General features: G+C 41.7%; 9 protein-coding genes across 11 annotated transcripts; 4 read left to right on the top strand and 5 right to left on the bottom strand.

Annotated features, from left to right (window-relative positions):
- The first annotated feature begins 697 nt into the window (after positions 1-697).
- LOC115691821 (26S proteasome non-ATPase regulatory subunit 13 homolog B-like) lies at positions 698-6,058 on the top strand. The gene is made up of 6 exons (XM_030618557.2): positions 698-943; positions 3,057-3,500; positions 4,200-4,280; positions 4,593-4,789; positions 4,905-5,004; positions 5,517-6,058. The coding sequence occupies exons 1-6, from the start codon at positions 794-796 to the stop codon at positions 5,700-5,702; spliced, it is 1,158 nt and encodes a 385-aa protein (XP_030474417.1). The 5' UTR covers positions 698-793; the 3' UTR covers positions 5,703-6,058.
- A 700-nt stretch (positions 6,059-6,758) lies between these two features.
- Positions 6,759-12,743, bottom strand: LOC115691820 (extra-large guanine nucleotide-binding protein 3). Its single transcript, XM_030618554.2, has 9 exons — positions 12,580-12,743; positions 10,713-12,106; positions 10,445-10,582; positions 10,064-10,168; positions 9,786-9,965; positions 9,473-9,650; positions 8,528-8,775; positions 7,956-8,128; positions 6,759-7,708 (listed from the first exon to the last, which is right to left on the bottom strand). Exons 2-9 carry the CDS (start codon positions 11,673-11,675, stop codon positions 7,114-7,116), a joined length of 2,580 nt encoding a protein of 859 aa, XP_030474414.2. The 5' UTR covers positions 11,676-12,106; positions 12,580-12,743; the 3' UTR covers positions 6,759-7,113.
- A 3,293-nt stretch (positions 12,744-16,036) lies between these two features.
- On the top strand, positions 16,037-18,232 carry LOC115691787 (pentatricopeptide repeat-containing protein At1g31920). Its single transcript, XM_030618522.2, has one exon. It carries the CDS (start codon positions 16,392-16,394, stop codon positions 18,204-18,206), a length of 1,815 nt encoding a protein of 604 aa, XP_030474382.2. The 5' UTR covers positions 16,037-16,391; the 3' UTR covers positions 18,207-18,232.
- Positions 18,233-18,800: 568 nt separating this feature from the next.
- Positions 18,801-25,541, bottom strand: LOC115691788 (phosphomevalonate kinase, peroxisomal). Of its 2 annotated transcripts, XM_030618524.2 has the most exons (11): positions 25,384-25,541; positions 25,190-25,291; positions 24,667-24,817; positions 24,015-24,112; positions 23,769-23,878; positions 23,638-23,690; positions 23,083-23,445; positions 21,717-21,821; positions 21,108-21,335; positions 19,941-20,063; positions 18,801-19,259 (listed from the first exon to the last, which is right to left on the bottom strand). In XM_030618524.2, the coding sequence occupies exons 2-11, from the start codon at positions 25,195-25,197 to the stop codon at positions 18,993-18,995; spliced, it is 1,506 nt and encodes a 501-aa protein (XP_030474384.2). In that variant the 5' UTR covers positions 25,198-25,291; positions 25,384-25,541; the 3' UTR covers positions 18,801-18,992. The 2 variants fall into 2 exon arrangements, with proteins under 2 accessions (XP_030474384.2, XP_030474383.2); XM_030618523.2 differs by lacking the exon at positions 25,384-25,541 and having other exon boundaries at positions 25,190-25,369.
- A 1,986-nt stretch (positions 25,542-27,527) lies between these two features.
- On the top strand, positions 27,528-32,002 carry LOC115691790 (vacuolar protein sorting-associated protein 25). 2 transcript variants are annotated; one of them, XM_030618525.2, is made up of 7 exons: positions 27,528-27,654; positions 28,761-28,870; positions 30,244-30,383; positions 30,971-31,024; positions 31,132-31,220; positions 31,299-31,374; positions 31,636-32,002. In XM_030618525.2, the coding sequence occupies exons 2-7, from the start codon at positions 28,812-28,814 to the stop codon at positions 31,758-31,760; spliced, it is 543 nt and encodes a 180-aa protein (XP_030474385.1). In that variant the 5' UTR covers positions 27,528-27,654; positions 28,761-28,811; the 3' UTR covers positions 31,761-32,002. The 2 variants fall into 2 exon arrangements, with proteins under 2 accessions (XP_030474385.1, XP_056174073.1); XM_056318098.1 differs by lacking the exon at positions 27,528-27,654 and adding an exon at positions 28,020-28,065.
- Positions 32,003-34,991: 2,989 nt separating this feature from the next.
- On the top strand, positions 34,992-39,277 carry LOC115691832 (ATPase GET3A). The gene is made up of 7 exons (XM_030618567.2): positions 34,992-35,380; positions 35,943-36,067; positions 36,897-37,047; positions 37,934-38,044; positions 38,156-38,294; positions 38,382-38,497; positions 38,883-39,277. The coding sequence occupies exons 1-7, from the start codon at positions 35,120-35,122 to the stop codon at positions 39,057-39,059; spliced, it is 1,080 nt and encodes a 359-aa protein (XP_030474427.1). The 5' UTR covers positions 34,992-35,119; the 3' UTR covers positions 39,060-39,277.
- Positions 39,278-41,330: 2,053 nt separating this feature from the next.
- On the bottom strand, positions 41,331-43,171 carry LOC115691783 (ubiquitin-related modifier 1 homolog 2). Its single transcript, XM_030618514.2, has 4 exons — positions 43,020-43,171; positions 42,111-42,186; positions 41,891-41,973; positions 41,331-41,598 (listed from the first exon to the last, which is right to left on the bottom strand). Exons 1-4 carry the CDS (start codon positions 43,040-43,042, stop codon positions 41,481-41,483), a joined length of 300 nt encoding a protein of 99 aa, XP_030474374.1. The 5' UTR covers positions 43,043-43,171; the 3' UTR covers positions 41,331-41,480.
- Positions 43,172-43,941: 770 nt separating this feature from the next.
- On the bottom strand, positions 43,942-50,844 carry LOC115691803 (phospholipase D gamma 1-like). Its single transcript, XM_030618541.2, has 10 exons — positions 49,079-50,844; positions 48,081-48,197; positions 47,550-47,744; positions 46,509-46,757; positions 46,363-46,434; positions 46,113-46,260; positions 45,830-45,978; positions 45,261-45,437; positions 44,829-45,026; positions 43,942-44,511 (listed from the first exon to the last, which is right to left on the bottom strand). The coding sequence occupies exons 1-10, from the start codon at positions 50,789-50,791 to the stop codon at positions 44,218-44,220; spliced, it is 3,312 nt and encodes a 1,103-aa protein (XP_030474401.2). The 5' UTR covers positions 50,792-50,844; the 3' UTR covers positions 43,942-44,217.
- Positions 50,845-54,576: 3,732 nt separating this feature from the next.
- On the bottom strand, positions 54,577-56,935 carry LOC115667766 (subtilisin-like protease SBT1.1). Its single transcript, XM_030589310.2, has one exon. It carries the CDS (start codon positions 56,928-56,930, stop codon positions 54,651-54,653), a length of 2,280 nt encoding a protein of 759 aa, XP_030445170.2. The 5' UTR covers positions 56,931-56,935; the 3' UTR covers positions 54,577-54,650.
- Positions 56,936-60,907: the final 3,972 nt, after the last annotated feature.

The following is a 60,907-nucleotide window of genomic DNA, read 5'->3' as shown; positions in this document are numbered from 1 at the left end:
CTTCTTTTTTAAATTTTTTTGGTCGGATTTTTTTAATTAAAAATTAAATAAAATAAAATATATTTAGTCAAACGTCCCGTTCAAAGTAATCATGCACGTCCAGCCTATCCCCAACGGCTGAAGATTTACCTAGAAAATATATAAATGTCGCAACCTACGCGTGCACGTGCGAGAATTAGTTGAGGTGACAATATGGATATCAAATATTATTGAAAATATATAAAAAAAAAAAAAGAGTTAAAAGAAGAGGGCAAAAGCCCGAAACGCGGCGGCCCGTGGGCTCGCATCGAACCGATTGGGCCTATAAAGCATTTCGAGTAGATTTGGACAAGATCAAGTTCAAGCCAAGCCCGACCCTGCCCAAAAAGTTATGCACAAACGTTTTATGATGGGGGAGCCCGGAGCAAGAACCATGGCTCCACCAATATTCACCAAATATAAGCAAGAGGAGTTTTTTCCTAAAAAAAACCTAAAATAAAAAAAAAAAAAATTGGGGTCGGGCCATCCTGGCTTCGTTTCTGGCCTTAAGGCATGGAAAAATCAAATTCGGGTCGGGTCGGCCAAGGCCGGTCCGTTTCCCTCTAATCGGAGTCGGAGTCGGAGCCGGAGCTCCAAACCCGGGGGACGATTCTTTTCTTTCTCCTCAAGAAAGAAACAACCCAAGGACAAAAGAAGAGGCAGGGACAGAACAGACGGGCGTTCTTGATTTTCTCAAACTCCTTCCTCGCTTGCTTGCTTTGCGTACGAGGCCTCTTGTCTCTCTCTCTGCTCTCTCTGTGTCGGAGCGGCGGCCATGGCGGCGTTGCAGTACCTGGACACGCTGCGCAGCGCGCACCCGGAGATGGCGGAGTGGTACACCTCGCTGGCGGATCTCTACCAGAAGAAGCTCTGGCACCAGCTCACTCTCAAGCTCGACCAGTTCGTCGCCCTCGCCGTTTCTCAGGTCGGTCACCCCCCCTTATCTCTCTTCCTGGGCAATGAGTTTTGTAGTTTCGGTGAATTGTGTGAACCGGGTTTTCATTTCCCCGCGCGGGGGATCGGAATTCGAGGCCTTCGGGAGGCCTGGGGTCCGGCTTGTTTGTTTCGACGTCTCGCGGTTGGGGGAAGCATCACGGTCTTGTGGCTGATGGCATTGCCGATTGGGAAGAATTCGTGCTCTAATTGTTGTCCTGTTGATTGGTGCTGAAGAGATATGGAGTATGAGTAGTTGCGATGTTTTTGGGTTGCTGGGTTTGCGGGGATTTTCCTTGGATGTTTGTTGACTGAGGTGGCTATGGCTCTGTGTTGCAGTTTAGCCCTTCTTTTAAGGAATTCGAAAGGCATTCGTTTGCTTTGAATTTGAAACGGCTAGGGGGAGAGAGGAAGGGAGGGAGGGAGGGAGGGAGGGAGAAAGAGACCTATAAAGTCTTTTTCCTTCCGTTCAAGTTTGCTTCAGTCTGTGTTTGTTAGCGCGGCAGTTGTTCAACAATGTAGCTAGCGACCAAAGCAAGTTTTTCTTTATTTCAATGCTGATGTTGAGCTGATGGCTGAAGGGGATTGTCTGGCAAGTTCTGAGTTCCCATGAGGAATTTATGTTCTGAATCTTGGGAAAGTAGTTTACTAGATTACAGGATCAAATAAGTAACCTGCTAAAGTTCTCTGAATCAGGGATGTTTAGGAAGAATAAATTGCGAGGGTATCTCCAAAATGAGATTTATGTGGGTTGCTTTAAGCTAGCCTTCATACGTTACTTTGGCTGGGGATCCAATGTTTCTCTTAGCCACTTTAAATTACTTAGTCAATCCAACTTCTAGTCCCGGTGGTAAATCATGGTTGCTGTTAAGGTTTGTGCTTACTATGCATTTCTCCTATAAGTCATTGCATCTGTCTGCGCATAGTTCTTTTGCAGATAATTTGATAAGCATCGGTAGTTGATCAAGGCTCTACTCCCCCTCGCTCCCTCCCTTGATTTCTTGAGTAGATCTGCTGACAGGGGCCAAATATGATACAAGTAGGATGCACCCTTTTCACTAGAATGTGTTTGGCAGAAAATTAACCACAATATTATAGCCTATGTTTCTGTTAATCACTGGCTAAACACAGTAGAAATTGAATTCTTTTGCGATAAGATGGTTGCATTTATCAATAGTACAAGTAGGCATTATTTCCTTTTTGTCTTGCCGTTAAAAGATGAATAAGTTTGATCAATTTACACTTACTCCGAGTGTGAATATATGAGCTGTGAACTTGTTGACCTGAAGTAAGAAATATTTTAAAATCTACACCAGATTGTAAAGTACTCAGCCCATTTGTCAAAGGCTTAAGCAAATGGCAATGTTCTGAAAAAATGATTGATCGCGACGTTCAATTCCACCAAAATTTTGACAGGTTGATGCCTATGTGATCTTTAGTTTTTTGTTGTTGGGCCACTTTTGCAGGGTAGAGCTTTCTCTAGAAATTAATGAATCTTGTGCGGTTTTTGTAAACATGGATGTGACAATAGATGACTACATATTTGAATGTTTAGGATCAAAGTGAAACTTGAGAATGTTTAAGGTCCAAGGGCAACTTCCAAGTGTGAAATGATTCATATAATTGGTGTATTAGTCTAAAAGAAATTAAGATTTTGACGGTTTTGGGACCCGGAATGGGGCGAGGGTGCCCTCTGCACTGTCTCTGCTCCCTCCCTTCCCCTATACTCTCTCTTACTCCTTCATGTATGCGCATTGTAGAATAAGGCAAATCTCCGCAATGTCTGATTTTATGGTTAGCGGTGCAGCAAGTTTTCTAAAATGTGGACTAGGATTTGTTTTGTCCATTCCCAATATAGGGGGTCGGGGGCACTATGGTTGACTTTAACAGACTAAAGCAATATGGTCAATGCCATTGATGTGTTTCAACAATGAGCTGTAATTTTTTCTATGTTTATCCTCATCTGGTAGTGGTATGCAATACTTGTGATTTCAGTGAGTTCTTTTTACTTCTTTCCATTAGTTAGTTACACAATGTTTTTCTTCATAACGATTTCTTACATTTGGCATTCTATAACTCTTGTTTTTGCTTTTGCCAACTTTCAGGCTGGTGATTTGTTGATACAGTTGTATCATAATTTCATCACTGACTTTGAGACCAAAATTAATCTCCTCAAGCTTGCCCATTTCGCCGTAGTAGTTTCTAGGCAGTATTCAGAGAAACAAGCTTCCATTAGTTATCTCGAAGGGATTATAGAGAAGCTTCAATCTACCAGAGAGCAGCGTGTGGAAGAGCCCATCCTCTACATTAAGATGCAGATAGCTATGTTCAAGCTTGATGAGGAGCAAAAGGAGTGTAAAAAACTTTTGGAAGAAGGAAAGAGCACTCTTGATAGCATGACTGACATAGATCCGTCGGTATATGCCAGCTACTATTGGGTTTCATCCCAATATCACAAAGTTCGAAAAGAGTATGCTGAGTTCTATAAAAGTGCTCTCCTCTATTTGGCGTACACCTCAGTGGAATCTCTTTCGGATTCATTTAAACAGGTACTTGGTTTGCAATTGCACCACATTTTGTGAAGCAACTCTATAGAGGAAGCTGTTCCCAATTGTACTGCAAGCCTCGATTTGATTTTCTTTGTATGGGTTGTCAATTCTCAATGATGGTCTAGTTTTTTTATGAAAGTATCATTCTTTTATTCTTGGTTCTGGTAAATTTGGATGCTTCCTTGGTTGGAGAAATAGTAAATGGTGGAATGGGATTATAACTCTACTCATTAACTTTGAAATAAATGTAGTGCAGTATATTGCCTTGCCACCAACCTCACTTCCGGTGTGCAAATAGTTGAGTTTGTGCGTGTGAGTGTTTCGCTGTTTCTATCCTTATAGACTTTTAGCGGGACTTTGCTGCATTATGCTTACTAGCATAAACTATGTTAAATGGACTTCCGGTAAAATGAATCTCCATTTGTCTTTCTCCTTAACTTTAATTAAAAATGGACAGATTCTGAATTAAACTGCTTGGTGAAAAGTAAATATTTGTAAAAGACTTGTGTTGCACTAAAGGTCAGGAATATTTGTGGAGGTCGTCATCAAGAAGTTGGAAATGACCTCAGTGAAGAAGAAGGATTGCAGAGTCTTCTTTTGTTTCTGCATGCTGAATCACTGATGCTTTTATATCATTTAGTATTATTCTGTAGTTGCGGTTTATGAGAATTAGTTTTCTGACACTTCCTGTTTCTTTAGGATTTGGCATTTGATTTATCTTTATCTGCACTATTGGGAGACGACATATTCAACTTTGGCGAGCTGCTATTTCATCCTATTGTAAGTACTTTATCAAAAAGGTTATAAATCTCTTTAAGGTTTCTTTTTATGGTAGTTTACCACATCAAAATTTCAGTGGTAGGTCTCGTTAGCTCAACCAAATACATGACGCTCTCCCTACTTTCACTTAAAGCGCATGGTAACGCATGTTCATTGCATAGCTGTTTGTATTATGTTGATGACACTTTTTCTCCAAAGCAACTTCAAACATATCTTGCTTTGGGTTACGTGGTCCTTTCTAATTTGCTATTATTTATTTCCTTTTTTTAGTTTATCTTTGAGTTAATATCTTGACTTTAACAAATTTGACAGATAAAGAGCCTCGTGGGAACAAAGGTTGAGTGGATGTACTATATTCTCGAGGCATTTAATGCTGGTGATCTGCAACGCTATCAAGAACTTTGTCATGTACACAATGCTGCTCTTAATGCACAACCTGGTTTGGTCGAAAATGAGAAAAAGCTATTGGAGAAAATCAACATTCTTTGCCTAATGGAAATTATATTCAGGTCTCACTTTCTATTCTTTTTCCTATCTCCATTTTTGTCATACATTTTATTTCACATTTTTGCATTATAAGCATGTATTCCCCCGCATGTAAAGCATACATTCTTATCCTTGCAGCCGTGCATCAGAAGATAGGACAATTCCACTGAGTGTGATTGCTGAACGCACAAAGCTTTGCGTAGCTGATGTTGAGCACCTTCTCATGAAGAGCCTTTCTGTAACTCTCCTCGATTCTTTTGTATCTCTCTTGGTGGTTGTGCCATTCTGTAACATCTTATTTGGTGGGCTGTTCTATAACATAGGATCTTCTTATCTTCATTCTGGCTGTGTATGATCCTTTCTAGTTTTGAGTTCATTTGGCTATAGTTTGAATTGGCCTTATAGTGCAGCTGTATACATGAAGCTTGAAGACAGAATAAACTCCATCTCAATTGATTAGGGGTTTAGATTATTCAAACTATAGAAAATTTGATAATCATATAGATTGGTGGAAGCTTCATATCTGATTTAGAGAACATACAGAAACTCTTTTTTTCTCCTTGGTCTCATACTGCGGATACGTGGGCAGTGAAGATCTTCTGTTTTTTCCTATGTAATTCTTTTCAATTTTGGTTAATCCCAAAGTCCAATTTGATTGCATCTTTTCCTCGTATCATCTCAGTTTTTTAGAATAACTGTTTGTTTGACGCCCATCCATCAGTTATATTAACTATGATTATGTCGATACAGGTTCGTCTTATTGAGGGTGTAATTGATCAAGTAGAAGGAACAGTGCATGTTTCCTGGGTCCAACCAAGAGTTCTGGGCATTCCACAAGTTACATCCTTGCGAGATCGGTTGGATGGTTGGCTGGATAAAGTACACACTGCTTTGTTATCCGTTGAAGCAGAAACACCTGATCTTGTCCCTGTGTAGTCTTATGTTGCTTTCCTCTCTGCCAAATGTAACATTCCCTGACTAAATGCGCCGACAGCAAAGTGAAAGGAGCTGAAAGAAAGAAGAGAAGTGTGAGGCAGTTGGGCACTTGGTCCATATTGGTGCTTCCTTTCTTCAGTCAATTTGCATTTGAAGTGGCTGTCTCTTGCGCTTTGTGTGGATTTATTTGGCAATTGATCGGAGACTTAGTTATTAGGTTAAAGATGATCATTTACTTGCTAAAGACAGACAGCAGAATATGCAAGGAGAATCTCATTCGATATTCCTGATATGATCTGTCATAGGGATGAATTGCTCATTATATTTTAGAATGAACATGAAATTCGTTGTGCCAATGGTCTCACTGTGGCGCTCTCGCACTGCTCGTGCTTCTTAGGGCATATGATGCCGCTGTATGTATCTGCATGCTGCATGGCCTTGAGCTCTTCAAGATTTAGGTTTCCGCAAATTCGATGTATTGAGGCCTTTAACTTGCGCGCACACATTGCTTGTGCTTCTTAGGGCGTAAATGGGTTGCCACTGTACATATCTGCATGCTCCACGTCCTTGAGTTATTCATGATTGAAGATTTGGGTTTTCGTTTCCTGCAAAGTCGATGTATGGAGAGCTATGTCATATGAGACCATGTCTTACCAGTTACCATAGCGTTCCCTCAATTAGGGTAATCTGCGTCCCAAACTGGATAAATTTCTTTCTTGCTCCAGTCGTCTGGCTATCCTATTTAGCATCTTTCTGAAGCTATTCGTACCCTTCCAATTAGGTAACACCTGCTTGAAATTTCAGATCCGATTCAGTGGTATAATACCAGCCATCTAGTACTTCAGGAACTGCTCAAAACCCCTTTGCCTTGTGGAGACTCAACTAGGGTATGGGCACCTAGCTAGAGAATAGATCGCAAGGTAAAAGCAAATTCACTTGCATTTGGAATTAAAAGCACAGTGAAGAACTACAGGCTACCGTGTATAATAGGACTACAGAAGAGGAAAATCCAAGATTTTAGAAGACGGGAAAAGAAAAGGTATGAACTTACTTGAATTCCCTCAGCTAAAAATACACTTACTTGAATCTCTTCGTGATATATACATTCCCATTGGGTATTTCGAAGAAATAAAGGGACTAAGATCCAAAAAAAATAAAGAAAAGGACTAGAAATACAAACAACACCCCATTGTGACGACTCCAGCTCGAAGACAGTTTCGGCTATCTCCATTCTCTATTGTTCTACAACACACCAAGAACCTGAAGTGGAGCCTCAAGACTGACCAACTTGCTATTCGTTAGTCAATCAAAACCAGTGTTGCTTACAACATAAAACACAATCAATATATGCGCTTACCTCCCGTTTCATGTCTATGTTACACTTGTACTGAATCTCAGATGAGTCCTCGTATTACTCTTGCCTGATATATGGAGAAGAGCTCATGTCTGTACTGTAAAACGAATCCTCCTGTCCGCCATAGTAGTTGTCGTCTCTCTCCTCGTCCCACTTGAGAACCTCTCTTATATACTTGAACGACTCATCAACAGTTACTCGATCCCTCGCTCTAGCTTGCCACACGAAAAGCTTACGACCGGTGAGGGAAGCATAGAGGTCTTTGAACTTCATCGCGACGTAGTAATAAGCTTGTTGGGCCAATGACTGGTTATTGTTGTGGGGTTGCACGGGGCTGAAATCGTTAAACCACTCACAGGAACTTAACGATACACGGTTGACCTTATCCTCGAAAAGGTCATATTTGTTCAATATCAACACAAAGGGTGTTTCCTTAAAGCAAGGCTGTCGCACAACCGTCTCAAAGAGTTCCTTGCTTTGCATCATCTTGTTCTGAAGTAGTGCGCCGCTGCCGCTGTTGTCTGTAGCAAGTGACATCTTATCATAGTCGCTGAGGGCAACACAGAAGACCAACACTCGCACGTCTTCGAACATCTCAACCCATTTGCATCCCTCGTTCATCCCCTTTGCATTTACCCTTATGAGCTGGTATCTGCATAAAAAATGTGAAGTTTGAAAATTCTTAGAAATTTGACCTCCCAAAGAATAATCATTTAGTGAAAGTATATATTCAGAAAACCATGTTTTTGAAAATTCACTTGTGGCAAGTGGACATGTTTTTTACCAGAACAAGAAAAGGGTCTGCTGATTTTCCTACATAGTAAATGCTCAGACTCAATTGCGCTTTTAAATTATAACCATTGTAAACATGGGCATTTGAAACGGTAAAATATAATTACTTGGTCAAAGGCAGGGGTGGAGGATCGAGATTATCCGTGTATGTTTCGGACATTGGGCTACGATCATCAAATGAGAACTCCATGAAGGCTAAACCGTTTCCTTGGCTGACACCTTCTGCATATACTATATCTCGTTCTGAAGGTTCATATTCATTGCTTGATACCTCAACAGCCTAGAAGGAAACAAATCATCATGACTGAATTTGCTGAAAAAAAAGGCAGCAGGCCTGAAAAGCCACATAGAATGAACAGCAGACAAAGCCCTCAACCTATCGACATCAAGAAATGCTCAGTGCAACTTGACAGGCTGATACAGAACATAAACATAAACTGTAGACATTCCACAATTTGAATTGCATCTCCACAAAATTGTTTGATACACATCAGACAACATACATAACTGAGTGTTAGGACAGAATAACATCACTAAAATAGAGGGAAATATAACTACCTGTTCTCTGCAAATAAAATTCAATAGACAAATTAGGCATAGACTATTTGTCGAAAATTTGTCTATTCTGTCTAAGGAATGCTGAACTAGGAAAGCATATGTAGAGAGGGCATCCACATACCCGACTCAAGAAGAATTCTGCAACATCAGGAAGGAAATGAAGCTCATTCCTTCTCTTATATGTCTCCTGTATCGCGGGATCCCTCCACAACTCTTCAACCAATGGAGCGTACTCACGTGTTGCTGCGGGGAAGAAAGCATCAAGATCTCCGGTAGCTATGATGTCCAGAAGCCAGTCGGAGAAATGCTTCAACCTTGGGTTAATGGAATAAACACAGGGACTATCTACAAGTGACGCAACGCTTCCGCCTGCAAGAGGAGGATGTATTTTTAACACGTTAATGCAATACGGCAAGGCAATTTGCCACATGTAACTTTGAATGATGTAATCTAGATATCTCATAAAGGAGCAAACTGCAGGAAGTATTTTTGAGAAAGCATAAGCACGATAATTATTACAACTTTTTAGTGCTAATTAAGGTTCCCTTCCCACAGAATGGCTGCAGGTACCAGAAATTCAGCTGAGTAGATAGGAACAAGATTTAATATACTATACATTTCAAATTTAAGTTCAAATTGTGCAGATAATGGAATATTAACGAATGATGATTAAAGGGTCGGACAATTAATTCACATCTTTGTTGCAATGTGTTCAGTCTTAACTACTTCCAAAAGTATCCCCGAGGGGATCAAAAACAATATAGAACCTATCAATAGAATAAAAAAATTGGCCTTGCACAAAACAGAGTTCCTTCAAACAAAGGTTCACTTTATCAACTCTTATATGGATATATGAGGATGTTCTTCTTGTTACACAATACCAAAGAGCACTGACAATCACATCCAACATAATTTAACAAATATTAGTCAAGAAGATGCTTCAATTAAATCTCCCAGACAGTAAAAGTCACATTCTGCTTCTCGATGGACTGAATAAGCTGATTATTCTCTCAGTAGTACAGAATGCACATACAGGGAAGATATATTGAGAGACTGCGTATTTTACCCGCTTTAGTAGCTTGATTGTGGGAATTTAGGTTTCTCATCCTAGACAGGGCTTCTTCTTCAAAGCGCTCTCTGCCATCGAGCAAAATGCTAAGGTATCTGTACATGTTGCTCTGGATCATCAACTTAATTTCTTGCAGTTCATCTGCATTGAACTTGTTTCCATAAAGAAACTTTGCCTGTGCAAAATGAATGAAAGTCAGTACAAAGAAGAGATCGCATCAGGGACAAATCATAGTGACGAATCCCCACCCATGAGAAAATGCACCATTGCAGCATTCTGAAACCGTTTTGGTTAAAGGGTACAGCTTTACCTGCTTAAAGATTGTGCTTGTTCCAGATCCCTGAAGTCCAAGTAAAAGAATCTTCTGTAACTTCTTCTGCTCCAGATAATTTGGAATAGTAGTATAATTGCTAGCTTCCTCACGCAATCCGTGAGGTTGACCATGGGGCACGGGTAAAGAGAACAAGGTGCAGACAAATCTTGTTGATGCCTAAGTAGGATAGAGCAAATCGACATCAGTTCAAAAAGTACTCTCTAAAGCAATCCACAACAACAAGAGACTTCCATAGATAACATTACATCACATACCTTTTCCCAAATGTTTCCCCTGATATTGTTCTGACCTTCCTCCTCATAACGACCATCATCATAGACCCAAAAATGTGTGTCCCGTGGGCATTGGACATTTGCCAACTAAAACATCAAGCAATTAGATAAAAGAAACAAAATGGATTTAAGTTAGCAACATCACGAGGAGCAGTGAAGCACTCCAGCACAGATTGCAAAAGCCTACAAGAAATGCAGTACCACAAAAATCACAAGGATACAATCTTGTCCGCGACCATGAGAAGCAAGAGTTTCAGAAAACTTATGAACACTAAATAACAGGATACTTGAGGATTAATTTTCAAAACAGAGGCAGGAAAGAAGCTATAAAATAAACTTTTGCAATGGGGGCCAACAGTTTACCTTAAGTATCCTCAGTTCAAGTTTTGTTATTTCTCGCCCATTCATAAAAACTTCAGTATTTCCCTTGCTTGCATCCGGCCTAAGCTTCCCCGTAAAATTCAGATTTGAACTAATGATACTATCTGGCTTTTCTCCTTCCTGTAAATTAACACATGCAGCTAATCAAGAGATTGGCATTGCATTTATCTAAGCTGACCGATAATTCAGACGTTAAGAAACGAAGTAAAAACACAAGCATAACAAAATATTGTGGCAATGCTGATCCTACCTTCCCCCAGAGACCAGACTCCTTGTCATACCAATATTTTCCTGGTTTCAACTTTCGTGGAGGCAAAGGGCACCCGATTAGTTCAGCCATTTCCTCCGGCTTCAAAGGGCATCCATTCACAATCAGCTGCTCCGGCCGGAGCTGATTCGCGGCGCATTCTTTTTCGGCTTTCATAATCTGCTTTACTTCCAAAGGACTGAGCAACCGAGATAGGACTCTAGAATGTTTACCCAATTTGAAGCGGTTGGACTCATCAATCGGTTCACTGATGCAAGTCACACATTTACGCCCTTCCGGCATCGAACCCATGGCCCTAAGCACACAATTGCTGCAGTACTTAGCAGCACAAACAAGGCACGACTCCTTAGTCTCCCACTTGCCTTTTCCACATCTGTAGCATTCTTTTCTCTTCTTCTTCTTCTTGCTCTCTTTTGAAACCGCAACATACTCAGAAAACTTAGGCTCCTCCCCATCTACCTCTTTCTGCTCCGATCTATCATCAGTATTAAAAGTTACCACCGGTGCTCTCCTAACTAATTGATTAGGAAGTTCATCTGGCAGGCCGCTGTCGTAATGAGGAGAATTGCTAGGGGAAGCCGAGGAAGAATCGGGATGCTGCAATACAGAAACTACCGATTCCGAACTTGCCGATACCCTAGGACTTTGGACAGGAGAGCTCATGACATGGGCAATGCGAGAAACCGGAAGCGAGATTGGTTCGACAACTGGAGGACCTGCATTAGCATCGGTCCTGTGTGATTCCGAAAAGGGTTCTGCTGTGGGTATCAGCCGAGGGTTAAGATCAACTGGTTCGATCCGAGGAACCTCGTAAGGCACCGGCGGACCCTCGTACTCCATGGCGATGGAGTAATCAAGATTGGTAGCATCGTCGGGCAGGGAGGCTCGTGGTGGGAGCATCTTTCTCACCAAGTCCTTCCAGTTGTCTCCTTCCTTCTCGTCCATTACTCCACAAACTAAACCAAACACCACATCCCAACTATGATCTCCAAAGCAGAAAAACCAACAAAAGTATTCCTACGCACGAACAAGATATCACCACCACAATAAAAGGACCAGATGCTTTGCAAAGTCGTAAGACATTCAGGAGAAAGCAGCTGCCACGAACTACTCTTCCTTATGCTCAGTTTGGCGTTTTCTGACGAGGGTTGCAACTAAAATCTTGAGACAGTCAGGAAGCAGCCGGAATCAGACCAGTCGTCATAGTAGCTCATCCGCTTTGAAAGCCTTCGAATTTGAACAAATCAAATCATGATGAACCACGACGCCGGGGTTCGTGTCAAGCCCAAAAAATTTTCAACCTTTCTCAGTCCAACGTTGAGTTTCTTCGCTAAGCACACACACATAAATGAAAGCCAGACAGCGTCCGACTCAACCTGAAAATGACATTTCCGAAATTAAAAACGAAAAAAGTCAAATTTATATCAGAAACAGCAGTGAGGGACTTCAAGCATTGAATTTCCACCCAACACATACAAACCCAGAGATGCAAAGTAATTAGTGATTAGAGCGACAAGTTTGACAATGTTCGAGTAAAGATCATATTTTTCAACTTCTTGAACAGTCAAGGCATTGAAAAAGAGTTGGAGTCAAAAAAAGGGAGGAAAAAACAAGATTAGAATCGTAAACAGCAGACGCGAGATGGGACCAAGACCCATTCGAAAAAGGCGGAACGAGAGACTTTCGATAGCTGTTCAAAACAAAAGATTCTTCACTTACCATTAAGGTTTCTCTCTCGAAAGAATAATCAAGAAAGAAAAGGGTACGCGAAAAATGCCCTTTCGAGTAAAGGGGAAAGCTTTCGACTTTGAGAGAGAGAGAGAGAGAGAGAGAGAGAGAGAGAGGGTACCTGAGTGGGAAAGGGACAAGGCGTGAGCGCAAATCGGAGCTCGAAAAATCACAATATCACACACACCCACAAATCCCGGTGAAAGCAAGAGAAGCGGGGTCTTTGCTTTCTCTGCAACTGTGCTGAGTAGCTTCCCCAGAGAAAGACCGAGCGAGAGAGCTTGCTTTCCGAGCGAGATAAAGCAGAGCAGGAGCCGGGTGTGGTGGCGCAAGAAAAGCAGAGCACACACGCACACGTCCACCACCGGACCTATCAGAGAGTTAGTGGGTTCGGTTCAGAAACCCATCAATCAACGGGAACAGAGCTTCCTCTCACAGACAGAGAGGGGAGAGAGAGATGTGGGAGGTGGGATCCACAGTTTCGAGGATATCAAAGATACCCAGTTGAATTGGAACAGTGACGATGCTGAGGGGACAGCGAGAGAAACAAGCTCGCGCAGCCAAGATTTATGTTTTTTCCTTTGGGAAGTCATATATGAAGTAAAAAGATCAGATTTTTATTTTCTTGTTCTTGGGAAATAGGCTATGGAGTGGCATCGTGGGACATCAATGAACATAGAACATAGGACTTTGTAATAAATGGATCACATGTCCATTTCATTCGTGAGCATATTTGATGTCATCGGCTTTTATGAATTACCCATCTCGTGTCGTCGGTTTCGTAAATTATATATGACGTGCTATTATTATGCTTATGGTAATTTTAACTTGTAAAGATAGAATCGCACAACGAAACTGTTTTTTATGTGGTTTAGCGAACTCAGGGTCAAGACTCGCTCCTCTTCAAAGGCGACTATTCAATTAGGGACACAATTAAGTCAAATCGACATGATTTAGTGCTTGAGTGGTGGAGTTGGATTCCATTCAAATATTTATGATTCGATAATTGACTTTGAACTCGGTTGAGCTAAACATCTCAAAACTTGAGCTTGAGCTTGACTTGAATTTTTTCGTTTTCGAAAATAAACTCAAGCTCTGCTCAGCTCAATTTGTCAGTAAATTTTACTTTAAACTTAGGTAAGCTTGAATTTTTTGAAACCACCCTCTGATCGATGTTATGTTTGTGAGCACGAGGGACAAGAAGCTGGAGATAAAGTGCCACCAATTTGAAATTTTTTCTCCGTTTCCTTCTCACAAAAAATTAAAGAATTTACTTATTTTCCACATTCATTTTCATTCCCCTCTCTTTCCTCCTTTTCTCAACGAGACCATAAAAGATGTTCCCTATTTCTTTAATTTATTATTTAGATATACAGAATTCAGTACTTAAAACGCAATATTTATTTAGGAAAATCAACTTTTTAAGCCGAGTACTTTTCAAAGTTTGAGTTTGACTCAATCAAATACTTAGAGCTACACAAACTCGCCTCAAACTCAAAAAGAGTTGCATCGAGTTTGAGTAAAGTAAGATGCTAAGAAGATGCATAGCCAGTACAAAAATCAAAAGAAAATATCTTTTTATACAAGTTCTAGTGATTTGATGTTAATGCTTTTATTTTTAAAATTGAGACAAATTACAGGATCAAATTTCACGTCAAATGACAAAGGCACGAAAGAAGCTATCAAATCGGAGAAAGAGGAAAAGTATCGGAATATGCTAAAAATAAATTCCTATACTAAGTTGATGCATTTTAGTGTGTGTGAATATTATATATAAATGAACAGATTCACCAAATAATGGTTTGGCAAGTCCACAGTCATCCTAAACACCACACAACGGTGCAATGAATTCACAGTAGATCTGCATGCACATGCAGTCCAGAAAAAGACAGATGCCTTCTGATAAAAAAAATCACAAGTTGAATGTTTACTTCCTCAAGCCGGCATCGATCAAAGACCGCTAGATCATTTCACCCATCAGGGGCCACCAATGGCCTGCCCTGATGAAGAGACCCTGTGATGAATGCTGTTTGGGCTCCACAGCTGTGCGGTCCTCTTCATAACCTAAGCCTCAGGGTCTGACCCTGTGACCGTGAGTGGTGCAGTTGAATTATTGCTTTCGTTTTCTCTGATGGGCCACGGCAATCTCTTAATGAGAGGCCTCGTGTTGTGTCCTTTTTTATTAGTTTTTCCTTTGACTATTGATGGTCTTGTTGACCAAACTCACTTGTTCCAATTGGGTACTACTGTTCTTATTGCTGTTTTTAGGGTCTACTCCTGCTAACAGTGGCCTGGATCTAAACCCCAACATCTATTTAGAACGAGAGACCCAGGGGTTGCTTTTTGGGGACACTTTTGCAGGCTTATGCTAAAAAGCTGCTCAAGAAAAGACATTGGGCAAAGGACAGGAGAACAACGGGAGGAATGGGGTATGATTGTTCGTGACAGATTTGGAATCTATGGGATCAAAGCTTCGGACGGCGGAGAATGACAGTGATGCCCTCACGGTTTTCTTGGTATTTCAAAGCTTGGCAAGTGGAGGTTGCAAAGGGGATTATTGTGTGCCCTGCATGTTGGGATGGCACTCATAAGAAGATCTATTGTGCTTTGACCTTAAGGCTAGTGCCTTCTTTATTGCCTTAGTCAAACATTTGAGTCACATGTCCACCAACCATCTTGGAGCCAATGTCATTTCTCTCACGAGGGAATGAGAAACTCATCCGAATAAAGTGGATTGACGGTATCGACCGGGCTTACAAAAGATTATGGGGTCCAGTGGTTAGGTCGGGGTCGGGTATCGTGTGCAAGCTTGATTAAAAAAAAATTTCACCTTACAAACCTAAAAACTTTCACAAATGGAGGTCCGGATCCATACGGACCTAGGTCAAGCTCATGAAGAGAGAGCACTTGTTCAAGCCCACCCGGTCAAAAAAAATTTCTCATAGCAGCCCCAATGGGCCCATCTGTGACATAAGCCCACTCTTAGCAAACGGTGGAGATCTAGCAAGTGGCAAACACATGATCAAGTTTAGTCAGAAGTAACAACTGTTGTTACTCAATTTATCCACTGTGGAGTTCTTTCTGCCGCTGCTTGATGCCACTAATTCTATGAAGTTGGCATCATAGTCTCGGTGCTGCACACGAGCTCTATTGATTTCCGCCATTCGATTGCATTGGCCTCAAGTGGGATCCCTCATAAACCAATAGTCGATATAGCCTCGGCTCATATGCAGCAAGAGCATGCAAGCAATGCCCGGTTAAAGTTGTGGGTGTCATGCCATGGTCTCATCTTGCAGACATAAATGCAGGGCTTACAGAAGTAGAAAAGGTCGAGAGCTTCAATCATTTATGTGGTAAAAGTAATTAGTGTGCTCAGGGGGTGAGTCTTTCTGGGATTGATTCCAGCCTAAGCCCTAGTGACATGCCCATGCTGTATGATGGACTACGGATCCGTTAGCTGACGTGGCAATATTCTACAGGTCCAAATGTTGGGAGGAGAAATCTGATGCAGCCATCCCCTCCAAAACGTTATCCTATCCACAAATTATCTTCTTGTCTTATAGGCTCTGGCACAATCTCATGGCTCCAATCATCCACCAACCTCATGGATGAGAAATTCCAATACGAATCTTGAAAACACTTTCCATATGACGTTCCACTCTCTATTAAACAAGAAAAAGGAAGAAGTTTCTTACTTCATTCGACACTATCAGCTCACTTCACCTTTGACTTTGAAATCCGAATCCACTCTCAAGTTCATTCTCTTGTTCACTCTTTCAATACCCGCTAGCCACTTTCCCCATGGCTCAGGAGTTTGGCCCCAACCATGGTCTATGTTCTTCCTCTTCGTGTTTTTTCTCAGCTTCTTCATTGATGACTTGATTTTTCTCATTAAAACTCTTTTGAGTTTTATAATGATGTGGATGAGTCAGGATGATTAGGACACTAGTCCAACCCACCCATGTCTTGATTCCACCACGAAATCATCAACAAATACCCGAATTCAATCTGCAGTCGAAGGAGCAGGAGTGCTTGTCGTTGTTGAAGAGATGTAAGAACATGGAGGAATTCAAGCAGGCACATGCACGAGTCCTGAAGTGGGGATTGTTCTGGGAATCTTTCTGTGCAAGCAATCTTGTGGCCACTTGTGCTCTTTCGGCTTGGGGAAGCATGGCGTACGCTTGCTCAATCTTTCGCAGAATATGTGAGCCGGGTACTTTCGAATTCAACACCATGATAAGAGGGCATGTTAAGGATATGAACTCTGAGGAAGCTTTACTTGTTTATGCTGATATGCTTGAAAGAGGGATAGAACCTGATAATTTCACATTCCCTGCTCTGCTGAAGGCATGTGCCCTGTTAAGGGCACTTGAAGAGGGAATGCAAATTCATGGACACATTCTAAAACTTGGGCTTCGTGATGACATTTATGTGCAAAACAGTTTGATCAACTTATATGGGAAGTGCAAGAAGATAGAATTATCGTATGCGGTTTTTGAAAATATGGATCAGAAGAGTGTTTCTTCTTGGAGTGCTATTATAGCAGCAAATGCTAGCTCGGGGTTATGGTGTGAGTGCTTAATGCTCTTTTGTGACATGAACAATGATGGTTTTTGGAGGCCTGAAGAGAGCGTTTTGGTGAATGTGGTTTGTGCTTGTACTCACTTGGGTGCACTGCATTTAGGAAGATGTGCTCACGGTTCGTTGCTGAGGAACATAAGCTCGCTCAATGTAATCGTACAGACTTCCTTAATAAACATGTATGCTAAATGCGGGGCCGTACAAGAAGCAGCGAGCCTCTTCAAGAAGACCGCAGATAAAAATCAATTAAGCTATAGCACCGCAATCTCGGGTCTAGCAATGCACGGCCAGGGCCGAGAGGCGCTGGAACTTTTCTCAGAAATGCTCAGCGAAGGCCTTAAGCCAGATGATGTGATCTACGTAGGAATTTTGAGCGCTTGTAGTCAGTGCGGCCTTGTAGACGAGGGTCTCCAATTTTTCGAGCAGATGAAATCTGAATATGGGGTTGAACCGACCATTAAGCACTACGGCTGCATGGTGGACCTGCTCGGTCGAGCCGGGTTGCTCATTGAAGCTTACGACCTCATAAAGAACATGCCCATGAAGCCAAATGACGTTGTGTGGCGGAGCCTTCTAGGTGCTTGCAAAGTTCATCAAAACTTGGAAATAGGAGAAATTGTGGCCAATGAACTACTCAAATCAAACTCAAAGAATCCTGGCGACTATATGTTGCTGTCGTACATGTACGCAAGAACCGGGAGGTGGGAGGATGTTTCTAGGGTCAGAACAGAGTTGGTCGAGAAGGGGATTTATCAGGCACCGGGATTTAGCTCAGTTGAGGTGCAGAGGAAGATATACAGATTCTTTGCACAAGACATGAAGCACCCACATGACGATGGCATTTGCGACATGATTCACCAAATGGAGTGGCAGCTGAAATTTGAAGGGTATGTACCGGATACTTCGCAAGTTTTGCTTAATGTCCAGGAAGAAGAGAAGAGGCAGAGACTGAGAGGCCACAGCCAGAAGCTAGCAATAGCTTTTGCCCTGTTAAATTCATCTCGAGGTTCTCCAATCAGAATCACCAGAAACCTCAGGATGTGTAGTGACTGTCACACTTACACAAAGTACATCTCTTTGATATATGAAAGAGAAATTACTGTAAGGGATCGAAACCGGTTCCACCATTTTAGAGATGGAACATGCTCTTGTAATGACTACTGGTGAGTTACAATTGATGTGGAAGTTCTGATCTCCAGGTGCACATAATTACATGATTAGGAATAGCATTTATTGAGAAATCATCCAGCATATATTTTCTTCATCTTAGTGGGAAATATAACATTCTAACAGGGTTGGAATAGTCAATTAAAAAAAAACATGGTCGGAATAGAAAAATACAGATACAAAGTAAAGTGAAAGTGGGGACAAGATGGGGGAGTTCAAATTATCATTTAGATTGCCTCCTTTTCAGCTGTCTTGATTCTTGAAACTCACATAAAGAACATTATGCAAACTATCTTCTTCCTTGTCCTGCAGTCTCATCTTTATAAATGACAAAAGAGAGGAAAAAAATTTCTTCCAACAACCAAATACTACAGCCTGGAAATCTAAATAGCCTCTAACTGTAGGCTTATGCAAAGTCTCTGGCTAATGAGAAGCATTTGCTCATCACTGGAACTACAATTTTCCCTATATATCCAAAGGGATGCATCATGGTGTATACGTATAACACATTTAGTTTGTCCTAGAGCAGAAATATAACTCAAAACAACGGATAGCAGTACAGATGAATAGGATACTAGTGATGGACCGGGAATATGATGGAACAATAGACTTTTTTTTTATTTATTTCTTCTGCCAGTCAAATATGTCTTAAACATTGAAGATTATTCCTCTACATTGAAATACAATTCTTGCTTCCAACCCAATATAGGGAAATACAATAGCCATTAACTTTGGAATGACAATTGCAATTCCAGTACACAAGAAAGGAAAAAAGAAAAGGAGGGACTACTCAATGCGAATAGCAGAAACATTTGACGTAATTTCTGCAGTTCTTGGGTCACCTGTTTCTAATGATACTCCCCTAGGATCTTCCCCGACTAATAAAGCCAAAACATTGAGCGAACTCCATGCTTCGACAAGGTTTTGGTTAGAATCTCCTAAAGTAACGGCAAAGATTGCATCAAACCCGCCTGCTCCAGGAACCCCAGCCAGCAAAACTCCTTCCATGCCCATAGTCACATCTAAAAGCCGAGTCTGTGATTCAGGTTCTATCTGTAAACCAAAAAAGGAAGCCATTTTTAACGTGACGGAGAAACACAAGTGGAGTATCAAATCAGAAGTTTGTTTATTTTTCTCCGGAGAAGAATGTAAAATATCCAACGATGAATTCTCTAAGGAAACATAATTACAAATTTACAACAGTGGGCCAGCAATATTTAGTACATGGTAAAAACGAGTGTTTTATTTATTTCTCCTCCTAGGAAGAATCAAATATCAACAAATTACGATATAAATAACAGAAGGAAAATGCACTTACATCTAATGGGCAACATCTTTCTTAGATACATGCAGGATAATATTGGCAACATCAAGACAGTTAAACAGTAGTAATCAATATAGTAAGAGTTGGAAATTGAAAAAATGGGAATGAAACCCATCTTTTCAATTTGGAGCTACTCTGCAAATCCGTTTTAACTGTTAAGCATGCATGAGACGGAAAAAAGTTTGACCTTCTCCTGAAAGGTTTTATCTTTGGTATAGACCGTACAGTACATGATCAGCACACATTTAGAATATCCTCAAGAGGAGGTAAATACTGCAGTGTGTTATCCAAAAGTTCCAAAAGCAAGTACATGTCTCCCATCTTAATAACAACAGTAGAAAATATTAACACATGCATATATGATTGATCTTGCCTATGTTACATGATTTCCAGTGACAGAGAGAACCTACAGGAACACCAGCAGCCTGACCCATCGACCGCATAAGATTCCTGATCCCAAGCATAGCATCTCTTGCTCCCAACAGAGCTTTGACAACAACTTCTTCTCTTGGCTCCGTTCCAAGCTCTATCCACTGTTTGTAAAGTTTGTCAGATCATATCAACAGAAATGATAATATCTAGTCCTCAGGAGTGCTAACATGAGGAAATGATATTATAGAAGAAAGATATCTATTTAACAGAGAAAAGTTTAATGAGCATAAAATATTATTCTGCACGACAAAACTTCCTGCACAAGTATCACTTAACACACTGTAGAAAATTTTCCTTCTAAAAATGGCTTCCCTTTATATTAGATGGCCTAAATTTTATTGGGTAAATGACTAGCAAGTAAGCATTTGAAACCAAAAATTATGTTTAAATTTGAAAAACATTAGAAAAAAAAAATTAGAGACATTTGAACACTAAGGAAGTTGATGTCAAAGTGTTTCTGCCCAAGGATGCACCCCTGTATAAAGTGAGTTTGTTCTGACATGTAAACAGGATGACACCCACTCTATCATACGCAAGTACCTTAACCCTATTCTGCCTCAAAGGCTCACAAAAATACTTCGAAGAAACAGAGCTTCCCAGGAAGAGAACAAATAAAACCATACAGATACTATACACAAGATATTTACAGGATACTAATGAGATCCACTATTCAAGTTCTCCTATCTAGGCCAAGCTATATACTAAACTCCAAAAGCTCTACTGACCACCTCATACCACCAGTCTATTCTGTAGCTAATCCCTCCATAAATACTTCAGATCCTATGAGAAAAAGTGTCCTGCATCATGATTGGTTGGATTCCTAGGACAAGAAAGCAGGCTAAATTGCAGCACATTCAGGGACAAGAAAGTCGAGATATCGCAGGGCAGAATAAAAACTTTTCTCATCATCCACAAAAAAGAAGCATAAAAACAATTTACTCCCTTCCTAAAAAGGAGCCCCTGTAATAAAAGATACCAAATACAACGGAAATCGGGTACACTGTTGACGCAGGAAGAATGATAGTGATTCGATAATTCAAATAGAAGAAATATGGAAGCAATTTGTTTCAAAAACATCACATAGGTAGATCATAATTGTCATGAATTTACACATCAAGAGAGTGAAATCCGGCTCAGAAAAGTACCTTGTCTGCCTTGAGCGGGCTGCATCTGTCTATAGTACATTTATACACGTCCCAATTTTCCTCTGCTAATTTGCTCAACAAGTTAAATTGTCTTTCCAGAGTTGAATTTGATTCTGACAACTTTGTCCACGTCTCTTGGGCATTCTGGGGATCAGATTTTTGCCACTTCTTCACAGCTCCTACCATGGATGGGGTGGACGATCCTCCTGTTCCTGGTTCTCCGAGCAACTAATAGAAAGAAAACAGTGAAGGGTAAATTTTTCCAAATTGGTTTCTTGCTTTCCTGTGGGTAGTTTATTCAAGCCTACAAGTCTCAACACGATCCTAACCATTAACAATGCAAGAATTAGAACAGAAAAGGTCATAACACAAATGCCTGGCAAACTGAAGCCGAAAGCACAGATTAACAGTGATATCAATTTTTACAGTTTGCTTGTAAATTCACAGTAGGAAATTGCCGAGAACACATTTCCAGACATCTTAATGTGAAGAAATCAGGACAACAAATTTCGGTAACTGTTATATGACATTTGGCAGCAGATTTACTTCTCACCTATCCATCTTGTATTAATGTGAAAGCACTGGAGTATCATTCATAAAAACGCTTACAAGTGACATTAATGGTGGCAAGGAGAACTTCGTCCTCTCATGGTCCCACTTTCCGTTCAAGATGTCAACAATGACATCATCTAGAGGCATTCCTTTGACTGCAACCTGGCACTCAATAAAAAAATTGTCTAAAATGAAAACATGCAGTATGTCACATTCTTCCTGGACATTCTCAGAAGCCTTTACCAGATTTAACATGTGATAGAAAATTATGATAAGTTATGATTCATCTGGAGTCTCGAATTACTTATCCAAGTAATACAAAGACTGTTTGCCAAAACCAAAAAAAAAAAAAAGAAGTGATGCAGAGACTAACGGTAAACTAACCTTTTTACCTCCATTTGGCAATAGCGCATTTCAGTAATAACAATTGAAAATTGTGAAAAATGCAATTTGACCATAGAGTATACAACCAAACCTTGGACAAACAGTCAGGCAACCCTTGTTCTCAAAGATACGTTAATGTAAGCAAGAATTACACAGGTTTGCCCAGAACCGGCAACACATCCCCAGTTGACCCACATAAACAAGCAAGTCCAACTTTCAAAAAGCCAAATTCAAGATATAATTTAATCAGAGTAAACTGAAAATGCTGATTCACTTTGAAATATTGCAGCCAACATAAAGGGTGTTAATACAACTTATTCAACCATCTGAAACTGAAGAGCGATTCTAAGATAAGTTCAGCTAGCTAAGAAATTACAATCTTAAGCCGCTCTACTATAGGCAATCAATATCACCTAAACTCAGCCTATACACACAAACGTTATGATCTGCGCCTGATTTATCAATTGAATCATGTCTCTAAGAACCTATTACCATGCATATTTCTGGCCATCAAATGGAACAGAATGTTAAGAGTCCATTCATGTTGCATAAATCATAACAAAAGCAAGGAGAAACAAGCTGACTTTATCATTTTAAAGTGCAGTAACTTTATGAGACATTCACGTCTTCATCAGCCTATATAGGCTTTGATATGTCAAAAATATTTGTACTACTTATGCGCAGGTTATGGGGTCAGTTATTCACTAGGAAGCCCACTTTCTTCTTAATGCATAATTGCAAACATTTGAGTTCATGCAATTTTTTAATGTGAGACTCATAGTTTGCTAAAATAATCTCTCATATGCTAAACCACTGGGAAGCCCATGCTAACTTTTCTAAAGCTGCAGACAATGACTACCGATAAATAAATTCTCTAGCTTTATCCTCAAAACATCAATATAGTCAGACTCTGAAAACAAAAATGTGATTCAATCCTCCATAGGCCATGACCAGCAATCAAATGAACCAATTTCTCCTCTCTTTTCTAGCTCATTGGGCATGAGGGAGTCAAGGCCAATATGAGGAGAGGGACGGATACCTGAGCAGAAGAAAGCACATCTGGTGAAAAGCGGACATAGCGCTGGCTCCCATATACTGCAGAGCTGACGTCAAAACCACTACCAACTTTCCCTTGAGCTATGCAGTGAGCACTTTGGGCAATCATATGTACAACATCAAGCTCCGAGGACTCCGTCGACAAGAGAGAAAGGTTAACAACTCCAAAGTAATGAAGTAAAGCAGCAACCACAGCTGTAGTCATGGCCGCAGAAGAACCAAGTCCAGTTTTTGCAACTTCTGGTTTACATTCTGCATTCGAGTTCTCAGCGTTGAAGGTTATTGATGCAAAAGGAGGAAGAGCAGCTAATGACTCTGGTACCAAAGGTAATCCTCGGGCTTCAATCTAATAAAAGAATAAATTCCAATCACGGTCCTGATTCATAAAAGAGAACTGAACCCAAAAATAGAACTTCAGAACAAGAACGCAAATGCTGTTGGATCCCATTGACTTCCCTCAAATGCTAAAAGAACAAACAATCTGACAGCATACAAAAGCATTGCATCAAATGAAACAAAAACCATAGAGGTATTTTACCTGATTCCGGTATGAGTAGAAGTCATTGCAGCCTATAATTGTAATATCAAGCCCTGAAAAACTAATACTAGACGTTATTAAAATATCAAACTTCTTCTATCTGCAAAAGGCATACAAGCATCAATCACAACCTTGCAAGAGTAGTTTGTGAAGCTCGTCTTTTTTGTTCTTGTCAAACTTTGCATGTGCAGCTGCCACAGCATACTGCACAGCGTGCTGCACGAACGGGTTGCCGGAGTCGCTGAGATTTCAAGCAGCTGGGTTATACTCTGTTTAATAACATTCCTATACATGGTTCGCTCATCATACGAATTATTAAAAAAAAACAAAATCTCTGGTTTTTTCCTCAAATACTATAAAAGGTGATAAAAACCTACCTCGAAGAGACTGTCTGGAGAGTCAGATTGTTCAACGACAACTTGAAATTGCTTTGTCTAGACAACTGAGGAGATGTTAACTTGACATCCGTATATACCTGGAAGAAGATGCAATTGTTCAACTTTATGGAAGAAAAGTTTTACAGGGGAATGAATCAATAAAATCTAATGGACTCTGCTAGATTCTACAAATCCCCCGAAACATTCTAGATCAAATCTAAAAACCCTTTACATTACAATTATTGCTGGAGGGTCTCGTGGCAGATTGTAGTGAGAAAGACTCTCTCCACAACATCAGCTGATCAGGACATCTCGCTAATATGGCCTAGGTGCATCTCACTCCAGCATTTCAAAATCAACAAATCAGTTCTGTTCAAAACTTTGAGTCTCCAGTAGACGATTCCCACAACTCATGTATAAGAAATGGACAAACCTTAATTATAAGAAATTGCTAACAAAAACCTCAAGCACCTCAGAAGATTAAGGAGATATTTGTTGATGGAATAGAATAACTTGCAAAAGGTTCGCAACAGAAAGCTCAAATGACTAATTTTCTTTTTCCTTCAAAAAAAGTGTTCTCCAAAAGAATATTCAAGCAACTGAAACAGCAGCAATCAAAATTTTAGAAGATAAGAGTTGTGAAATCACTCACCCACGACCAGCTGTCAGGTTTGATTTCTTCGTAAAGAGGTTTCACGATTGCATAGAATCGAGCATTCGTGCTAAGAACAATCCCTGCGTTGGGCCTCTCCAAAACAAGATAGCCGCCGGTCATCAAGACCTTCCCAGGAGCCGATGCAACACTGATTATCACATATAAAAAATGTCAGGATCGAGCATCAATTCCTCCTCGAAAATGAAGCTTCTAACGTGATTTAGAACGATTGCCCTTCACATAGTTGATCCCAACATTATATCATCTATTGACCAGCGAAACAAGAAACGATCATATGGACCAGACAAAAGAAAGCATCCAACTTTTCATTCAATGGTAAAGAAGAAACAAATTCTGATAAACACCCACTATCCAAGAGTTGATCTTTCTTCGAGTTCTTAGCCTTTTATCAGCAAATCAAAGCGGAATCAGCAAAAGCAATCAAGGTGCGCTGATGGGTATAATTCAGCAATCCCATAACAGCGAAAATCAGATCAAACGGGGATTCAAGAACTCTTACACTGTCATTGTCTTCTTCCTCTGTCTCCCTCTCTCGCTCTGTCACTCTGCAAAATTTCTTTATGCAGAGAACCCCACGTGAATGTCACTCCACTGCAGCTAACTGCAATTAAAGCACAAGATCTTCCACTTTACAGTCGTGCACAGGACATGCAAGAGAGAGAGAGAGAGAGAGAGAGAGAGAGAGAGAGAGACCTCCAGCGAGATGAGATCCGTTTACACTCGATGGAGTCAGCGAAGGCGACGGTTGAAGTGTTAAGCTTTTGACGAGAACTTCGGCGTTCAATGCTCATACACGCTCACCCACCTACCATGGTCCGTTCTTGCTCTGCGTGTGAATCAATATGCCTCCTTTTGGCCTCACCTTATTCAATGCTGAATAATTAGACTTCTATCTTTCTACTTAATTCTTTAAATTCCACCTTGAAATTAAATAAGTGGAGTTCTCGTTTACATTATCCCTGTTGAGATGTATACGTGTGAGTCGTGTCAGAAACGTCTCACAACGGAGAATTGGTATAGTGATGAGTAGTTAATATATATATCGATTGCCTCATCATTTAATGGCTTAAATTTTTTACGGGCTCGGATTGGGCTCCCTCTTGGCGATCTTCCCGAGCAAAGGTATCGAGCTTCTGCCGGTGGTTGATTGGTGGTCCACGGACCCTTGGCGATGTCGCCAATAGCTTGTAATTCGGTAAATATGAATTACCGAATTACAATTCGGCCAGAGAAAAGACATTTGCAGGATTTCCCCTTTTTATCATATAAAATGCCAAAACTTCAGGTCAGATGGCACTAATGAAAATGCTGTAGCATTCCAGCCAAAGTTGACCGAGGGGATCTCCCCCAGCGGCTGTATTTTGACTTCCATCTCCGTTCACCTTCTTTGAATGTCTCTCTTTACTTATCTCATTCTTTAGTACTCGGAGAAATCGCATGTCAATTGCCAATCTGGGTAGGCGAGAGCTCAACGTCACCATTGTGTTGTTCTCTTCCCGTAGATCAAGTAGACCTTCCACAGATTCCACATGATGCATTTATGTGGAGCTATGACTAAATTTCGTCGCTCTCTCGAGATTAGGTGCGATATCCTGCTCCCGTACGACGAAGAGTCGAGCAACAACAGAATGGAACTTTTGAGAAACGAGAACGGTTTGCCGGAGTGGCCAGAGAAAAGACATTTGCAGGATTTCCCTTTTATCATATAAAATGCCAAAACTTCAGGTCAGATGGCACTAATGAAATGCTGGAGCATTCCAGCCAAAGTAGTGACTCGAGGGGATCTCCCCAACGGCTGTATTTTTGACTTCCATCTCCGTTCCACCTTCTTTGAATGTCTCTCTTTACTTATCTCATTCTTTAGTACTCGGAGATAAATATTGCCAATTGCCAATTCGGGTTAGGCAAGAGCTCAAGGCCACCATTGTGTTGTTCTCTCCTCGCAGATCAAGTAGGCCTTCCACAGATTCCACGTGATGCATTATGTGTAGCCAATTTAGGTGCGATATTCTGCTCCCGTACGACGAAGAGAGGAGCAACAACAGCATGGAACTTTCGAGAAACGAGAACGGTATATATGTGTAAGGACTGAACCAAGATTTTTGTCGGAGTGGCGAGAAAGCTGATGTCTAAGTTATGTCCTTGTTGGACACGGGATCAAACAACGGCGCCCGTCATGTGTCCACCCGATTCGACCCCATTTTTTTATTGGAATCGAAGATGGATATCGAGCATTTGCGGAAAAAGTATCAGAAAAATCGTAGAATTCATCGCATTTGTTCTAATTTAGTTATAAACCTTTTTTCAGCCAATTAAGTCCTAAACCTTTTGCCGGTGACAATCCTTCCGATAATTTTGGATATTACCGACGATGATGACCACCGGCGAGTCGGCTAACATATACAATTTTTAATAATATTTTTCGATTTTATTATTATTTTTATTTCTTCTTCCTTGCCGATGGCGACCAATCATAGGCGAGGCCGCCCATAGCCTCGGGCGAGGCCAGCCTCGCAAGGCATCAGTGGCGAGGGGAGCCCTTCCAAATTTGGCCGAGCCTCGCCTAGCTTGTGGCAAGCAGCGGCAATTACAAATCTTGACGGTCCGATTCAGTTCGGACTGACTTCGTTTACTTTATTTCAATATAATATGTTCGGATTTTCGGTCGGGCAACAAAAGAACTCGAGAAGCTATAAATTGACCTGACCCCCCGTGGCTTCAAAATATCATCTTTGCAATTACGTCCTTCTGGGCCCGTTATTTTCACAGCTGGGCCTATTGGGCCTGTCCATAGCCTTTTACAATAGAGGAGCACGTACGGCCCAATACTAAGCCCAGTCCCGGAGTCAATGGATTCCTTTGACTCTTCCTTCTTCTTCCTCACCTTCGTCTTCGGTGCTCGAGCAAACCAGAGCGACAACGAACTTGCATGGAAACAACATTGAAGCGCGCGATTCGAAGCAGGTACTCTCTTATCCTTCGCCTCCAGCCTCTCTCGCTCGCTCTCGATTCGATTCGATCTTCGCGTTCTGAGCGGTGGGTAGTCTGTGATTTGGGTACATTTCGAGCTCGCTTTCGTTTTTCTTTTCCTCGATCGCTCCGTCCTAGGTTGTTTGATTCAGGCGAGACGGAGTTCGTCGTACGTTTTGGTTTCGTTGGTTGTTTTGGGAAGACGGAAACCGCGAAGCCGCGAGCTTGCGGCTCGTGGGTATGCAGGAAAGTGTCGAACTTTGTGGACGAAATCTGCAGGCACTGCGAGGTTACACGAGCTCGCTCTGTTCTGTGCGGTTCGCACAGGCCATCAGCGACAGTGATAGTTTTCTACTTTGTCTCCATCTGCTGATCGAAATAGACGGGAAGAAGAGGAGAATTCCGGTAATTAATTAGGATTGTCTTGGAGGAATCGGGTGACTTGTGTGCCGCCGGTGCTTTCTATGTTCCCTTGGCATTCTGCAAAATGATGACCATTTCCCCGTAGTTGACGAGTCTGATTTGTTCCAAGTGGCATCCCCGTGTCTTTTATAAATCTTGGAGCTTTGATGTGAGGAAAGGGGCACAAGCGAGTCAAGCTCCTCGTGGGCTACTCATGACTCAACTTACATTTACTCATGTTCTACTCAGTTGTATACAAGTTTATATTGAATTGGAGCTACTTGAGCTGCTCGAGAGTTGAGCCTCTTGAGCTACTTGAGCCTCCTTGTAAAAGTGGATATAGCCCGTGAGTCGTAAGCTATAAAAAGAAGATTTTTTGGTGAAAGAGAGAGAGGATCATTCATATGCTATCTAGATAATTTAGCCTGAAGCTGTCCTTGATTTATGTGTTCCTCTACTGTTAGATCACATCTTACTTTTTGATCTGGAACAGTAATACGCCATTATTTCATCAATTTTTTATAATCTCGCCGTTCTACGCCAATCACTTTAACAGATACTTGTGATTTGATTTGAATATCCAGTTTGTACTGGCCAAATACATATTGAAATCTCAAAATTAGTTGTGTTACGCGATGTCCTAAGAACGATTATGCTTAAAAGAATAGCTGGAGCTAATCCTGTTTTTTTTTTTTCAGCTTTGAATGACAGATTTGCAGCAAATATTGTCTCTCTGAATAGTGGAAGAGATGCAGACGCTGGGCAATTTCAAGTTACCTCCATTCTTCAATTACCCTCCTTATTTCACGTAATGACTTAAACTCCTTGCATCTCCTCTTCTAATGGGACAGTTTATGTTGTATCACTTATTATGTTAGTTGTTAGGATGCACTTCTTGTCCATAAATTAGCATCAATTACCTGATAGACAAGAGTCAATAGTTATTTCTGAAACTATATGCAATGGTCATTGTTAAGCCCTTCTATTTATCTATAGAACCAAAGAACACAGTGTTTCAGCTTAGTGTATCAGAGCCGAAGTGCAGCCTGTGCTACAACCACAACCCTGGAAAGGGTTGCTTTTGGTCTGTGGCACTGTTTTAGGTCCCTGATTCTATCACTACTCTGTTTTCTTTGTTTCCAATGGAGTCATAGGCAAGACAGGGCGTTTTCATTGTCAATTCTTCGAGAATTTTTTTTTTGTTTGGGGGATAAGTTAGCCCCTTGAAAATCGTACGGTATGGCCGATGGGGATTTTTTAAATGAGCATTGACAAGAAAATTTTGTTGGGGTTTGTGTGGTTAAGCTAAGTAGCTACCAGTTTGTGTGGACCAGCTGCCTGGCTCTGTTCTGATCGGCATTGAGACAACATTTTTTAGCTTATGTCATAATCTTTAAAGTATCTTACACGTGCCCTTTGAACCTTTAGTGAGATTTTAGGAGTCAAGGTCGTATATGCTTTTGGTGTGACCAGTGGTTGTATGCCGAAACTAGTTTCTTCTGAACTGTCTTCTTTAATTGGAAGGGCAAATGCGTACTGTAGCAGAACTGGTTTTCTATTTGGCATGTGAATGCGTAAGCCATGTCCAAAAATTTCACAAACTGTCATCTCTGCTGGTGCACATTATGTGTGTCTACTGCTTTCTTATCTGCTAGGTGTCGTCTAAAAAAGGTTATTGATGCAAGTTGGCTGCAAAAGATATCTCTGTCAGCCATCTAATTTATTATTTTTCAAAGAAGAAATAAAGTGTTAATGGTGCATATGAAGGATTGCTTTAGACATTTCATTCGGGCTAATTCCAAAAAAAAAAGCACCAACTTTATCTTGAGTGACAATTCTGATCCGAACCATTTTTTGTCTCAATAAAAAGCACCAACTTTTACTTGAGTCCCAAATCTGGCTCCCGTGATGTGAAATTTTCAAATTGTTCAGGCCAGATTTGGGATTTAAGTGAAAGTTGGTGATTTTTTATAAGACAAAAAAAAGTTTGGGCTAGAATTGTCACTCAAGGTAAAGTTGGTGCTTTTTTTTGGAATTTGGCCTATTTCATTCTGCCCTAGTCAAAACAAGTGACATCAATTGTTTTGGTAGTCTTCATGGTTCCATTGCCAAAATTTTCATCTCCTTTTCATTTAATAGTGGGAATTCATGTGGCTCACAACTTGGCTGTACGTTTTTCAGCTTGCAGCCAGTAAGGGACACGCGAGAGAAGCAAGTGCAACTCTGGAAGGAACTTATCCTTGATTACTGTAAAACGCAAAAGATATTTGTGATTGGATTGGAAGAAGAGTTTCCACTGTTTTCAAATCCTGCGATTGAGAGTACGTCTTTTCATCAATTTATGCGTTGGGTACTTCTTTTGGTTATTTCTGCGACCAACCTAGGGCTGTGTTGCCTTGTGCTTTGCCAAGAGCATGGTGGCTGGCAGAAGGTCCTTATTTATTTTTTGGGTGAGAGCAGAAGGTGCTTGAATAGCAGGTATCATCATGCAAAAAGTTCCATGTCATGGTGTTTAGTGTTGAGAGTTTCATCTTTTCTCTCTTACAGAACAGGATATCTATTGATGCTAATGAGGAATTATTGTTCCCATCTGCCCCAGTTCATTGGTTGATCACAGTTTATATCCTTGTCTTTTGTCCATCTGCCCACGTTTCTGAACAATACTAGGTCTTATGTCACTCCTGAACAATTTCATAGTTGGTCACAGTTTAGTTTGTGCGAATGTCAAGATGAACCTACCAGTTCTTTCCACTGAATCGATTTCCTTGTGCCATGCAATCTTTTTTAGCTATTGTGTTGGTTTGCACCCTTCCCCAGTTCCTCTCACATTGTTGTTGGTCTGAGATCACTGATGCTTTGTCTACCTAACAACATACGCGTTTTTACTCTTATCACTCTGATAGTGCAGGATCTCTTACTCATGAAGCAAGGCAAGCATTCCTTGCTGCCATAGTTTCCGAAGGTGGGAGTACTTAATAAATTCTTTCTTTTCTGTTTTATGTTTGGTTTATGCTGTATACCGATTCAATATTGTATGGGAGACCATTAATTGCCTTCCTCATCTAGCAGGACGTGCAGAATGGTTGGATAAAGGACATAGGAAGTGTCTTATTCTCTGGCACCGCGTTCAAGACTGGGCTGATATTATATTAAACTTTGTGAGTTAGTTAGAGCTTCAGTACAATTTGAAGCTTGTTAAGTTAGGAGAAGTTCACTCATCGCCCTCGTTTGATTAGGTGAAAGATAATGGGCTGGAGGACTCTGTGATGACGGTTGAGGAAATACGTTCTGGGCCTGAATCACGGGGGACAGGTAAAGTAACTTTTGCATGTTCTTAAAGAAAATTCCAAGACTTGCGCGTTAGGCAAACATCGTTGCTATTGAATTCAACTTGGATAGAAGAAAATAGAGCTGTTTTTTGCTGGAAGTCCTGCGGTCAGATAATGCTATTCACAAACTCTCATAAAAAATTTCCTCTCTCAATTTTAAGTGAATCAAGGTTTGGCAACTCATTAGCATTGGCAGTTACAACTCTTTCATGCAAGTGAAGTGGAGTTTCTTTTTCTCTGCTAGATCTTCAAGGCGTGGATCGCATCATCCTCATGCGAGCTTTGAAACTACTAGAGCACAAGGGGAAGCTTGCGATTTTCAAAGGGACTTCTGCGGATGACGAAGGCATCAAGTTCTCTAGTCGATGATGATGGATGCACGGTTTTATTTTAACTTCTAGCATCTGCAACGGCACATTTACCGTTCCTGGATGCTTTTATTCAATCTTTCTACAGGTTTTTGCGTAAGAAAAACACTATAGAATCTCCCTCCTACTTGTGGACTAACTCTACAATGTGCAAGGCAATAGGAGAGGAGTGCCAGGAAACCAGGGAAGTGGTACGTTGATACCCATCTCTTCCACGGATCAGAAAAATGGCATTTTGAATCACATGCCATGGTTACTTGCGCCCCTATGCTTAACATTGAAGCCTTATCGACAATGCCGTAAACTACCAATGACCCAAAGACTGCAATATAGATGCATGAAATGGTTTTGCAACATAGGTCGTGGAATAACGCTTCGTGACCTTAGTTTGCAATACGATCTATCAGCTTGGAAGACCGATCATCGCAATTGCGGGCTTCGGCAATGAGCAAGAGCTTTCGGGTCGGATCCCGTTATTATCATTGTTATTACTCTTAGATGGGTCTGTATAAACAAGCAGTATCATGTTAACAGAAAACTTTTACGCAACATCATAGCACCTTTGCGTAGAAAACCGAAGTTCCACTATTTCACAAATCAACGATCTCCCATTGTGGTTTGTAACTATCAAATGTCTAATCCAAAAAGTTGTATCTACTTCCAAGTTTCACTACCCAAATTCCATAGGATTGGACATGTGTTTAGACGATCATAATCATAGCAAAATAGGCGATTGACAATGTCACATTATCCCAATTCAAAAGTCATCAAGATGAGAAGAAAGAAAACACAGAGAAAGATTTCGATCACCTTCTTTGGGATTCTTCTTCTTCTTCACCAAATGATGGAGAAAAACCTACGAAATTGGAATTGAGCTAAGTCCGTTCTGCCAAATATACCGTTTTCATTTTGAAAATGGATGCGACGCATCACTTGAAGGTCTAATAATTTGAAATGTGAAACAGTGAGAAACATTATTTCGCGAAAAATCAATAATTTGAAAAAAAAATTCCTGGCTTTGATCCTTTGTTTTGTCTAGAAAATTGAGTTAATAGAAAACACTTTGATTACCAATGAAAATGCTTGGACATAGGCTTTAGGTATTTTTCATTAACTTGTTTTTCTAAGCGATGAGAACAATCAAAATTAGGAAAAATTTTCTAAATTGATGATTTTTTGTGACTCCATTTATTTTACAAAAAATGAACATTGCTCGAAAATATTTTTTTTGTAGAAAATGATTCGTTTTCTTTGTCGATTTCAAACATGTTTCGCTTTTTAATGAAAGGATCTATCCGTTACTTACTTTCTTGAGTGATCTAAACGTCAAAAAATAAAGAAAATGTTTTTCGATAGTATATTTTTTGCGAATTGCGATGGGCGAAAATGATTAAATGATAATTGCAAAGATAAAAACCTGAAATTCACTTTCTTTTTCCCCTACATCAGCTAATTCTAAAAAAAACAAGCACATATTTTACCTTGAGTGATAATTCTTGCTTGAACTTTTTTTTGTCACAATAAAACGTACTAACTTTTACTCTAGTTCCACCGTGGTGTGAAATTTTCAAATTATTCGGGCCAGATTTAGAATTTAAGCAAAACTCATGATTTTTTATGAGATAAAAAAAAGTTCTAACCAGAATTATCACCGTAAATCGTAAAGTTGATGCCCTTTTTTTGGAATTTGGCCTCCATTATTACAGTTTTCATTTGTGTCATTTTTCGTTTGCATCTCCTTCACCGCGATGTTTACTAGAAAATCCAGAGGTTTGATTGCTTCGCTCTCTCCGTGTAGTTTCTAGCGAAGTAGCGAGGAATTTTTCGTTAGGGTTTTATCTTCTTTCGATGATGATAGTCTCTTCCTCGCCGTTGGAGGATTCTCTAGAAGTCGCGTGTTTGCCTGGCGGCGGCGGTGGCGGCTGTCAAGCCCAAGTTACTTAATGACAAAAGAATTGATTTTTTTTTACTTTTTTTTTTCTCACCCGAAAGGATTGGGGTTTTGTTACCTTGATTTGAGGGGCTGTTACGGGGATGGCGAGTCATGAAGGGCGTGGACAATGCGAAATTGTTGTCGTTCCGCAAATCAGATGATCACACCAACAGTCCTTAAACTTCAACCCAATATGTAATGCATGTTCAATATAGTCCCTGAACATTAGCCCGATATTCAATGCAGTCCCTGAATTTTTAATTTGTTCAATATGGTCCCTGAATATTCGATACATATTCAATACGGTTCCTTAAACTACATTGAATAAATTAAGGGTCCGTTTTGTAACGTCTTAAATAGTGAAAATTTCGTTCTTTTCGTTCTCGAAATAGTTTGGGAACAAAAATGCGTTTGGTAAATTTTTTGTTCCCGGGCACATTTTTGCAAAAATTTGTGCCGAGAAATTTGGAAAAGAAACAAAAAGTAAAAAAGTTGCTTCTTGTTTCTCGGCACAATTTTGAGAATCGGTTTTTTTATTTTTTTCTTTTCTTATTTTTGTGTTGTTCTTCCCGTCGGGCTCTGCGGCCGCGACAGGCCATGGCCAAAGAAGAAAATGAATAAAAAAAAAAAAAATTAAACAATTCAAAATATTATTAAAATATTATTTGGGAACATAAATTTTGTGTAGTTACCAAACGCATTTCGTTCTTTTCTACTTAGGAATAGAAATTTTGGACAGTTTATCAAACGCCTTCAAATACTCGAATTTTTTTTTTTTTGGTAACCCAGTGGAACCCCGCACTATGGCCACAGCAATGAGGTAAACCCCAGGGCGACATGTGCTACCCACCACACACGTGCACCTCGTGTTAAGTCCCGCGGCGCCCGGATTCGAACACCCAACTTTTGCGAGAGGAAGAGTCCACTTTCAGCCAGCGCCACGGGCGGTGGTAATACTCGAAATTGTTTCCGACACGTATAAAAAATCATTTCGTTCGTAAAAAAGAAGAGCACAAAATGATATTCAATGCACCCTAAAAGTTCAAGAAATCATATTAGACATTAGACTCAAATTCATGAATCACAGTATACATTGCCCCTACAAACAAAAAGCGGTAGAGATGATCACATAAACACGACATCCCTAAGTCCGGGACCGGGTGTGCGCACGGCGCACCCATCCGCCGATCGGCGCACGTTAGCGAATCCCCCCTTATCACGCGCCGTCCCCTCCCATAGGAGGCCGAAACCATCTTTGAATCTCTCGCCCACGTGGCTCTTCGTCATTTCTTCGGTCGGACCCCCGCATCGCTCTGTTCCTCCACCACCGCACGCCCTCCCTCTCCCTCTCTCCCTCTCCCTCCCTCTGCGAGATTCGCGCGGCGGCGGCGGCGGCGGTCCGGAATTGGCCTGGCCCTCCCATCCCGATGGCGGCGGCGGATGATCTGCCGGAGGGGACGTTGCGGAACGTCCTGGAGCAGGAGACCCTGAAGTGGGTGTTCGTCGGGGGGAAGGGCGGCGTCGGGAAGACCACGTGCAGCTCGATCCTCGCGATCCTGCTCGCCAGCGTCCGATCCTCCGTCCTCATCATCTCCACCGATCCGGCCCACAACCTCAGCGACGCCTTCCAGCAGCGGTTCACCAAGTCCCCCACCCTGGTTAACGGATTCGCGAATCTGTACGCCATGGTAGGGATCCCGTTCCCCTCCTCGCTTCTTTTCTTTTTTCTTTTTTCTTTTTTTTGCCCCGAGCGTTGCGGAGCTTCGCGTGGTTTCGACGCCGTGCGTGCGGCGAGGGTAGATTGAGAGATGGCGGTTCAATCGCTCGGCGGTGTGCTTGGGTTGGCATTGAATTGAAGATTGGTGATTGGTGTGTGTGTTCGTAGGCAGATGGGCTATCGATTTTTGGCTTCGTGCTGTTGGGTCGGTGGAGAAATTTTCGGCTCGGGTTGAAGTTCGTCGACAAGAATTGTAGTTTCGGCTGGGTTTGGAGGACCGGCCCATTCCCTCTGTCTTGCAGTAATGCGTTTTGCCTGCTAAAAGTTCGAATTTTCGATTTGAAGTAATGTTAGGCGATGGTCGGATATATAGCTCTTAACGTGTACGAAAGCTGTGCTGTGTCGCTAGATCAAGAGGTGTACTATTGCCAATTAAAAAAGCTCCTTTTTTGTGGATGAATTGAGTTATATGATCCTGCATTGCTCTTGGTTCATCTCCGTGACACATCATTGTTGTGTACGGTATTCTGTAGGAGGTGGATCCAAACGTTGAGCAAGAAGACGTAGGTAATTCCGAAGGGATGGATAGCTTAGTCTCTGAGCTGGCGAATGCGATTCCTGGGATTGATGAGGCAATGAGCTTTGCGGAGATGCTGAAGTAAGGAGAAAGCATGCTTTTCTGATATTAAGTGCTAATATAGAGTACAATGTTTTCAAGCTATGTCAAAGTACAGTATTTTCGCACATTAAAAAAAATTGAGACATGCAATCTTTACCTTTTGTAATTTCCAAAGCTCCTTTGATGGAGTTCAACAGGTGCCTTAGATTTCCTCGTCGACTTTCTCCTATTATCACATGTCACTATTGTGGACTTGGATTGTTGTTCATACTCACTCCATGTGCATGCACACATAATGTGCGTTTGTGGGTTTTGACTTCAATTGGGAGATGGATAAGGGTGTATAACCTCCTAGATGGTCATTTTAAGATTTTCCATTAGTATCTTTCGTGTTGACATATTTGCCTTGATATTGATTTGAGATTTCCAGGTGTGACCCTAGTGAAGGTAACTTTTGATTGTGTGCCCATCTTTTTAAGTAGACACAAAGCTCTACCGACCAAGTGATGCTGGGCCATTAGTTGGAACTGGATAGAAAGGTTGTAGATTTTATTGTGTTGATTAAGTACCCTTTGTCATCAATGTGAATTATAATAATGAAATGAGGTTTTTCCTTTTTAGGTGGGAGGTAGGGCTTTTGGATTTTTTCTTTTTTAGGTTTGGGGTGGTTATCGTTGGCTAGGACAGTCGGTGAATGAATGCTGGACTAGATGAGGAACTCTTTTCCATCTTAAATTATCCGTGAATTCTAAGATCTTTGACTATGGAAGAATCGTGCTTTTTAGTCTATTTAAGCTTATTACTCCTTTCAAACGTTTTACCTTTTAAGTACCGTCCGTGAGTTTTCATGGAAAACATATTTGTGCAGATTGGTGCAAACAATGGATTATTCTGTTATAGTATTTGACACAGCTCCAACTGGTCATACACTACGGTTGTTGCAATTTCCTTCAACATTGGAGAAGGGACTTGCAAAAATGATGACTTTAAAAAGTAGATTTGGTGGTCTTATGAATCAGGTATGATTCTACTCGTGAGCTTATCAAATGAACTGGTTAATATTGAATTGGTCTTCTGTATCGAGTATAATTTCATTTACTATCTATTGAGGCGCCCTTGTATTTTTTGACTTTTGTTGTATCTCAGTGCTCAATTGTTGGAGGCTATATTGGATCTATAGCTTTTTTGTGTACATGTGCGCTTGCATGTCTCTGTGTGTGTCTTTTGATGTCTACTCTAGCTTAGAACAGTGTGACACTTGTGGTTCAGTCCTCGCTTTTCAGGGCATCGGTTGATTACGTCTTTTATATTCTGTTACGTATTGTGGCTTAGGCATCCAGTTGATTGCAGTTGATTTCTCCCAATAGCTCTGCCTCCCATTCGTGTTTAGAAGCTAATGTTATCAGTTGTCTGGCATTGCATAACATCTCCATTAATGTGTGTATAACATCAGCTACAGCTGTTAATTTAAAACCTGGATTGGTGATGGCAGAAGGTTAATGGAAAGAGATCCTAGGTAAGCATGATAGAATATCATGGAAAGGATAAAGATTACCTGCAACTCTATAAGATTGGGGATATTCATTGTAATTGGTCGTTTTTTATTCTCTTATTTGTTCCAGTTTTGCTTTAAACTTAAAACGTGCAGTTCTTCTTGCACTGTATATCTTCCTCCGACATTTCAGCATGGTGAAACTCAGGAACTAGTTGCCACTTTCAGTGTCCTCATGTTATTGGGATTTAATTACTCAAAATTTTTTAATGATGTTTCATGTTGTTCAAATGTCAAATATAGCCATCAAAGATGTTTCGTCTTGCTAGATATTATTATAATGTCGCGTGACCTTGGAAATTATCCATGAGCAAAACTCGCTGATAATTTTGCGACGATGACACACGTTGCAGATGACGCGTCTTTTTGGTGTTGATGATGATTTTGGTGAGGATGCGATTCTGGGAAAGCTCGAGGGCATGAAAGATGTTATTGAACAAGTAAACAAGCAATTTAAAGACCCCGTAAGTATGTTTTTCCACAATATGTATCTACCCTACGTTTATGATGATGGAGGACATCTATTTTCCTTGTATTGCACCAGACCTTTATGTTATGTTTTTCTTCTTGCCCAGGACCTGACTACCTTCGTCTGTGTTTGCATTCCCGAGTTCCTCTCCCTATATGAAACGGAGAGACTGGTGCAAGAGCTCACCAAGTTTGAGATCGACACTCATAATATAATCATTAACCAAGTGCTTTATGATGAAGAAGGTCTACTTGCTAGTAGTATCCCAGTGAATGTGATGTTCCTATAATGCACGTAGGTATTAATGTTAGTTAATGATGTTGTGCCTGTAGGTGCTGAGTCAAAGTTGCTCAAAGCTAGAATGAGGATGCAACAGAAGTACATTGATCAGTTCTACATGTTGTATGATGATTTTCACATGACCAAGCTCCCTTTGCTTCCAGAAGAGGTAATTGGATTGCCAAACAATATGAAACTTCACCATTTATTGGGAAAAATATGCAGAATGGTTTCTTTCCTTAAGAAAAACTTGTATAATCCTATCCTTCTCTAGCATCATAAAACCTTCATCTGATCAGATATCCTCTGAATCTTTATATTCATAATTCTTCTTTCATGTAATCCCTGACTTGATTTTAGCCCCACCTTCACTCTTTTTGCTTTAGTACGAGACTTTGCCCATTGACATGCCAACCTTTGTTTTGAACCCAAAACCACTTTCCGGATATATGAAATTCTAAAGCATGTAGTCTCGTTGGGAGCAGGAAAAGAAGAATTTCATGACTGTCTCATTTCAGGACATACTTTTGATTATCGATTGGTGGATTTTGCAGGTTACTGGAGTTGATGCTCTCAAGGCTTTTTCGCAGCATTTTCTATCACCTTATCAACCTTCAACCACTAGAGGTAGTGTGGAAGGCCTGGAGCGAAGAATTGCCACGCTAAGGCAACAGTTAATTGATGCTGAAGCAGAGCTAGAGAGACTTAAGAAAGGAAAACAAGAGGCCTAAGTTGTTCTCTTCAATTATTTGCCATTTTCTCCCTGTTCCCCTTTTCAGTCCCCTTTTTACACAATTTACTTGGGCCTCTGGTCAATTTTTTTTTTAGCCGCTGGATGTGTCATCCACTGTATCCCATTATTTATCTACTTGTAGAATTGATTTTTATTGGTTCTTAGTATAAGCATTCTTATGTAATGCAAAGCTATATCAGCCTCCCTTTTTTCCAATTTCAATATACTTTTGTAGCTATCAAGGCTTGTCTAGATCGACTTTAACTTTTTGTTTTTTACTTAACCAAAATGTCGTCGCTCGCGCTCCTTGACTTTTCCATAATTCGAGACACCTGAAATTTGCACAATGTATAAATGTCGACATGTAGAATAATATACATCTTTTCACAATTTTTTGAATTATAGATTATATTTTCAATTTTGGGGAGAAAGCAAAAGATTGCCTGTTGCGTTGTTCAAATCTAGACCGCAAGTGCAAGATCTTAATGTTGAGTGATGTTCTTATGCATTAATTTTTTTTATCGATGACAGTAACTTTTTTGTTTTTTACTTCCCTGGTACCGTCACAAGTGCGAAGTTACAGTCTGTAAACAAGACCACAAGGGAGAGTTATTACTCATGATGGTCCCATTCCGAGGAGAGTTTTCGATATGTGACCACATGCGTTTCTTGAAAATTTGGTCTCATTTTTTCTGCATATTTTTATGAAAGTCGGTCCCATTTTCAAGAACCACAATCATGGATTCACCCACTCTCTGTCCGCCTGCTTCTCAGCACCACGATTTGCCGGTGCACTTGCCCTTTCCTGAAGCTTAAAATCTTCACTGCCCTCCTCCATTTGCTTCATCAGTACCACACGACCTGTCCCGGTCTAAATGATGGGGTGTTTTGCTAACGATTCCGATGACTCGCGTGAAGTAGCAGCGGCGGACCGGGAATGATGTCCGCCGACGACGCAAAGTTGCGATAGCGAAAGCGGAGGGGGGCGGCGCTGTCTGATGAGCGCAGGAACAGTCTCAGGGCCTCTTTCACTTGGTGGGCACTGGGAATAGCATTTTTCCAGTATGCTTCATTTTTGGCTTGGACGATCTACCAAAGGAGAGTTGCCCTGCGACTGCCCTCGGCTCGAACATTTCAATGCCTTTCCGTGAAAAGATCTACCTATGATCCTCTTCATTGTTGGCGCGGCAGTGTTCCCTTGCTTGTGGAAGATTGAAGCTATAACAGTCCCGGCATGGTCATCGCCAGGCAGGGTTGTGATGCTTGACATTGCGATCTCGTCCGAACCGTAACGATTTCATCAGGTTTCCAAATCAAAGCGCCTAGGTAACATGATACCTTTCGTTAATAGTGTTTCTAAAACATCGTGCAAAGTGCGTATTCTTCCGACTGTTCAAACGACGGTATCTTCTTCATCGACATAGACATCTTTCCAATTTTGCAGCTCGATGTCTCTGTTATCTATCTGTTCAAGCTTCGTCAGGAAGGTTCCTAGGGTAATAATCTTATTCTTGCTCCATCATGCATTTCTACCACAGTTCTTCAACAACTGTTCACACTAATTTGATGCCCTTCACTGCACATCTTCCTGGAACATTATACGCTCTATACGAATTGAATGAAACGCCTGGACTGAGGTAGTTGTGATTATCCTCAGACAAGGAAAGTGACCCTGTGAGACCAGAGACCCCGAGCCTGCGCTATGGGCTTTAGCGCGTAAACATTGTAATCCCTTGAGTTTCGACTTCCAGTTGTCCCCATTAGTGGCCAAAATCTAAACACTCGCGAGTCGGACCGCTATTCAGTCGTCCAATCATCGCGTTTCTTGGAAAAGACCAAGGGCAAAGCTTCAATGATCGATGGAACTAGCTGTTTCTATTCCCTGTCATATTGCTGATAGAGTACGTAGTCCTCGTTAGATTTGGTATGATAAATTTTCAACCAGGCTATAGATACCTCTAGTGGAATATCTACTCCTATTCTCACCATATTCCATTTTTCAGAACCATACATGCCATAATGTTCAGACAAAATCTAGATGTCCCAGAGAATACCTTCTATCCTGACTGAGCCAAATAAGAAAAAGTAACTGCTCCTTAGCTAAGATACAAAGAGTGATTTCCATTCACCGAATCGAAAGAGTCTCCGGAGATACAGCAGGAAAAAATGGGTCATAAGTTGCGACTGGGGTTCTCGACATGGACCAAGTAGATACAAGCAATGATTTGAAAAGAAAAAGGTAAGAGTCAAACAAGAGGAATGGCTAAACTAAAAAATACAGTCACTTCCATATCGATAAAGAAACTTTCATGTTCTTCTCTATTCGTTCTTCTCCAATTGCTCTTATATATGGTACAATTAACTGCATTGTGTAGTCATTCGCATCCATTTTCATTTAACAATCATCTGATCGCACTCACTAACCACCATGTAAAGTTGAAATGAAAACTACCACATCCTTCTCTTCCAGTGTGGTATCCAGTTGGCCGCTGAGCTCCCAGTCACAATCGTTCACAAGGACTAGGACACCAGGTCTCCTGCACAAATACATAAATTACATCATGTAACACTATGAATAAATGTAACAGCAATGAATCGCAGGTGTCCTCTGCAACTGGAATTAGACATTTTGCGGTTTGTCTATCAATTTAATGGCTTGTTTTCCTCGAAATCCACAATCTTACTCTTTGATATAGTTAGTCCAGATTATTGTTTGCTGAAAACTGTTAAGTGAGCAAAATTTCTTAAAAGCTAAAGTTGATTAATTGGGAATGACTAAGGAATGTCCCTCCTCCAAGCCAAATTCAAGTGTGGCTCTCAGAAACTTACACTGTGTCTCCCTTGATGAACATTTCAGGCCTCTCCTTGATCAAGTTCTTCTGAACCCACACGAGCAGATCCCTCATAGCCAACTGAGGAAAAAGTACACAGATTTCAGTTTATGCTCAATTCTAACAATCATAAAACAATGCATAAAAATCAGAATAAAATCCTGCTTGCACAGTGAGCCAAATGAGAGTTATTCCATCACGAATTGACATCAGGTCACCTGTTGTGCTCCTTTTGGTGTTTCAACATTGACGTTGTGAATCTTCACAGAATTACACAGAAGCTCCAGTCCCCCTCTGTATTCAGGCATTACAAAACTTATTCAGAGTTATGACAAGGCTCTTTGCGGCAAAACCACCAAGCAAAAGCATTGCCGGGCAAAGGAAGATAACAGAACGAGACCAAACGCAACAAGGAACCATGTCAATCGAAACTTGGCCCAAGATTTTTAAAAATTCCAAAAGTTCATCAACAAAGGGTGACCCCCCCTCTAGCAAATTAAGGTTAGGAAGGCTTGCAAGATTTCAATGGTAATGACGGGCAGAAGCTGCATATTCCGCTCATGAAACCCAAGAGAGGAACTACAACAGAACTTGTTAAAAATTCAACCTTTTTCTCTTGACCAGTACACAGCATCTTCCTTAACGAATCATACATACTCCAGATGCATCACTAATTCCAACTTAACATAGCCGTAAGGGGGTCGGCACGATCTTTCGATAGGAACCCCCCTCGAAAAAAAGCTCGAAAATTCCCATTCCCACATCTCAAATTCAACTAAAAGAAGAAAAAACTGTTAATATAGCAAACGCAGATTCAATCTACTTCCCCAAAGCAAAAGACTTCTGTCACCACATCAAGATGCAAACTACACGAAACCGTGTGCCAAAAGTGCAAAAATCCCCACGACCCCATCAAACTTTCGCGAGGAAACAACCGGACAACTCCAACAAAGGGCATCGATTCTTGCAGCTCAAACTCACTCAAGAAAAACCCATCAGATATCTTGCAGATTCCGCTACGGAAAGAAACGGGCGCATAAAATTTCCGCGCCAGCTCGAAACAGAGCCGATGAAAGATCGCGTTCGCAAGAGGCATAAAAACGGGAGCAGCGCAGAAGAGGACAGACCCGAACTCCACGGTGAGCTGCATCTTCGATGGATCCCGACCGAGGGGCGCGAGGGACGAAGAGGGGATGCGCAAAAACCCTTCCTTTCTTCCCTTCTTTCTTCCTGAAAGATGCCCGAGTCAGAAGACAAACAGTACCAAAGAATGTCTCTGTCAACGAACAAGGCCGTCGAAAGACAACGTTCGTGGATTCATTATTGTAAATAAGTCCATTCGTTTTTTTCCGGCATCAGGAATCTAAGAAATAATTAACCAATAAAAAAGTATTTTCGTTATCGACGATGGTTTCTATAAATATTTTCATGGACGATAAAAATATTTATAGTTGATTTATTATTGTAAATAACGGAAATGATCATTTTTTCAAAAAAAATATCTTTCAAATTATTCGTTTTCTGCGAAATAAACTCACCCCTTGATTTGTTAGAATTTCAAAATTTCGAGTGTAAAAGGTATTGTACATTTGAGCTGAAAATGTGGAACGGCGATCCGAATGCAATCTCAATACACAAATTTTATGGAAAAAAATTGAACATGAGACGGACATACGGGGCACAATCCTACGTATCGACACGAATTATCATCCTTTGATCACAATTCAATTGTGTAGCACGTGTTAATCAAAGCATTGGGGTATATATATGCTAGGTTCGCTTGGAAACGATGATAGAAGTGCAGAATGTTCGTCTCATCAGAATGAGTACATGAGTTCCTTCCGTCCCACAAAATCACAATGGATCGATCTGCAATAGATCCATAGTAGGATTCGGCATCGAGTGTCGTGTTTTGTTACGGATGCGATACATGATCATGATTTCCCTTTTGGTGGCGACGCCAGTTCCGTCGCAAAGCTGCAAATGCAGAACGGATGTATAGCCGGGACTCGGGGAAACGCGGCCAGAACTGCATAATGTATCCTGGTGTGTGTGCATTCCTTCCTTTCATTATTACAACAAAGTATTTTGGTCAACAATCGGTATGTACTTTGTACAGCCCAAAATAGGACATCTCAGATTCTGTCAACTCCGTTACACAAGAAAGAAACCCACTACAAAAATAATTTCCCCATCCCGTGTGTGATAATAAAAAAGGAAGCAGAAGCTGTACATGAGAAATATACTCGACTGGGGAAAATGCAATCGGTGTTCTCGCGGCGATCTTCGTTTGGAAATCCGAGCGACTGGGATTAGTATGGCACATCAGATGGTTAGGTTTTCTTGGATGGCAAGAAATGAACCCACGATGTTTCCTCCAACGTCGGGGAAATTTTCGCATCCTGGAAGAGGCCTCACCTTGCCCTTCCGGTCGACTTTGACAGGATATTTTAGGAGATGCCCTCGCATCTCCGACACTTCCTCGGCTGCAAATTGTTGCCAGTACATCTCGCCGAGTGATCTGACCCTTTTAACACATTCTAGACTTTCTGGCTGTGTAAAGCAATCCTCGATCCCTCCGATGTGCTCAGCCCACAGTGACATCCTATATCCATGGATCTATAAAGCAAAGACAGGGACAAGTCAGAAATCTGTCCTGTAAATACTATCTATCTTCATTCGACTTCCGTTACTCATCCGTCCAATCTTTGCGTAAAAGTGAGCAAAGTGTAAGGCACATAGCAAGATAACTTCCACAACATTATTTTGCTCGAATCAATTTAACGCTATCCCTTAATTTACAACTTTGAGGGAAAACAGCTTCTACTTTATCACATTTTGGAGCAATCATTTTATTCATCACCAGTTCAACATGCAAAACTACGAATTTGAAATATCTTTGAAAAAAGAAATGCCCAAACGATATTAAAAGCCACCTGTCCACGTGGATTAGATGATTTTCTCGCCCATGTATGCTGAGGCTGGTAGGCCCCCATAGCAATCTCAGTGTCTCTTGTTCCCTCCATAGACCGCTGGTTGATATTAGCTGACCCCAATATCACATACTCGTCATCCACTATCATGCCTTTTGAGTGGACATAAATCATGAATCTCCGACTTTTCTGGCTGTGTGCCTGCAATTTCCCAAAAGTGTAGAGAGCTTTATAAATTCATTTGTAAAAGTAGACAATCCATAATTGATCAAGATTTCAGAAGCAAAACAGATTTGGATCATTGAGACAGCGAAAACACCAATTAATCAGTAAACAACTCATGACATCTGTAAAGAAAATATTCATTGATCACAGAGACAAGTGGCCACACAATGAAACGAAAAAGAAGTTTAGCTTCTTAGGGACAGGAAGTACTTGAGGGGTATTTGCGGCACTGGGACTTCCAGTCTGTGGAGTATCACTCAAATCTGGTGCCTCACGATTCCCAAGACAGAAGAAGTTCAAAAAATCTTCCGGAGCAAATGCATCTTCAAGCCCAACCTCCACCAAGGCCTTGTATATGGTCTCATACATCATTTGCATAGTTTTATTCTGCACAAGCAGGAATACATCATTTGCATAGTTGATCACAAGAGAACACAGCAAGCAAAGATGCTTTAGCTTTATGCTGTGACCTTGCATATGATCAGATATGATCGTAATACAATGCAACTTGATGGATTACAAAGATCAAAAGCAAAATAATGATGCCATAAAACCTGACGAATTTGATTGAATCAGCACATTAGGCAATGCACATTACAAACATATTTTTTGATGTTCCACTTCCAATCAATTATATTGGCTCTGCAATCCTTTACTTTTTTTTTTTTTTTTTTATAAACCAGAGAAATCTTTTTCTTTCTTTTTTGACTTATAGCCGAGTGGGGACAAAAGCTGTCGAGAACAAAAAAGTCTTGACTACTCATACAATATTGACATACCTGCCAATACAGAATCCTTTGTGTGGCAGCCCCTGTTGGAACGCCCTCTGGCCACATAGGGACTACTATATATGCAGCAAATCTCTCATGTGCTCTAATTTTATCGGCAATTTTGAGAGCAATTTCCATTGGAATGAGATTGTTAGCACCTACAGAATATGTATTAGAGTGACACCAAATTCATAATGGGTAGAAGAAAATCAGAGGTTTACTAAGAACCAAACAATCAAGTCTATCCTAGCAAAGAAAAATAACAATCAAGTTTAGGATAGAATCTTGATACCTATGTCCTTGTGCTGATTCCAGTTGTAGGAAGACCCGATGAAATATTGATTCTCGATATAGATGAAATGTTGGGCAGAACGTATGGCTTTTACATATGCCGTGTGTATGCTCATGTCAATCAGCACATTCTTTCCACAGACGAGATTCTGCTTCACCAAAGTAAATAATAAATTCTCAAGAAAGAGACTGATTTTAACAGCTGCGTGCAGATGAAACAGAGGATGGCTAAGTTATTTATTTCCCCTCACCATTTTGGTGGCCTCTTTTGGATCCTTTGGGAAGTCCCCCTTAACAGAGCTGGAATCAATCGAACGAAAGATCTGCATTAAGTCATATAACTCCAATCAATAAAATTTCCATCGATAGTTTCTCGGATATGTAAATATTTCAGTACCTGAACATGCCATGACTCAGGATCATCCTCCCTAACAAAAGAAACATCAGATATTCCAACAATATCTGGAATTCTGTCTATCCTGAGCAAAGCATCATCATATGACATCTTCAGCTTTTTAATCCCACGGGGTTTGGCAGCTCTAAACCAGCGTTCCTCAAAGTTGGTTAAGACATCATATGCAGCTGGACCATCAATTTTGCTATGCAAGTCATGCCACGGTTCTCTTGGGGCTCCAGCAGTATTACCCTACTCAGGTTTAAAACATCAAACAATAGCCAAAAAGTTGTTAAAGATCTGATTTTGACCCACGTAAACAGTATCAACAAGAATGCTTCATGAATCCTAAAGTTTTATACAGTTATATTTGTAATGCCATCACAATTTAATTGGCCTAAGTAGTTGTCTTGTCATGCATCTACCTTACAGCCAAACCCTTTGTAGTGGACTAATAGCTGTACACACAATGCTAATACAGACCATCATATGTGGCAGGAACACTACCACAATTTCTATTACAATATCTCTAACTAAAAGCTTTAATTTTTTTTTTTAAAATTGAAACAGGTGACCGGAGAGTATATGCATTGTGGATGGTGATGATATATTCCTTCAACCTCCATGAACATTAATAACTAGAGCTGTTTAGATAGCTGGGTAGATCAAATTGATCTTATTGAGATGATTGCTTCTAAAAGGAACTTTCAAGGACCTCTTAATAAGGAATCAGAAATTATCAACAGCTTAGTGGAGAATGAACAGAGGACCCGACACGCAAGATCTTAAGATGATCTAGTTAGCACAAACCACACCTGTTCACACATGAGATGGCATCACTTATCAAAGAAAACATATGGGCTAAGATTATACTTGAATATCATTGTCGTCGTAGAATAGACACAAAAAGTTCAAATGGTGAAGGAAACCAATAACTAACTCAATCTCTTCTTTCATGCGGTGTCCATGATTATTCTGTTTCGTGTTATATTTTCGCTATTTCCACTCTGAAGTTCACTGAAGATGAAAGAGTTAGGAAATTACAGAGAAAGTAGGGTTATGGTAGTCGTCTTTATGCACTGTTTGCAATGTTCTAAACACAGGATGTTGAGGAGTGTCATATCGCCCATCACATAGATCAAGCCCTCCCACAAAAGCTATAATTTTCCTTCTGTAGTTTCCGGCGTCTGCATCCACAATGACAGTTTTCTGATGGTGTGTATAGATTGTTCCCACTTCCTGATAAACACAGAACTTGATGTGAAGATGTGATTCAAATCTCATATACACATTTCAAGCACAAAAGAGATCACAAACATCCAAAAGTCCAATGTTCTCTTTATACAAATATCCAAAAGTCTTATACTGCCAAAGGAAAGGAAGGGAAAGGAAATCATTGACATCCAAAAGGGCAGAATTAAGCTTTTACTTTCTAAATTAAATCATCTGTTCAAAGCCAATCATGCTGCCTAGAACAAAATCATAAGGACTGGATAATGGACAGATCATATAGTTAAGATACCATGGGGGAAAGTAATAGAGAAAATTAATAATGGAACTATAATTGCAACTAACCCTCTGCTTGACCCAACTATTCCGTTTTCCAGCAACTCTTGGACAAAGCAGCACCTGCACAGACGAATGCTTGAAAAACCGGCGAGTCTCCTCATCATGGGTCGCCATAATCCCATCCTGCACCAATTGAAGGAAGACATTACTTTGAGAAAGCAAATGTCACAATTTACAAATAACAGATGAAATGGATAATGATCAGGAAGTATAACTATTTAGGAAATTGTGAGAAAAAATTCTAGGTTAAAGGTATCAATGTTGGATTCCAGTAAATAGAAACATGGAGCTGTCAATAAAGCTATTACTAATAAGAAAAACTACAAATATTCTACGGTCTTCCAAGTCAATGGAGTCATGTAGCCCTACCAGAAACTTGGAGACTATGAAGCCCTTCTATGTGCCTTCACTTAAATCTGTTCCTTCCCTAATAAAGAAAACTTTTGTACATGGGATTTTGGGAGGATCAGCTAAAATCATCTATTGTTTTAAAGTTTTGTCCTCATCTTTCGTAGGATTATAGGGGAAAAAAGTTTGAGAATGAACGCCAATTATTCACAATCTTCTCCTCCGTAACTAACAAATTACCATTCAACCAATCCTAGGTTAACTTAAGGTTTTTAAAGCTTCATAGACAGAGACAAAAAAACGGCATCTTTCTCTCAGGGGAAGCCAGGCATCTTTGCATGAACATTCCAACACTGGCAAATCAGAAACTCACAGTGATGTTAGCAAAAAAAGTTGCTTCCTCCCATATCTGGTGCTATAAAACAAACTTATTTTCAATCATTGCAGAGTTGGTAATCAAGAGTCAAATCACGCAATATAAAATTATTAGGTAATTGGTCAAAACTGCCCACTCCTAAATTGCAAAGCAGTCACAAATTTAGTAAATTCCCATTCAATTTTTAGGATTAGGACAAATAGCATACTAAAGACGTTCCTATAAACTTCCTACTGAGGAAACGTCATGAGTACTTGGCATTAAGAGGTAAGGTACTCACTGTTGTATAGCCCAAAATGTTCCTAGAAGTAGGGTCATCCCACACAAGAAGCAGCACTCTCACTCCTTCTTGAGACTTGGTCCTCAAAAGTTCCCCCAAGGTGCCACCTGAGTCAGAAGCAGCATCGCGCACCAATCTAACTTTGTGCCACACGGACCAGCCTGTGATATAAATCAATTTTCGGGCCTGGCGTATTGCTTCAAAAATGTCTTGCCAGCACTTTCCATGGGCATAACGCATCCCGCCATCAAGCTTCACGTCGGGAAGCGACCCATCTGGAACATGGGCATCCTGATAAAGAGTAACAGTTCCACCTTTTCTTAGGGGAAAATATGTGCCAGCAACCCCATGATAATGAGGACCGGCCCCCACACCATGATGATAAGTGCTGAGTCTTTCTATTGGAGTGTACTCAATTGATAAACTCAATACTGCTCCAGGCTTACAAGGCTTGCCGTTACTGTTCAAGATTGGATAAGTACCCTCAATCTTTGCTCCTGAATATATCTGTTCCACTGGAATGGCAACAACTCCCATAACTTGTGATCCTACCACATCGCTATCCTTAACAACAAAGTGGACTTCTGCAGCACAGTGAGCGACAGGCACATAAAAATGTTGCTGCCAAACAGGATTTTCGGAGTTGCTCAACACAAATGTCCTACCGATCACGGCATCGGACACGGATATCGTAACGTAGGGATCGCTGGTAACCTTGCTAGTCATATGCCCTTCAATCTTATTTTGCACAGTCCCTGGCAATTTACTATACAAGTCGCCCAAAGTCTTGTGGAACATGTCCATGTTTGGAAGATTTCTTGCTTCATGTACACAAATATCCAAATTACCATGTAACAGGAGAACCTTCAAAGATCCTTTGGGATGTTGCAGGGGCACGATTTGCAGACTCTGACTATGCTGCGATCCATTAAACGAGCTCGAGTGGACATAAGCAGGATGAGTGGGCGTATCATATAAGCCTGAACTTTCCTCCCAGCTACTCGAGAACGAGTCATTCGGGTAACCATAGAAATTCGTGTGGCTATTGAAACTCGAATTCGCAGAATGAGCCTCCAACTGTGGAACCGCAGGAGCTGGAGGAGATGCAGGGGTGGTCGAGTGACCTTCCGATATCCGCATAGAACTCAGGAGATCATCCAGCGGAGGATAAATGGAAGTGTAATTAGGGGACGCATCATGCGCAGCCTCGTGCCTCGGGTACGCATCGGTTCCGAAAGAGCCCGAACTCTCCAGCCGCTGGCCGCCGGAGAAACTGTGGGTGCGGGAAGGGGCGTGGGAGTGGACTTCCGGCGACGACTGCTGCTCGTACTGGTAGTGGGCCGAGCTGTAGTGGTGGAAGCTGCTGTGATGGTGAAGAGGCGGTTGGTGAGAAGGAGAAGGAGGGAGAGCCGGGTACTGGTAAGGAAACGAGCTGGCATGGCCCGGCGGCGGGTGGTGGTGGTGGTGGTAATCTAAGGGCCCGGAGTGGGAGGCCGCGGCCGGGGGCGGCGCCGCCGCCGACGGCTGGTGGTAGTCCAAGGGCCCGGAGTAAGAGGCGGGCGGCGGAGGGGCCGGGTAATGAGGAGGGTACCCATAGCTCGGAGCTTGATAAGGGTACGGCTGCGGCGGCGGGTAAGCGTGATTCGGAGGTGGTGGAGGATATCCATAGGGATTGGGGTACGGATAATGCGGCGGCGAGCCATAATTATCCATTTACGAACAACAACGGCAGCAGAAACAACAACAACAACAACAAACAGTAGCCCACAATCAGCAAGATGCTCGGCAATCAGAGCCGCTTCTCAACCAGATGAATAGGAACCGGAACAACGCGAAGATGAATCCCGAGATCGAGCTCCTCCCGATTCCGGAAAACCTCCGACGACGACGACGACGACCTCCGACGGAATCGAACGCGCTCCGCGTTTCTCGGTTCTCCTCCGGGAGATGACCGCACGCGAGAAACGAGAACGAACGAACGAACGGACGGACGGACGGACGGACGAGAGGTGTGCGAGGAGGAAGGTCGTCGCCTCTTTTTTTCTCCGCTAACCGCGATCGGAATCGCCCGGCGGAAGCAGCCTTTTCCGGTGAGGACCCGCGCGATCGGCGAGAGACGCGGCGGGAACGGGAAGAGAGAGAGAGGGAGAGAGATGGCGCCTGGCCGCCGGCGGCGGCGACTATCAAGGAACGGAGGAGGGGAGGGGAAGATCCGCCGTGGAAGCTCCGGAGGGAGGAAGGTTCTAGAGAGAGAGAGAGAGAAGTAGAGAGAGAAAGTTGCGGGCGTTTCAGATGGCGCCTGGCGAGCCGCTTGCCTCCTCCTGCTTCTTCTTCTTCGTTTTGCTTCGTCAAAGCATGGCGATTGGCGGTGGGGGGGGCTGTGAAATGACCGCCGGCTGCCCCTGGGGGGGCCCTGCCACGTGGGACGCCGAGCTCGGAAATGAAAAGAAAAAAAAAAAGAGGGAGGAGAAAAAGTAAGAGGTGATAGGGAAGGGAATATCGGGATGGATCCTTGGGTAGCTTTTTTCCTTTTTTGTTTTTTGTTTTGGGTTTTGGTCGGAGGATTCTCGTCCCAGTTGGTCCGAAACCGACCCGGTTGTTTGGGGGGCAAAAAGGGAAATGTCTCGTAGGATGATAATAATAAGCACCGATTAGGAATGCTTAGCGGAAATATTAGGCACCTAATTGAGATGCATATTATTAATTATCGTGCTTGAAATGATGGGATTTTTTTTTTCTATTATCGTACTAGTATAAGGCGGAAGGGATAAATTGTGGAATTTATGTATATTTCGATATACCGATAAGGTAATAAGATAAACATAATACCAATTACTAATTATAATTAATAAGGGGTTTGCACAATCCAGTGCGATATATGCACAATATTGAGAGATATAAATAATCAAGAGATATCCTGATATCACTAATAGTATATATGAATTTTTTTTTCGTTATATAACTGAATTTCGAAATAGCAGCTTTATGTCGGTCGTTGCAATGTTAATTAGCCTCCGCGGGATTGGAACATCCCATCAGTCACAAATCACTAACGAATTTTGCAATTCAAGTCACTCGCGAGAAAGAGAAAATTGCTAGAGACGTGGAACAATAAAATCACCGGATATTTACGTGATTCGGTTCAAGAGTTGGTGCCTACATCCGGGAAGGGTCAACATCAATTAAGAAATCCAATACAAACTGGGAGAATACGATGTTTACGGCCGCTCTTGAGTGAGAATATCTCACAATCTCTCGCAAAAAGAACTCACTCAAAAAATTCAAAGAGAGAAAATCCTAACACTTCTCTTATTTGCTCTTATGTCTCTATTCATCGAATAGAGACGCATCTCCTATATTGAAAGCACGATAAAAAACCCTTTTTAAGGAAAGACTTTTCAAATTTAGAAATTGCTTCAATTACGAAATTTACTCAAATTAGAAAAACTACTTAAATCGTGTATGCTCGAGAAAGCTTTTCCTAAGCAAAATATATGAAAAGGGAAAATACTTTTGACAAATTGTTGCGTATCAAAATAAAATATCGTCACGGATCCTTAAAATGTCGAGAAGGTTTTTCTTTTTCTTCTTTTTTTTAATAAGAAAATTGCCGCCAAATTTGGCTGCTTTCATAATTCACGCAATTAAATTTGGGGAAAATCACGAGGCGGCGCTCGGACGCCACGTGGCCATTTGGAATCGGACGGACAGGGCGACGAGAGGGGCAAAGAGGTAACTTCCCCAGATAACATCGGTCCCGGGTGATGCTGCCGACGGTTTCACTCGCGCGCGCACGCACGGGGATCTGCTCACGACTCGAGGGCCGTCCGACACGTGGACGACTCCTATTGGACACCGGGGGGGTGGTGGCCCCCAAGGGACCTCCCAGCCAGGAAGACGACGCAAAAGGTCAGGCGTATACGGGGAGGGGAGGGAAAGGGGAAAAGGTCAAAAGCCGTTCTAGAATACCACGAAATCCGAAGTACCTTGTCTCGAATTTTTATAAATAAGGATTCCTCAATTTTAAGTACATTATTGGCAATTTTGGTAGTTTGGTAGGCGTCTTGACGTGCAAATTTTTGTTCGATGCTCAGAGAAATAGTTTGAGAACGGGAAATCGTTTGGTAAGGCTTTGTTAGGAATTTTACAAAATTTGTCAGATGGGATCGAAGAACGCGCGACACGTTCTCGTGGTTTCCAACCAATTTGCTTAGCTAAAAAATTTATGTTCGGGTTAGTAAATCATGTTTAAGAGTTGGTGAAATTGGAACGTGTACCGTTTGATCATGTGGGATCAGGGGAGAACGTGCGACCCATGAGAGGCTTTTCCTGATATTTCGTGCTTATTTATTTCTTTTTTTGGGCACGTGTGTTATGTGCTTGATATTTCGCGGCGATACTGTAGCACGCGTGTTGTGTGGTGTGTGTATACCGTGAGATTGCGGTACCTTAGCTTAAAAGGGTCGTGTGGATGTTTGCAAGAGGCGGAAAAAGAGGTGACCGGCGTAGCTGTCTCTCCGAACATCGTCGTAAGGTGTGCCAAATTGGGCGAGAAATGTCACCGACTTGTGTTGGAAACAATTTCGAGTCGGGCGCTCGGCGCCACTCGCGACCTATAAGTTTGAGACTCTGAGATAGGCGAGGCCCGTCACCTTAACACCACCAGAGCGCCAGAGGTCCGGGAACCTATTCGCCGGCCTCGGAATCTCGCATCCCCGTCGTGAGGCGAGCCTAAACCTATTCACCGGCCTCAAGAATTTCGCATTCCGTTGCAAGCAATTCTGACCTCGTGAATCCCGGGGTTGCAAATAACGGTCCCGCGCCACTACGAGACCGCGAGCCGCATCCGGGGACCGGGCCAATGTCGTCGACCTTATCACTATCAAAACAAAAAATTACACCCAATGACCTCTTTTCTTTTTGCCAATTTTTTTTGGATGCAAGTATCGGTCTCGTGCCCCTACACGACCGCGACAAGTTGATCGATTTTATTACTAATTTCCGGGTTATGGTTCTCCACCCAAATCCCAAGTGGAAATACAACCTCTCATGTCGTAAGTTGGACTTTTCACCCTCTGCAATTCAGTTCCCACATCATTACGTTTACTTCTTCCTGGCCTTTTGCCAATTCAAACACGTTTCATCGTGGGTCAGGTCACGGCGTTGCCAATTAAATGAGCAAGTCTTGATTGACCGGACCAAGTTCCATCTTTTTCCTAGTTGCTTCAGATTCACATAGCCTGTGACGTTTCCGGAAAACAAACACCTAGTCCTTTTCATTTGCATCCACCTTTTCAACAGGGAAGTTGCGTAAATCGACGCGCGTTGACAAATAAAATACACTTCCCGGAAAATCGGGTCGTTGAGAACTTTCCTCGCCAATGGCTTTTCGGCTCGGAAATCTACCAGCACGGAAATGTTTACTTAGAATGGAATAGTAGAGACAAATTGGGATGTTTCTAAGCGAAACGAAGAAAGTGCGGCGCGAGTTCCTCGTCTGATTTTGAATTTTTCCCTTCCTTTGCAAATCTTTAAACCCAATCCGGGTCTCTGATCTACTAAATTCCCAGTTCTAGTTCCAGGTTACAGCAATGGGACTCCTGACGATGTACCTCCCAGAGATCCAAGCAATCGACCCGAAGGACGAGTTGGAGGGAACAGAACTTCCTCCTAGCGCCACGAAAGTCACCTTGTAACTCTGCTTCTCTCCTAGTTTCCCGAAAACCAAATTCCTCGGCTCGACGATCACTGACACTCCGTTGGGTTCATCCACCTGCACCCTGTACCTCCTCATCGGATTGCCGACATTCGTCGCTGTCCTCTTGTGCGCAACGATCGCGTTCCCAGCGCCGTACTTGAACAGCACAGCAAAGGATGGGTAGTTCAGGTCGCCAGGATGCGCGGCTGCGTTTCTAGGACAGGTATAGTTGGTCTTTGCAAAGAGAGCTATTTGCGAGGATTTGTACTTGAGACTGCAGAGATGATTCAGGTAGTCAACGGTCGTTATGTCGTAGATCAGTCCAGGATTTGAGGCCTGCTCCGGATCGACGTGGCCCGACCCGAATGCAAACGGTGTCGCCACCTCGAAGCCGTAGCCGATATCGGAAATGGGTTCCCTCCTGTTGTCTACAGTATAGGCTGTGGTCATGAGGGCTGATTTTATAGCAGCCGGTGACCAGTCCTTGTGCACCGATTTTAGGAGTGCGGCTAGGCCACTGACGTGAGGGCACGACATCGAAGTGCCCGAGATTATGTTGAATAGCACGCTACGGTTGTCGCTCCTCAGGAGTGAAGGGGCAGTAACCGGGGTCCATGCGGCCAGTATATTAACACCCGGGGCGGTGACATCGGGCTTGATGACTTCAGGACCCACCAGGCTGGGGCCCCTCGAAGAGAACGCGGCCATGACCGGTGCACGATACCCGTACACCGTGCCTCGGAAAGAGATTGATGCAGTCGGGTTGTCTGATAAGTTGAGGTACTGCTTGATGGCTTTGGCTGCTGAGGCTCCTACAGAGGTGGCCGGCAAAATGTGGGCGTCAGCCAGAGTCTCTTCGCCTTCGTTTTCGTCGTTGAGCATGATCATTGCGGCTCCACCCACTAGCTTCACTTGCTGTCCCTTGTCGGTCCGGCTGTTCAGCCCCCGGTCACAGATGACGATTTTGCCGTTGACGAGCTTCGGGTCCAACGTGCCTGCTGTGCAATACTCGGCTCTTTTGCCACCAGCAGTCTCTCGGTACACGAGTGGGAGCTGCTCAGTGGGCTTGCCTGAGTATAGGGATGATCCTTCGAAAGTCTGGCCGTCCCCGAGCTTGACTTTCGTCGGGAAGCTCCTGTCAAGGTAGCTGGCTGCAACCGTCATTATCCACGGGGCGGCATTGCTAACGGTCGAAGGGCTCGGCCCTGAATTTCCTGCTGAGCATGACACAAAAACGCCTCTTTGGACTGCACTGAACGAGGCTATCGCAATGGTATCTGTATAATAAGGCCTTGCAATGCCTCCTAAAGAAAGTGACAGCACGTCGACACCGTCCAATGTGGCACAGTCCATCGCGGCTAGTATGTCCGAGTTGGCGCAGCCCAGCCTCCAACAAACTTTGTAGACAGCAATCCTAGCCGTGTACTCCATGCCGGTGGCGGATCCCTTGGCCAAGCCGAACAAGCTTGCCTTTTTTACAAGATCACCAGAAGCCGTGGAGGCCGTGTGAGACCCGTGACCCTGCCTATCGCGTGGAGATCGGTAATCTGTCGCCTCATTGATTTTTCCAACAACGGATTCGTAGCCCTTGAAGAAGGCCCTCGCGCCAATGAGCTTTCTGTTGCAGTTCGAAGATGAAAAGTTTGTGCCGCTTTCACAAGCACCTTTCCACCGAGATGGCACTTCGGGCATGCCCGTGTCTCGGAAACTGACGTGCTCCGGCCAGATTCCTGTATCGATAAGACCGACTATCATGTCGGAGTTGAGCTTTGCCTCTTCCCATAATCCTCTTCCATTTTGCAGGCCGAGAAATTGGGGCGAATGCGTAGTGTGGAGAGTAAGCAATTCATCTTCTGTGGCAGAGAGGAACCCATCGACTCTGGTCAACGAGCGAAGCTGCTCGGATGAAAGCTTCGCGGCAAACCCAGAGATGGCAGTTTCATAGACATAAAGAAGCCGAGAGGTAGAAGAAGAAGATTCAGCGATGGACTCCAGGATCGATTCATACCATTGCTTTGAGTCCCCTTGATCCATGTTACTCGGTTGGGACATTCTCGTGTTATCCATGTGAACAATGTAAGTCTTTGTGTCCTCTGAAGCATTTGTGGTAGTGATCAAGAAGGCTAGGAATAGGAGGAATGTCCAAGAGTTCATTGTACCTCTGCACAGTGTGCAGATCAAAGCAAATCAATCAAAGCAGACATATCAATTGATCAAAGCTAATTTCTCTGAATGTGCAAAATGTGCAGAGGGAACAAAAGATCGGCTCATTATTCCGAATTCAGACATTAGAAGGATATATAAGGATGAGGATATCGGTAATTGATTGACTCGCTCGTTCATCGATGTCAATTGTGGCAACCTGCTTGCAAACTTAACTAGTAAAGATTTAGATCAGTGCATTGAGAGCATCAGTTTCTTGAGGTGCTATGCTGCTTTGCACTTTGAGCCATATTTGGAATTGCAGAGGGTTAGATTGGGTTCATCTACGACCTTAATCTCATAGCAGAAGCAGTTCATACAGTGGTGTTATGCAGGGAAGTGCATGATTTTTCTACAAAAAAGTGAGCCAAAACAGTCATGAAGTAATGGGGCAGTTGGTTTTTAAGTGTCTAAAACAAGTCAGAGACATGATGAAGCCACGAATAAAGCATATCACTAACCAATAATGCAGAAACACACTAATCCAAATCACATTCTAATCAAGACCTTACACACACACACAGGGCACAGAAAGTGAAGGATCCATGTCTACTTGCCTCAAAGCCTGATGGGTATTGAATGCATGTGGGAGTGAAGTGAGATAGCAATGCAAGCTTATAAAGGCCTAAAAAGGAAGGGGAGGTGGGTCGTGGAAGAGATTGCATGTGATGTTGTGAAAGAGGTGGTACATGCTCCTATTCCAATCAAAATTACAACATTATCAGAAGAATGGGATCTTGCCCACTTTTTACTTCATAGATCTGGGCATGCCCTTTTGTAGGATAAAAAGGAACTAGAAAAGGGAAGGGGCCACTAACATATGCGGTCATAAATTTATAATAGTGATACTTCACAAGCACTCATGAATGCCATGGATGGGAATGGGGGTTCTTTGGAGGGACCATAAGTAGAGGCGTGAGGCACTCATGAATCATGGCGAGAGCATTTGAAAGATGTCACTTTTCTATGGCTAACATGTCTTTCTTTCATCTTCTTTTTCCCAATTTTTATTAGGGGGCAATTTGCTTCAATTGATCAAAACTTTGGGAACACTTTGGAGTGGTTGATGTGTGAAGTGGGTTTGGTTGATCATAGAGTTTAATCATGTATATAAATTGCTTAATTTTGTCATTATGATGCGGGATTTAATGTGAGAGGATTTGTCAATTCAGAGCATAGTAGAGTAGATGTCAGTAGAGATTCACTAATTCACTTCGACATTACAATGCACTCTTCACTTCGAATTGCCTCAATTCACCAAGGGAGACTAATAGATTACACGTGAGTTTACCAAACGGGCGATCTTTGATTATTTTCTTGTTTTTCGGGATACTGACACTACTCATGCCTCTCTGAAATGTCTCGTCATTGTCGGTTTTAAGCTCATTATGTCCGACTAAAACTATGTCTGGAACAATTCTCATGTGGTCAAATGTGGCTGAGGACATGAAAACTACTTATCATAATGGAATTTCAATAATGCTATGGAAGGAGAATGAATTGTTCACATACCTTGGTAAATTCTAAATATTAGGGCTAACAAAAGGTAAAGATCACTTGAACTTGGGCGACCCTTGAATCACAACAATGATGGACAATGATTGCGCCAATGCGTGGGCGTGGGATGGACCGGGCGGACATCTTTGTAGCAGAGATTGCAAGCAAGGGCTGAGAAAAGGGGCCTCTTTAGCAATTGAGCACTTGTTCTAAACATGGAAATGTCTCTTTCTTGGCCATCTTTTCGAAAGGGCGTTATTTCGATATGTCGTGGCCGCGCACTGATGTGCTCTAGACCTACGCCGCGTCTGAAAACTGGGCGGAACAGCTTTTAAGAAGCTATCTTGAGGTGCTTTCGGACCGTGGGGGTGCGCTGACCTTCCGAATCTCGAGTTTTGAGGCATTTGCAAGAACTGTTGAGAGGAGTCGCGATATGTTTTCTTGAAAGGCGGTAGCTACTTGCTGGGCAACTACATCAAGTATGCACGGCGGACTTTGTGGGAGAATTTATTGCTATTGGTCTGGTTCATATGAACTCGGGCTGATCCAAGTTCTTTTCGAATTAGGCAGGTCCCAATGGGACTCCGTTCGATTTGGCTAACCGAATGCATTATATTCACATGATCCGGATACTCGGTTTGAGCCGCGCCCACGAAACAAAGAGAGCATATCTTTGTAGGGCCACGGATGAGAATATGTATGCACTGAATGACTTATGGTCCTGTAAACATGGGGCATGTGCATCTCTTGAGTCCATTCCAAGCAAATGAGTGTTCTCTGGACCAGCAGAAGACATTGTTCTGTAATTTTCATCATACCGAGTGAAGTGAAAGCCAAGGAATGGCACCACACACATTACAAAAAAAATAAAAATGCAAGTCTCCCTTCAAAAACAACACTATCTTCTCCTCTACTCAAACATGCACAGAACATAGTCACAACACAGGTGGATAGAAATATGTGGCACGTACTAGTAAAAAAAAAAAGTTAGTATGTATGGCTTGGAGGGAGATTTTGCTTTCGTATCTTTCGAGATTCACCCTACAATATGGTGTCAAAAGGCCAAAATAAATTATTTTAGTCCTTACGAAGAGAAAATTGATTTTTGAATCCCTTTCCCGCTCATGTCACGTCGAGGTGCTATAAAAGAAAAAACTGCAAAACCCGATCCAATTTATCGTAATCGATTAGTTACGTTATTAGAAAGAAATATGTGGCATGTCCTTGTAAAAAAAGGATACATGTTTCCAAATTGGTGGTTATGAGAAGGCGGAAGTAGGATTCCATCGGGCGTCAAATAGGCCTCCAAAACTCTCTTCCAAAAATTATACAGATAATGATATAAATAGTAACTTTAACTCAATGTTCAATGTGGTAATGTAATCTCTGGACTTTTGGTACATGTTCAACCTAGTCCCTAGACTATATGAAGATGTTTAAAGTTTTCGGAGGCAACATTGAACATTTTCATATACTTGAGAGATTAAATTGAACATGTACTAAAAGTAGGGGTGATCGATTTTAGGATGGGTCGGTTTTAGACACGTTTTATAATTAAAATTTTAATCTGAGTTGGATTTTTTAAAAAAAAATAAGTCTATGTGGCATTTCCATGTGTATATTTAAATTTTTTAAATTTTTTTGTATGATTTTTTGCCTGGATCTTGTTTTGGAACTTACCTTGTTTTTTCGGTCCGGTCCTAGGGTCTACCCGAGAACCTGTTTTTTTTTTTTTTTGTTTCATTTTTTTCAGGTAGCAAATAGGAAAACTTATAACTCAAATAAAATGTTATAAGTTTGATTGTGTAAATAATCTTAAGTATTCATACAAAAGCAGATTATCTTAGTCCCAATAATTTAATGGATGTGATAAAACAACATAGGTTCCAGTTGGATATATAGTTTCTTTGTTACAGAACAAAAATTTTAAGAAAAAAAAAGAAAGAAAAAATCCTTATAATGCTTACAAGCCCTTGAGTTAGACTATCATCGTTTGATAATAATGACCTCCCCCATCCTTCCCGATATAATGCTTTGAATTTATGGCCATATGAAATTGCAAGTGGATCTCCATATAAAATCGGTCAGGGTGGGTTTTCATTTGGAAACGAAAACTAGATGGGTTCTAACGAGTTCCCAAAAATGGAACCAGGTTCCTCGACTTATTTTTCGGGGGGCATTGAACATTTTCGTATAGTTCGGTCTAAATTAAATACCCTTAACTAAAAGTCAATGGACCACATTAAACATTTATCAAAAGTTCATGGATCACATTGCACATTAAACTACAATTCAGGGACCACATTGCACATTAAGCCAAAGTTCAAGGACCAATTGTGTCATTTTTTCAAAATGATATGAAAAGTTTATCTTTGCATTGATCAAGGTCATTATTCAAGAATCATGTCCTTTCACTTTTAATTAGCAAAAAA

The sequence above is a fragment of the Syzygium oleosum genome, unplaced genomic scaffold, assembly GCF_021117445.2.
Source record: "Syzygium oleosum isolate NSW1041296 unplaced genomic scaffold, Sole_v2.1 Sole_v2.14, whole genome shotgun sequence".
Classification (NCBI taxonomy): Eukaryota; Viridiplantae; Streptophyta; class Magnoliopsida; order Myrtales; family Myrtaceae; genus Syzygium; species Syzygium oleosum.
This window is presented reverse-complemented; position numbering and strand designations above follow the sequence as displayed.

Excerpts from the sequence above, each read along its gene's own strand:
- LOC115691790 (XM_030618525.2), top strand. The coding sequence starts at position 28,812 with ATGCAGACGCTGGGCAATTTCAAGTTACCTCCATTCTTCAATTACCCT. Across the intron at positions 31,025-31,131 it reads TGCTGCCATAGTTTCCGAAG|GACGTGCAGAATGGTTGGAT; the intron begins GTGGGAGTACTT and ends CTCATCTAGCAG. Across the intron at positions 31,221-31,298 it reads CTGATATTATATTAAACTTT|GTGAAAGATAATGGGCTGGA; the intron begins GTGAGTTAGTTA and ends TCGTTTGATTAG.
- LOC115691821 (XM_030618557.2), top strand. The coding sequence starts at position 794 with ATGGCGGCGTTGCAGTACCTGGACACGCTGCGCAGCGCGCACCCGGAG. Across the intron at positions 4,790-4,904 it reads CTAATGGAAATTATATTCAG|CCGTGCATCAGAAGATAGGA; the intron begins GTCTCACTTTCT and ends TTATCCTTGCAG. Across the intron at positions 5,005-5,516 it reads TTCTCATGAAGAGCCTTTCT|GTTCGTCTTATTGAGGGTGT; the intron begins GTAACTCTCCTC and ends ATGTCGATACAG.
- LOC115691820 (XM_030618554.2), bottom strand. The coding sequence starts at position 11,675 with ATGGACGAGAAGGAAGGAGACAACTGGAAGGACTTGGTGAGAAAGATG. Across the intron at positions 10,169-10,444 it reads TTGAACTGAGGATACTTAAG|TTGGCAAATGTCCAATGCCC; the intron begins GTAAACTGTTGG and ends TTGATGTTTTAG. Across the intron at positions 7,709-7,955 it reads CCACCCCTGCCTTTGACCAA|ATACCAGCTCATAAGGGTAA; the intron begins GTAATTATATTT and ends TTTTTTATGCAG.
- LOC115691788 (XM_030618524.2), bottom strand. Across the intron at positions 23,446-23,637 it reads TCTACTCATACCGGAATCAG|ATTGAAGCCCGAGGATTACC; the intron begins GTAAAATACCTC and ends TTCTTTTATTAG. Across the intron at positions 21,336-21,716 it reads TGCCACCATTAATGTCACTT|TTGCTCGGAGAACCAGGAAC; the intron begins GTAAGCGTTTTT and ends TCTTTCTATTAG.
- LOC115691783 (XM_030618514.2), bottom strand. The coding sequence starts at position 43,042 with ATGCAGCTCACCGTGGAGTTCGG. Across the intron at positions 42,187-43,019 it reads CAGCTCACCGTGGAGTTCGG|AGGGGGACTGGAGCTTCTGT; the intron begins GTCTGTCCTCTT and ends GCCTGAATACAG. Across the intron at positions 41,599-41,890 it reads TTCATCAAGGGAGACACAGT|GAGACCTGGTGTCCTAGTCC; the intron begins GTAAGTTTCTGA and ends GTATTTGTGCAG.
- LOC115667766 (XM_030589310.2), bottom strand. The coding sequence starts at position 56,930 with ATGAACTCTTGGACATTCCTCCTATTCCTAGCCTTCTTGATCACTACC.
- LOC115691803 (XM_030618541.2), bottom strand. The coding sequence starts at position 50,791 with ATGGATAATTATGGCTCGCCGCCGCATTATCCGTACCCCAATCCCTAT. Across the intron at positions 46,758-47,549 it reads ACCATAACCCTACTTTCTCT|GGTAATACTGCTGGAGCCCC; the intron begins GTAATTTCCTAA and ends AAACCTGAGTAG. Across the intron at positions 45,027-45,260 it reads GTGCCGCAAATACCCCTCAA|GCACACAGCCAGAAAAGTCG; the intron begins GTACTTCCTGTC and ends GGGAAATTGCAG.
- LOC115691832 (XM_030618567.2), top strand. The coding sequence starts at position 35,120 with ATGGCGGCGGCGGATGATCTGCCGGAGGGGACGTTGCGGAACGTCCTG. Across the intron at positions 35,381-35,942 it reads TCGCGAATCTGTACGCCATG|GAGGTGGATCCAAACGTTGA; the intron begins GTAGGGATCCCG and ends GGTATTCTGTAG. Across the intron at positions 36,068-36,896 it reads AGCTTTGCGGAGATGCTGAA|ATTGGTGCAAACAATGGATT; the intron begins GTAAGGAGAAAG and ends ATATTTGTGCAG.
- LOC115691787 (XM_030618522.2), top strand. The coding sequence starts at position 16,392 with ATGATTAGGACACTAGTCCAACCCACCCATGTCTTGATTCCACCACGA.